General features: G+C 32.1%; 4 protein-coding genes across 5 annotated transcripts in view; 3 read left to right on the forward strand and 1 right to left on the reverse strand.

The window, feature by feature from the left end:
• Window positions 1-1,332: 1,332 nt before the first annotated feature.
• On the forward strand, window positions 1,333-13,849 carry fid (fire dancer). The gene is made up of 6 exons (XM_068767066.1): window positions 1,333-1,522; window positions 6,801-6,904; window positions 8,230-8,433; window positions 9,467-9,549; window positions 9,647-11,616; window positions 11,948-13,849. Exons 1-6 carry the CDS (start codon window positions 1,333-1,335, stop codon window positions 13,822-13,824), a joined length of 4,428 nt encoding a protein of 1,475 aa, XP_068623167.1. The 3' UTR covers window positions 13,825-13,849.
• A 6,766-nt stretch (window positions 13,850-20,615) lies between these two features.
• Window positions 20,616-36,684, reverse strand: Top3beta (topoisomerase 3-beta). Its single transcript, XM_068766858.1, has 15 exons — window positions 36,514-36,684; window positions 36,144-36,433; window positions 33,699-33,918; window positions 32,798-33,044; window positions 32,285-32,402; window positions 31,457-31,539; window positions 30,514-30,650; window positions 29,185-29,372; window positions 28,233-28,349; window positions 27,642-27,797; window positions 26,592-26,846; window positions 25,032-25,219; window positions 24,284-24,436; window positions 23,416-23,596; window positions 20,616-21,968 (listed from the first exon to the last, which is right to left on the reverse strand). Exons 1-15 carry the CDS (start codon window positions 36,602-36,604, stop codon window positions 21,834-21,836), a joined length of 2,559 nt encoding a protein of 852 aa, XP_068622959.1. The 5' UTR covers window positions 36,605-36,684; the 3' UTR covers window positions 20,616-21,833.
• A 939-nt stretch (window positions 36,685-37,623) lies between these two features.
• On the forward strand, window positions 37,624-49,603 carry Ndfip (Nedd4 family interacting protein). 2 transcript variants are annotated; one of them, XM_068766873.1, is made up of 7 exons: window positions 37,624-37,775; window positions 37,863-37,971; window positions 40,266-40,402; window positions 41,290-41,352; window positions 43,275-43,410; window positions 44,772-44,957; window positions 46,421-49,603. In XM_068766873.1, exons 1-7 carry the CDS (start codon window positions 37,761-37,763, stop codon window positions 46,522-46,524), a joined length of 750 nt encoding a protein of 249 aa, XP_068622974.1. In that variant the 5' UTR covers window positions 37,624-37,760; the 3' UTR covers window positions 46,525-49,603. The 2 variants fall into 2 exon arrangements, with proteins under 2 accessions (XP_068622974.1, XP_068622975.1); XM_068766874.1 differs by lacking the exon at window positions 41,290-41,352.
• A 21,064-nt stretch (window positions 49,604-70,667) lies between these two features.
• LOC137923696 (multidrug resistance protein homolog 49-like) overlaps window positions 70,668-72,089 on the forward strand; it is a 23,150-nt gene continuing 21,728 nt past the window's right edge. The window contains exons 1-2 of the mRNA XM_068766937.1: window positions 70,668-70,828; window positions 71,794-71,839. Of these exons, the coding sequence (XP_068623038.1) occupies window positions 70,668-70,828; window positions 71,794-71,839 (207 nt within the window). The remainder of the gene's footprint in view (window positions 70,829-71,793; window positions 71,840-72,089) is intronic.

Raw genomic sequence — 72,089 nt, forward strand, 5'->3', positions numbered from 1 at the left:
AATTTATTTTGCGCGTTGATTCTTTAATCTCATTTATATTAGGACTTTTTAACATTTTGTTTATATCTAGAAAAAAAATTGCGATGCAATTTTGAAGTTATATTCCATTTTGATAATAAATATGCAGTTTCTTTAAAACAATCGAAATATTTGTCTAAACATGGTATGGTGAATTTTATGGTATGGTGGTAAGTCAATGCCAATTGAAGGTAATATAAATTAATAAAGAAGGTAATATAATAAAAATTAATTAATATATGTTATTGGGTTATGGGCACACTATCCTAAAAAGTAAGAAATTGTAATTTGTATAAATAATGTAATTTTGGTGTTTCTTTAAATAAATGATTAACTGATTTTTATACTAACTATAAACTATAAATCATACAAAATTGAAAATAACTCCAGTGAATAAGATAAAACAACCGAACAAGTAAAACGTAAGATTGAGTTCATATGTTCTTTATATTATAATAAAGTTATTATGTTCGTTGTCTCTCACTTCGGGTACCATCGGCAAAATCACAATCTCTCAACAAGCCATGAAGTTAGCTATGTTTGGAATTTCCCCACAAGATCATTCATAAAAATGTTCGTAGACGGACGAAAGTATCCTAAATAACCCAGCGGACTAGTAAGTTGTAGACAGTGTACTACGAAGTTGCAAATGCCACTAATGCAAATATGCCACTACTAGATGGCCGCTGGAACTTTAAAGCTGTGGAGTTCACTTACAAAGCAGGCAGATGATCAAAGTTGTCGGAAGACACTGGATGCAAGCTGCTCCCGACCCATCATCTTGGAAAACTACAGCTAAAATGACGATACAGATAAAATGATGACCATAAAGAAATAATGCTCAATTTGCATACTATTTTTCTTTATTCACATCATGATGATAATGGTGAAAATAAATTATGTTACGACATTTTTGTTATTATATATCTGTATTGAAAATTCAATCAAAAATAGAAGTAGTGTGAATATTTGTGGTGGCATTACAGAGGTCAGAGCAACATAGAAAGTTCACACAAGCCATACAGACGACATTATAAAGTCGTCAGAAGACGCTGAATGCGGGCAGCTTCCAAGTCTTAGACCAGCAGTAGACATTCTAATGTTGAAATTATGATAATGGTGTTTATGCTGAAAGAAAAATTAATACGCAAATTGTATTCACGACAATTTGATGAAAATAAATTATGACATCTGTTAAATTTTGTTAATGTGTATCAGTTTTGACAATCGATTTATAAAAAAATGAAATTCAAATATAGAAGTAGCATGAATGTCTACGATGACGTTGCAGCGAGGTGCGATGGCGGTGCGGTGATGGCGGATGGCGCGTGCGCAGGCGCGGGGCCGGCCGAATCGGCGGCGCGCGGCGCGGCGCTGGAGCGCGCCTACGTGCACGACGTGTACGAGCAGGCCGGCGACGGCGACGACGCGCCGCGCCCCCCCGCGCCCGCCCTGCGCGCCTTCCTCGCAGACCTCGAGCCCGGCAGCCTCGTCTGCGACGTCGGTAAGCGCCCACCACACCCTCAACAATACACAAATCTCACGTTCCATCTACAATAATATTACCAAAACATCACCATGTCACGTTCGATGTACTATAACATTACACATTTATTGAAACGTAATTTTTTATTGATTTCTTGACTTTTCTAAAGTGCTTAACAAGGTCTGTTTAGAAAGATACTTAGTTCTATTGTTTCATCGAATTATGAATATAAACTCTTTTGAACGAATGGACTGTGGGATAACTGGGTGACTTTCAAATTTTGTGCAAGCTGCGTCATTTATTTGACAGCCATTACAAGCAAACATTCTCGTGCTGTTCCATCAAGATAATGTGTGATTAAATGTGTACCTATATTTAAAATATATATATTCGTACACATCCACAATGTTTGGTTGTTTATAATAACGTTAAGTACGCAAAAGAGATCGCAGTTTTAATTATCAGACTCGACGCACTTTTGTTATTTTTTTGTTTTACTGGTACTTAGTAAAATTAATATTACATTAAATATAATATTCTAAACAAATATCTGCGTCTTGTATATTTCCGCTAAACGATAAAGATTATTATTAGAATTATTATATGCTTATCGCTCGTGTAAACAAAGTCCTCTAATAAAATGTAAATCTGTCAACGACTCTACTACAAGGCATACGCATCCTTCAAAGATTGCCACGGTAACCGTTCAACGCTACCCGTAACTTTCCCTGGCCCTAATATTATTAATGACACCTGTATCGAAAATACATAGAGCGCCGCAAACCATGTGACTCCGAGGTAGTTGCTCCCAATTTATAAATATCTATGTAATCAACTGACATCTGTTTCAAGTGGTTATCTTATGTCCATGTACTATATTCGTAGTCTCTTAATAAAGAATAATAAATATTAAGTATTTTCAACTTTCTTGCCCCTGCACGGCACAGGCCTCCCCCAAAGATCGATGACCGGTCGTACACTGCCCACATTCAGAGACTTCCCGCGACTTTAACAACCTACGTTCTCCGTTTGCTTCGATACGAAGACGTGAATCGATAAATTTATATCGGCAAAAGAAACTCATTCAAAAATTCGCTTGAATGGTTCATTGTGAAATAAAAAGACTGGCAACCCACGCGTTCCTGTTAAATATTTAACATCGGCAAATAATTAGCAAGTCGCTTTTACTGGGATTCCCTGAGGTAAATGTCAATGTGTGGGCGTTTATTCGAAGCAAGCCAAAGTCATTTGATAACACAGTTATTACGAGGTTGTTTTTATTATTCAAATTATACATTTATTTAATCGATTTAAACCCCTAGTTCAATCTTAACGAAATCTTACATGAAATGTAAAATTTTTCCATGACAATATAAATTAAAAAAGTAACTAAAGAAGAACGAAACTACTAAATAGAAATACTCCTTGTATCAATATCATCATCATTTCAGCCGTAGAAAGACTGCTCTAGCTCTGACATGGGCCTCTTACATAGATTTTCAAAAGGTCGAAAGCTACCTGCGTCCAGCTTCTTCCGACAACCTTGACAAGGCTATGTATCTACCTCGTGAGTAGAGGTTACACTCTGCGCTTAAGGCTCAAATAATGAAGACGATGACTGTACAACAATTGATATTTCTTAAAGTACATAAATCGCTTCAACTTTATCACAGTTTATCAAAAATCAACAACCGATGCGAGACCTCTTATAAATATTGTTGACTTTAGTTTTATATACACTACTTCATAACCGGACTAATGAATCCCAGGTTGAACAAAGAATAACTCAAGAATTCAAAAGTGCTCATTAAAAATAAATGCGGCGAATTCACGAGTAAGAATTAAATATTTGAGATATAATAAATAAAATCATATGTGCAAATTCTCGTCACGATTGGCATATGGATTGGCAAGTGCATTTTTTTTATTTTAAAATATTTGGGAAATGTTGCTGCCCATCTGGGGATATTTTTCCATTAGCCGGCTCTCATAGCAGCCGTGCTATCAAAAATTGAGGGTACTAATTTATGCACCGGTTCCACTGTAATACTTTGTATATGTAATTTGTCATGATTAGTTAAAATATGGTCCCTGACTGCACTTCATTGGCAAGCTCATAGTCACTCAGCGAGCCATGGAAGGGCTATGCTTGGGATCTCCCTACGAGATACAACTGGCATAACCGGCTTGGCAACAAGTGGCAGTGGATAGGAGAAATTTCGCGCAGAAAATACGGGCGCTAGGGGCTTAAGATTCTTATTGAGCGAAGACCATGAGCGGTGAAGGAAGTCCACCCACAAGGATAGACGAGGTTGTCGAGGATATCATCGGAAGAAGCTGAATGTAGGCTATAGAAGTAGCCTACATCCTGTTCAATTGGAAATCTATGTGAAATGGACGTCCCGCGGTGGAATTGATAATGATGATTATCACAAATGTTTTAAACACACATGATACATTTTAAAACAATAGATTTCACGTATTAATATAACATTAAAAATTTAAAAATTAAACCAATCTTTTATATATTTCGTAACCAGCGCATGATATATACATTGTTTCCTTTGTCGGTAATAGATCAGCATAGTGTAAATAGCTACGTACATAGTTCCCCCACAAACCGCCCACATACTACTTTGTGTGGGAACGGAAGGTTGCTTGTTATTTTAATCTCCGTTCAGCACAATTTATCTTATATTAATTATTACAGGGTACGTAAATGCCTTTATTTAAATGTTAGCTTACTGAATACCTTCTATGTTATAAAATCTTAGTAACAGTGTTGTTATCTACGTTTTAAAGACCTAACTGGATGAATGTTACTTATATAGCCTGACACTGCCTTATGAATTTCAGAGTTTTATTTAGATATTCTCAGTACTATTTACTGTACGAATTCAATATGTAGCCTTCATCAGAATGTGACTTGTTTCTCTGTTTACAGACGTAATATCTTACGCTTTAAATTTATACAAAATAATTAATTATAGATGTAAAAGTTTAAGAGTGAATGTATAACTCTTTTCCTTTCAATAAATATATGGTGCACAACATATGCGACAACCAATGGTTTCAGAAATAACAACACAACATAATAAGAAAAAGAGTTTGTAAAATTTGGATTACTAGGTATTTTAAATTTATAATTGTTTATCATTTGTTTTTGTAGACTTTCTACTGCCAGAAATCATTGGTTTATCGTATACCAATATAAATATTTCAAATTTATTCTAGATATATAAAGTTTTTTGCTGTCAAATGACCTATGCATTAACCCCTTTGAAACTTTTAGACCTTTAACCAATATGTATTGTATTTTATTGTATGTTTTATAAATTCTATATTCACTGGATTTTATTACCATATATTTATGTATACAAAAATCATTGTAAGGTAAATATAACGAAATGGTATACAAGACATTCTTATCATTCTAGCATTTACGTGACTACGAAAATGTTAAAATAAATCGATCATCGGTATATCGTCACAGTCGACCTTCGCTTAATGTAACCACGTGCCTGAGTTTAGACTGAATGTTGGATAATTTGAACGGAAAAATGTTACAAATATCATGTGTTATTTTTTTTCGCAAGACATTGAATATGTGGTTACCACCGCAAAGCCCATCTCTACCGCTGAACACACTTATTCATCCATATTATTATTAACTAAGGTTCACTTATTCTGACCATTTGTGTATATCATGAGCTGAGTCCAATTTAATAATTAAAATCAAATTGAACTGCCTAATAATGGCCTTATTCTGCTCAAAATATGTCGCTACATCGACTTCCAATGCTCCCTGATCTGAGAAAAGCCCACAATATAGTAAGTCCTTTTTTGTGGTCATTTTCGCAAATATTCTTAAAGCTTTTTATTTTTTAAGTTCCTAACTAATTTGTTTGAGAAACTTTTTAAAATTATTGCATGATAATTCTGAAGCATAACACGTGAGTTTCTTATGAAGAGATAAACAGTTGCTTCATCACCATTATAATTCATTATCATACCTTCCTCGTAGATCTCCAATAAGCCCGGTTGGAAATGTCCTTGATCTATCGTTTTCCAATGATCTTAATAAAGTGGCGTTACGTTTGCCAATCTGTAGTCTCCACTCCTGAACCTCAAGGACCCTGCAGTCATTTGTTTTAAACTCTACGTGGCCTTCCTATTGCCAAATTCCATATTCGCCAATTCGTTCAATATCGCTTAATTTGTTCGTCTACGGACCTTATTAATAAGTTTCCAGAGGATGAAGAGCAGCGTCTTCTGTTTACCATAATATTGAACTGCGATCGCCAAACCTCCTGTTAAACATGGTGACCATGATGTCTCGCCCCATAGGGACAGCAATTCCTTGCTTCTATGAACTGAATGACGATAGACCTCCAACAACGACAGAGCTTGTCTTTAATTACTAATGTTATGTATATAGCCACTATACTTTTATTCATCATAATTCTTATAATACATAATCATTGCGTTTAATTTTGAGAGCATAATAGCTAGTTAAATTACAGAGCTACTAGTCCATGTTATTCGTTTATTAACACGTTTTTGTACACCATGGACAATAAATAGAAGAGAAGAAAAATAAACGATTCATATGGTACAAGAGGCGGCCTTATCGCTCGAGGCGATCTCTACCAGACAACTTTTGGATGTGAGATGAGAGACATGACGGAGATGGCCGTTCAGGGTGTACGCACATATAAATACATACATATATACACAAGTGTATATATGTGTATATATATATTTACGTGGGAAAGGTACTACATATATACGAATAATTAAGAGATACTATGTTACTACTATGTTATTCTACATGTTAAAATAATGAGCGTTGACCTAATTTCGTAATAAATCTAATGACGCGATAACTCTCATCTGGTATCTTCGAAGGTTAAAAAAAAGTAATCATAATACTCAATCCTTTAGAACTCTACTAAATATAGGAGAGAATGAAGAATATAGAGCATATTTAAAATACCTTGACCCGTGCACTTAAACCGTTGCAACTCATTGTTGAAGCTTTCGTTCTAAATTGTAAAGTACCCGAGTCGACTAACTACGATGTGACATAGATAATAATGAAACAGAAGTGAACATGATCTCCAATGGGACAATGCCATCGTGTCACCTTCGTTTTTTATTTTTATTTCACGGTTTAATAAAAGATTATTTGAATTATATTACTAATTGTCCCTCTCTCTACTTCGATAGAAAGTTGATCGGAATAAATATGTATATATGCTGTTACATTGTTATTAACTATTTTTTTCTTCCTCAGGCTGCGGCAACGGAAAATACTTGGACCTGAATCCGTCCGTGTACACCGTTGGCGGCGACCGGTGCACGAGGCTGACGGCGCAAGCGCGTCAACAGAACAATGAGGTAAAATATTAGATACACTTTTCACAATAAAACTTTTGAGAGTAGTAAATGCTATCATCTTTTCCTAATTGTCATTTAACCCACTTTACGTCTCAAAACCAGAGTTATCGACGTAGCTCGGGAAAGTGTTCGTCTGAAGTGATAGTGGAAAGACCATATCGCTTCAGGAACTTTCTTCTTTCGGTCTTTGGAGCCGAAAGAATCTCGTAAACCCCTGACTAGATAAATCTACGATATAGCCAAAGTCACAAAAGCCTTTGGTTGCAAGGTTTATTGGCGATCTTTGGATGTGATCTATGATGGTGTATCGTATATTCTTAAGCAAATTAAACCTTGGAATCACATTGGCTTTTGAAAAACTGACTGGGCGGGTTGTTTTAAGACTACGAAAAAAATTAAATAACATGTTTATACTTTGTACATTTACAAATATATATATATATATATGTATGTATGTGTATATACATATATATATATATATATTTTATATATATATATATATATATATATGTATATATATATATATTAGGTTCATGTACGATTTGATTACTTATTAGTAGTTTGTGTACGCTTTTACAAGAACTTTCCGGGTATTATCTAGTATATGATCATGGAAGAAATTGAGAACATATAATAACATAAACTGGAAATAAAATTCCATTAAAGTTTAAAGGATTTTGATACAACAAAAGAGTTAATTGTTAGAACTACTGTACAATTGATATCTACGAAAATCACAAGATCACACAAAAAAACTCGACTGAGTTTGTTCTCAGATAAGACGCGTTAGGAACCATTCATTCAGAGTGTCTAAGGATAGCTGAATTGCAGCACTAACGACTATTTTAAAAGTATCGGTGATGACAGAAAAAGTATATTGTAAAATGTCCTTATTAGAAGGTAACGTTTTATTCTAATTTCTATAAAATTGGGATTGCCCAATGAAGTGATCACTATAAAAAAATGCAAATTGTACAATAATTTTAAATAATAAATATTCTTTTACTAAAATTACCACTATTAGTATAATTCTTCCTTAATTAGACACTTAATATAGTATCAATCATCTTCAGGAGAACCATAATCATATCTACAATCTTTCATTAATAGTATCTATATTGTAGAAGATCCTCTAAGAATCTCAACATAAATGGATCAACTTTTTTTAACGTTACTTTTACTGATTACATATTCTGGGCATATTTGGTTCCTTTGAAAATGTAGTATATTAAGGATTGCGATATTAAAACGAACATTATGATCTAATTGTTACACAAACGCATTGTCCTTAAAGTATAGCTTAATAAATAAACATATTGACACAGGTGGTGTTGTGCGACAACCTTTGCCTTCCTTTCCGCGATGAGTCTTTCGACGCGGTGCTCTCCATAGCGGTGGTTCATCACTTCGCGACGGTGGAGAGACGCGCCATGGCCCTGAGGGAGCTAGCTCGCGTCACCAGAATTGGAGGCCGGTTGTTACTCACCGTTTGGGCGATGGAACATGAGGGCAGGAATTTTCACTCGCAGGTATTGTTCGCAAGATGGATTGACCTTAGTGTTGTTGAAATTTGCTGGATGCAGGCTGATTCAAATCAGTCCTTTTAGGAATCTATAGCGGAGGCTTATATCCAATAGAGAATGTCTTACGGCTAAAATGATTTTTGTCTTGTTGTTTTGTTATGCATGTATAGTCACTAGATCTTAACCTATTTTTTTCTTTGGTTATATACGTCAAATTTGTTTACACGTCTTCAATAACCAAGGCCATCAAAATTTTTAATTGTTTGTAACTGTAATTAAACAGCTTCTATGATAATTAACAATAATTATAATGATAAGAATCAATACAAAAGGTATAATAGGTAAACTTTTAATCACTGTTAAATTATTGGGTTAAAGTAAACCAACTAAGTATTTCACATCGCAAAGCCGACGCTAGTATCATGTAGAATATATTTTAAATGTTAGTTTTAAAACATGTTAAACAATGTTGGAAATTTGGAATTGAATACTCTTGTGCTTCACTGATTTTTGACACACTGTATCACAATGCCTAGTGTGGTCAAACATCAAAATCAAAAAATCTTTTGTATTTTTGGTTTCCTCGAGGTCCATCTTTTCCGTTAGTGAGGATAGGGATACATCATATAATTATTCCCCAATATACGCGCTACTTACCATTCCGCTGTCTCTGTTTAAATATATTAGATTCACCTAAATCTTATCCCCTAATCTAAATGCCATCATGTTTGTTTATGTATTTATATAAACAAAACATTCTTCACAGAACAGGTTTCCTTCTTACTTCTGAGATTAAATAATACAAACACAGTTTTAAATGTGTTTAAAAAGTTTATATATTTCTAAGTAGTTTAACAAACTTAAAAATTGTAGCGTACTACAAATAAACTAAATAAAATATCCGTAACATTTCATTATACGTGACATTTTATTTTTATATTAAATTTAATTCTAGGGTTTTTTTATAAATAATAACGATTAAAGTCTTTGATATCTGCTACAGAACTACATCCAAATTAAAGGAAAAATAATATTTCAGGATGTCCTCATACCGTGGCATCGCCCTGCAACATTATGCCCTCCTACGCCAACTCCCCGGTTCCTATCTGTCGATCATGAACGGTAAATATTACTAAATATATTTTATACTTCAGAATACATTTATCATGTATATTTTACATTATTCTTTTGATTTTTTCTCTTATGTTTTTTTTTACAGAAATGAAACTTGGAAAAGTTGCGATGGTTCACCGGGGTCGTCTTCACTGTCATCGCCAAATGAAACCTGCTACTCATTTGTGAGACGTGCCCTTCAGCGCCTCGCTGGACGACGTTCATTTTTACCATCATGGAGTCTTAGTACAAGAGTGAACCCTAGACCTGGCCCTCGACCAGAACCACCGGCGGCAGACTTGCCCATTGAACTGAGACGTCTTGATGAAGTACTACCATCTAGATTAGTTTCGCAAACATCTGATGCATCTACTTTAAAATCAAGGAGCTTGACAGACATAGCTGACATCGAACGAAGAGCCTTGGTCCGATCACGGTCTAGTTTGCCTAGTCTAGGCGGAGATGATTCAGAACCACAACCAAAAGATGCGCCGGTTGAAGAAGCAACTGAAGCACGTAAAAAACCTAAACTCGTAAAACAAAAAAAATCTATAAATGAAGACGACGCAGAAGAGGATTTAGATAAACCAACAGACATGAAAAGTATGGTAGAAGAAATGCCTAATTTTAAAATCCATACTCCGCGATTACAATCTAAAAAGCCCGGAGTGTTTAAGCAAACATCGCTTAATGAAGAATTAATGTCAGCTGAACGCCTAAGAGAAAAAGAAAGACTAAGAAAAAATATTCAGAAACAAGCATCTTTGAACGAAGAATATTTATATCGCCGTCCTGGAGCACTGGATTCGATACGAGACTCTATATTCTCTACATCGGCTACAACGGCTAAAAAATTCCAGTCACTTAAAAATGGTCTTACAAGTAAATTTAAAACTTCAACAACCAACATTGATAAAGTTACAGTATTTGTAAGAATGCTTCAAAGCTGGAAGACTCATGGGCACACCCCGGAAGTTCCTACACCGAGCGACAATAACGCAAACAGTGAAAAAAATTATCCAGAAAGGCGTCATTCGAAAGAAGATGGATCCGATTCTTCCAAAGATAGTAGTCTCCAAAGTGACACTAGTGTTGATTCAGAAGATAGTTTTGCATCAGTCATTTATGTACCAAAAGCCGATGGTTCTGGCGATCCCCTATCGCCTACTCCTCTTTCCCCGGGGCCAACGTCACCTCGGCTAAAAGGTTCTTCTGTACCAACATCTCCAAGAATGAAAAGTTCGCCAGGATTGCCATCCCCTAGGATTAAACAATCATTTTCTTTGATTCGACCACCAGCATCACCAAATTCTACACAGAGCCCTGGCACAGTAAATAAAATTCTTGTTGCACAGTATAGTTTAAAGAATTATTCAACACCGAATTCTGGGAGTACTCCTCCTCCTTTAAAACCCCAGTCTAAAAGTCAGCCAAACTCCCCACCTAAGTCAGAATCCGACGAGAAAAGTATTAAACCAGAACCACCAACTATAATTAATCGAAATATATCAATAGAAGTATTCGAAGAGCCTGATCCTATACCTCCAATTAAAGAGGAAGAAGAAACTCCGACTGAAGTAACAAAAGAACTTCTCGCTGAAATCAATAAAGATATTGAAGAAATACATAAACTAACTGCTGACACAAACGACTTAAAACCGCGCGTCGTTTTACAAGATATTAAACCCTATCCAAAAATTACTTTACAAACAGTGGCAGAACTACCAGAAATTCCGCAATTCAAGCCCAAGGAACCTAATAAATCACCAACAAATGATACTCTAGACTCACGTTTGGCTGATAGGAAAAGAAAAGAAAGAATAAGACAAATCAAAGAAATGCTCAACAAGGGAATTCCTCCTTTAAGTGTATCAAGAAGACCACCGTTCCCTATTGTAAGAACCAATAAACCTGAGCCTATAGCTAAAAGTCATCCAAAACTTATGTCCCTCGAGCTTTTTAATCCAGCTACTGATGACATGGATAGTGATTCGAGCGGTGTTTCTTCACCTGATTCAGTAGACAGTGTGATCAGCGTAATCCCAGACGAATTAAGAAAAACAGCTATAGAAAAAGGTACATTTCTCACTTTGTTTATTACCTTATTATAATTATTTTGCGCTTGTCTCTTTTAATTCTGGCTATAACTATAACATCAAATATCTTAGGTTTTTTTTATTATTATATTAATATTTATAACCTAGAAAAACACGTAAAACGGGTATCAGAAGAAAAAAAGAAATTAAATATTAGAATAAAAGGAATATTTTTTAAAATATTTTTGAACGTTAGTTTTTATTTCTTGAATATAGCGAGTATCAGAAAAAGTGAGAGACATGGATTTCTCTTTGAACGTTAAATTCCATATTTACATTTAATTTACATATGTAATTCTTCTCTTTGACAGATTTGCCCAATTCATCCACATCAGAGGAAAAGGAAAAGAAAGAGACCGTACCTTCTAACACGTCGGACAAATCTAATTCATCTTCGCCTGCACAAAGTTTAATCGAAGCAGCAGCTGAAGTTGCTCATTCCCTAGACGAAACATGCGAAACTGTTATTCAATGCAGTCCTCGAACGAAAAGAAAACAATTTGATAAGATTGAGAGCGCTGAAGCTTTGGCTATTGTACAGGGTGCATCGAGTAGTAGCAGTAGCAGCAACTGGAGTCTTAATAAGCTGTCACCAGGCGATTTAAGGATATTAGAGGACAGATCAAGATCGCAGTCTCATACTAGCTCAAGTGGAAGTTCCTCAAGCTTAGAGCGTCTTTCTCCAGGTAGGCGATCAAAAGATAGATCGCCAAAACTTGGTAGCACAAGCAATTCCACGTGGAGCTTAAATAGACTATCTCCAAACAGACTTGATGGCCGATCTCTAGATGAAAAAAATCATAGAAGTCCAACAAGGCTACCGTATGACTCAATATCTATATCTAGTACCGATTCAGAAAAATCAATTTCAAAATCTGAAAGTTTCAACAGGAACATGGCTAACGAGCCATTGGTGACTTGCAAATCAGATATGTTAGCTAAGGAAGATGACTGGGTAGTTGAACAAGATCGTAATCAGCATTTAACAGAATTTGCGGAAAAACTGAGTGAAAAATTATTGCAAGAAATTGATGAATATTCTAAACGCATCAACGAAGAGGATTTTGATTTACCGAGTAGCAGTAGCAGTGAGAAAAGCATTTCACTTCGATTAAAGCGAGAAGAAGAAGATAGAAATACACAAAAAATTCTTGACGAACTATCAAATAGTTTACAACATTTGGAAGAACCGTATAAATTAGGTACAGAAATGCACAGCCAACACAAAACAGGCACAAATGAAAAAACTAAATATATATCATCCCTGAGTGATACACAAGAGACAGACATTAATAAGCTATTTCCAAAATGTGGAACAAAAACCAAAAGCAAGAAGAGGTCAAAAGATGTTGATCCGATTATTAATAAATACAGAGAATTAAAAAAATCTTTGAAAGTGGCTAGTGATGAAGACGTATACCTAAATAACTGTGCCAACATACAGTACAATGTTACAAAAATAGGTATTGATGAGAAATTACCAGAAGTCGAGACCAAAAATCCAGACGAAGACAGTGCAATTTCTTCTAGCAACGGAAATCCAGAGATCACAGTAGAATCCGGAACTTATGACACAAGCCAGTCTCTTGAAACAGGCTATTCTTTAGAATCAGAAATAAGTGTAGATTCGTTATGTACAAGCACTGACAAAAGGTCATCTTTGAAAGTTGGACAATCGACCGACTCGAGTGATTTGGATAAAATGGAAATAAGTCCCGAATACATAACCTCTAGATCGAGTGCTAGTACAGCACCATTGAAATCGGGCTTTTCTATAGAATCCAGTGATACATCTGCAGGGAGCGATTGGAGTCGAAGAGATAAAACTGGAAGCACAGCTTCTTTGGGCTGCGCTAGTTTGGCTTCCCTGCCTTCGTGCAGTGAATGTTCTAAAGAAAGAAAACTATTGGAAAACAGGTCTTCTTCTGAAGATACTGCAACAGTACCAGCTGTGCCATCTAGAGCTGCCGCACATGCTCCACTTCTTCCATCCTTGAGTGATGGATCAGACAGTCTGCCCTCCGAAGGCGGCGCTGTCACTTATCATCGATATTACCACGTTTTCAAAAGGGGAGAACTAGATCAATTGATCGAGAAATATGTTGAAAGTCTACACGTGGTATCCTCTTACTACGATCAAGCTAGTTGGTGCGTTGTGGCGGAAAAAGTACAAGTATGGACCATCTAACCTGTTTTAGTGACATACATTCTTCTCTTATTTTGTGCTTGTGTTCGCAAATCTTGTGACGTGTTGTATCTATAATCTAACTAAACAAGAATAATCACTTTCAGACATTTACGGCTGCTAAAAACATTGCAGTGTTCTACATCCAAGTGACCTTCCTTACAAACTATTTGTGTCTATTAACTTGTACATTCAACGTATAATTAAAGATAGTTAATCATGTGCAAATGCCAAAAGCGAAGCTTTTGTTTTTTAATATATGTAATAGTCACTCTATACTTATTTAATAGTTGTTATTTCTATAACCATAATAATATTGTTCGCCCTATTTGATGTAGTCGAATTAATGACTACGTTTTGACTACGGGCATTTAGTATTCAATGCGATTATAGAACTCGCATGAAATGAAAACTAAGAGCTTTAAATAGAGAAAATTTAATATAATATATTATATACTTCAGTGGCTCAAAATATTGTAAGCTATTCATAGCTTATTTAATAAAGTGTCTATCGTTCATGTATACCTACACTAATATTGTATGTAATTCAACTTTTCCGTGGCCGACTTATACCGTTCTTCAAAACCGGAACACCTATTGCTATATAATCTCTTTAAAATTATTAAAATTATACTCTATGACAATAACAAATATAGAAATGACATCACTAAATTCTTCTAGTTAATAAAATGATATTTCAGATTTTAAATTTAACCTAACACAGGTTTAGGGTTGTAATATAATTATTCTTCGGTTTTGGAAACTGGTATAAGCTTGTTTGTGTTCTTTTAACCTAGTTAACTGTATGTTTCAGTATTAAAATGTAATGAGCTGGCCTCTTAAAAATTGGTTACTTATAAATTTTGTATGGGTCCACGGTATGTTCTTTCACCAACTTTTACCGCTTAAAGTCATACTAAATTCGGACCATTTAGTGAGGTTAGAGAATTTAGTCATCGTAGTTGCATAGCTGAAGTCCCTTGCCTATTTGTAATATACTTGAAGAGTACAAATAAATTCATACAAATCAATCTGTACAATATTAGAAATACTTACTGTGTCCAGTGAATGTTCTTAAAGAAACTTACGCAAGCATGCGTTTTCGTGTATCTTTTGTCTGAACATGTTTATATAGCGCAAAGACACATTTATCGAATTAAGTAAGATTATTAAATATACTTTCATGTTTCATTCTTTAAATCCCTAATTTCCTGTAAGAAATAATAATCAAAGCGTTTAAATATTTAATACAATTGCTTTACAACTTAATTGGAGACGACGAAAACAAATCACTTGTATGAAAATGGAATTTCACAAAATTAAGTATTTATTTCAGTTTAAAAATGCAGTATGAAATTAATCCTCGGTTTTACATTGCATAATACAATTGAAAGCTGGCTGTTCCTCACTTCAAAAACTTATATCAACTAAAACTCCTCGCTGGTGAGATTTTTTTAAAAATTGTTCTTAGCTGTTCCATTCGTTTAAGAAATATTCCTACATGTTGTCTCTAAGCCATATGGTTTCAGAGAAATCGTAGCGAGTCAGTACACAGGTGGAAATCTAACACAGATAACAAAATAATATTTTGACGTAATCTTATTTTACATTATCTCATAATTAGCTTGACACTATTACAGGAATAATACTGTTCTAAACTGCATTATTTGATTAGTGTATTCCAATCTGTACACGAACCCTTTGTTATCAACACTTAAGTATTCATTAGAATAATTTAGAACATAATTAATAAATGTCAAAAAAATTACATTGTATATTGTAATATTTTTCACAAAAATACTATAATTATGTAAAATTCCAGTTTAGATACTACAACATCAAAAAAGCGTCATCCGCAACCGTACCACATTGAATAATTAGCTAATACGATACTTATATTGTTTATAAAATATGAAAATATTGGTTATCATTGTAAATATTCGCTATAAGTATATATACAAAAGCTACTAGACATTAATTATGTTATCAAAAATCAGTGAGATTAAATTAATATATAGCATAGATAAGACTCACACACTGTACATTTAATGCTAAAACAGAATCTCAGAACTAAAACAATTGTATTAAATGTACAGATAATGCGTAGTTCTTGCGTTGTCTTTAGAAATCTATGCAATTAGTTAATATTACTGGAAACGTAGAGATTAGGTAAAGAACAATATATAAAATGCACAACCGTTACCACATTAATTTGTAATTCTATATAAGTCTACAATATAGTTCTTTAACATCGATCTAATCAACCACATATGCAGTTTAGTGAGATGTATGACCAACGTGGATTAAGTTTTCACTAAACTGTTCTAGCTTTATCTCTTATATTCATTTAACTCATCATACGCTATTGTATAATGATTTTAATATGATGTATTAAGTTCAAATGTTTTTAAGTAAGCCCGGGGGGTGTAATGTTAATTTTATCGAACGTTGTGAAGTTTTTGAGGCATATCAGTGCTGTTTAAAAGTAGGTGAATATAATTTTCCTATTTTTATACATTATAATTTATTATGAATTTTTCGTACAGGGTGTCCAAGCAAGATAACGAAATTTTAAACAGAAACTGCACGTAGAGAAATTTAAAGTCATAGATATTATTCTCCAAGTGACCAAATTACCAACTGGTATATACGTATATATTAAATAATGTTTAATATTCATTTACCGTGTACGAAACATCTATAAGCTATCAATACGGTAAGTTTTACCAGTACTACTAATTTTCCGTTCCTGGGCAGGTCCTTTTATCTTGTGTATAATATATACATAAATATTTACATATATTTTATATTGCTGTGCATTTCACATTGGCTTATCTGTGATATATTATAAAAAATATGGCATATGCCACATGTTTTCAATTGAATTTTACATACATGTTTATTTGTAACAATAATTAGTTTGCGTTTAAGCGAAAATTTAAACTTACTCATTTAAACATAGAATATGAACAACCTAATTTTAAAATTTTATCTGGACGTATAGTGTATAATTGGCTTTGATTTCTTCATTTGTTGTTATGTAAAATACACGCTTATTTCATTGCACGATAAACGAAATAATGATCATCTTTCGTGTCGCCTACAATTAGCGTCAAATAATCAAATTGTTAAGTCCCCAGTTTTTACTACGACTCATTGTAATGCAGTTCGCTCCGAGTACAACAAATAATGTTAATGACAAATACAGTAATACGTTGTAAGCTTATATCGTACTATACCTAAACAATGTATTAGGTGACAACCTTCACAATAAAATGAAGACTTCAATATTTGATTTGTTTCAATTAGCCTATTGGTAAATACACGATCCAAATTGATTTTCAAATAAACCCAAACATTCTATCACAAAACCAGAGACAGAAATTAGTTTACGTACAAAACGATTGGTTATAGGTAAAATATATAGCTATTTAGCTGTCAATTAAGGAAGGCGATACTCCGTATGTAAAAATCATTGGTTTCAGAAATATAAAAAAATTAGGTACTGATAATTTTGTAAAAAAAATCCTTAAAAACTTATTACTTTATTTTACAATTCATCACTGTTTGGTATCTATTCCTGTATACTGTATGGCCAGAAGTCATTGGCCTGTCGTATTTCAATAGAATAAATAATATTTCAAAGTTCCCACTTTATGCAGGGTGATTAGAAATAGTTGTAAAAACTTTTTGCTGTAATGTACAATAACTTGGATATTGAAAACGCTCTTTCTATGTTATCATAAAGTTATTTTCTGAAACATTTGATTATTATTGTACATTGACCCCTTGAAAGCTTTTACACCTATAACCAATCAGCGCTGCACATGAGGGAGAAATAACACGATACCAGCACCTTTCACTAATATTATTTCGGTGACAAATACACAGTTTCAGAGAATATTGTATTCGACTAACAGCACTACAATGTCTTCAGAGCTCAACGAGACACCTGTTAATACCTTTATTTTACTGACAAATTATTTTTAGAAAATCTAATTTCACATATTAAAAACGACATCTAATTTTATTCAACTAAAAGTTAAATTTAACTACAACACTACTGACTAATTCGAATAGAAGTCTAGATTTTCAAAACGCAATATAAATTTTGTATAAAAATCATCATGATGGTTGCTTTTAAATTATTGTTACGTACGGCTTCGGTAACAAGGATATTTTTCCTGAATGCCTCGCAGGCCTACCGCGTGCTCCGCAGTGTCGAGTTGGATACGGTCTTGGCCCAACTCTTCACGGGGCACGGGGGATTCTCTAAGTACCTCCAAAGGTTCAAGCTCAAGGAGGACCCCTCGTGCTTCTGTAAACCGGGCGTGTGGTCCTCCTTGTGTCCTACTGTCCGGCATTCGTAAGACTGCGCGCAAATTCCGAATGCCCGATAGGCAAAAGGATACAAGAAGATAACATTGCGGCCATAATGCAAAATGAAGAGGAGAGAGGATACTGCCAAGAGGTAAATAAAAATGCTATAAATAAAAATAAAACGATATAGATGATTCAGATATTGCAAGAATTTATATCGTAAAGAAAGCACCAAAATAGTAAAAATAGTAAATTAATTAATTAATTTGTAAAATAAAAATGGGTAATAAATAAAATGGTGCGAAATTGTAATAAATAATGGCTGAGGATGGATGTAAGGATAACAGAATGGAAGTGAAAGACTAGGAAAACTGTAGAAATAATGAAGAAGAAAGAGATAATAAAAAATATGAAAGAAGGGATGAAAATAAATAGAAGTGTGTGAATATATTAATAAAAAATTAAAAGTCTCTGTATGAAGAATAACAGGGACCAAAAAAAATTATTGTTACCAATATGTGTAATTAAATGAAAAAAAAAATTTACGGTTAATAATAATGTATAAAACATATTTGAACAAATAATTAAACTTAACTTGGTGCCACTTCGCGCAGTAGTCGCTTTTGTATTATTTTTATTTGAATGAGTTGTGGGAATACCCAGAAAGTGTGCAAGAGGCGAGGGAGCTTATAAACAGAATATTGTCTTAGATTTAAAAATATCCAACAATAAACCACTTATGTATATTCGACCACCTGTAATAAACACTTTTTGTACAATGTTTACAAAATTTGTGCTTACCCTAGATACAGTGTGATTGTTTATAGGTATTAAAGCTTTGAAGGAGTGAATGTATAGTTAGCTCATTTGCTGTCACACCTCGTCATAACTTACACCTTATCCAAAAATTAAGTTTTAGAAATCTAATATATAAAATTTTCGTGTCACGGTGTTCGAACTTGAGCTCCTCCGAAACGACTCGACCGATTTTAACCAAATTTTATAATAAATAATAATGTAGTTAAAAAGAGCATTTTTAAAAGCCAAATTACTGTGCATTAAAATTAATCATTGTTTACTACCTGTCCCAGCAGACTTTATACTGTCAGAGTTGAAGGCTTGAAGCATTCCAATATAAAAAAAAAATTAATGTAACATATTTCAGAGCGATCATTTTATACAGGGTAATTGAAGTTCGTCGTAAAAGGTTTTTGCCTATGAATGGGCTGTACTACTATCACCCCTTTAAAGATATTACACATAAGAATGATGCTATTTAAGTAGATTTTAAAATAAACTATACCATATTATTCCGACTATAACATTCGCCTAGAAATGATATGATTCCTTTAATGATTAATTTGTTTTAATTTCACACTTCAAATGCATATTTATCTGTAATTGAACTGTTAGCTTCTCGTAATGATAAACTTTCCTGTATCTGAAGAAAGATTTTTATTCTTGGCTTAGTTTAAAACGAATACAGGTAATATATTATAAGAGTACCAAAAATGGAAATCATTACTAAGTTACATTTATAACCATTACAGCTTAACCCTTACCACAGAGCTAATTTTTAAAGGATCCAGTTTTCTCTTACCTAAAATTTAAATCCCTTTTTATTTAAAATTAGATACGTATTATAGTCAAAAAAATGTAGAACTCTTTTATGCTAAAATCTATTAAAAAACAAACTACAAACCTTTTGCCAATATCTTCTTTTTGTCGGACATGAATATATCATACCCATAATATTAAATTTGAATTGGCTCTGACTACATATATAAAATGTATATTTTTTCTGAAAGCCTAATCTTTCAGCGCCAAAATGATGTTTATGTGATCAAATGTAGATGCAAAAAAGAGAGGTAAATACATAAAAGGTGAAAATAAATAAAAAAGCAAAAAAAACCACGCTAAATTAAAAACAAAATATTAATATTTTGTATTTAATAACGGGGTAATTTTAGTTTTGAAACTAATAAAAAAAATATTTTTTGGCACTCAGTTAAATTTTAGTTTTAATTTAAAATGGAATGAACAATAAAGTAGATGTGAATTAATTTTTTAACAATATTATCCAAATGTTCGAGTTGCACACTGTGTTTCAAACGGAGCCTCGCATTATATTTGCCTCTCAACCTTTTCCTTCCAAGAATATAATCTAATACAGGTGCAATTTAGTGTTAAAAATTAAAATTAAGGGCCTTAAAATACTAAAAAAGTAAAACCTTTGAGACTGTTTGAAGACGAGCTCTACCTTTGATTTAGCTTATTTTTTCATATATTTAAATTTTTTTGTCATAAATGTAACTACGACAATTATTAACTAGAAACATTATTAATAGATTAAATGCACTATATTCTTCATTATAATACTTACCTCTGATATAAATTTATAATTACTTAGGTAATGTGATCTAAAATTAAATTATAAACTAAAATGTTTTAAAATAAAAATAAATAGAATTTTAGATATAGTTTATTTAAACACATTACAAACAGAATAAATATAATATCCCACTCATATGAACTCTTCCATATACCGCAATGCCTGAAGACGAGAGTTTTTGATCAGTGTGTGTTATTGGTGATGACTTATGGATCTGTTCGCTTACTTTGGGCCTTATAAAAAGAATCAAAGTCAGATAACCATCGAGAGAGCTAGCTAGCTATGCTAGAAGTTTCACTGCGAGATCGATTCAGAAATGAGGAGATCCGCAGAAGAACCATAGTCACCGACGTAGCTCGAAGAACTGCTCTTGGGGCCGTTGGAGCTGAAAGGTTCTCGAGTGGAGACCACGAACTGAGACTAGACAGGGCATGGGTAGACTCTCCACCATGTGAACCATCAACATAGTTAAGGTTGCAGGATGTAGCTGGACTGCTCATCCTGGCGATCTTTGGAGGAAGTCTACACCTTGCAGTTTATCGGCAAAAAGAAGAAGAAGAACACTTCCATACTGAGACAATAATAGAGTTGTAATATATGTTATAATTACAAATAAAAACTTCATCAGAGTTAGGGCGTTTTTATTATATAGCCATTTTATTAACGCAATTCAAATAAGTATAATTGAAGTTGGCTGAACCCTTTCCTTGTTTATTTGTAATGAGATTACATAAAATATTTCTTAAAAAAATATTGAAATTTCTCCAAAAAATTCAGTAAATAAAGATAAATTATTTTGACGCCATAGATTAGCACTACGGCATGTATGTATGTAAGACATCCTAATGTTTAAATTCCTATATACCTAAAGTGGTACATCGAAAACTTTATGCTTAATCCTGTTAACAAAAAAAATTATATGTTATACCTACGAGTAAGCAACATATGTTGTGAACTATGGGATCTCAAACCTTTTCATATCCTGAAAAGCTTTTAAATCATAACAAATATTCTCATTATAAAACACTTGTGTATAAGTAAATGACTATTTATGTTAATCCTAAAACTAAAGTTAGTTTCTCAGCAAAGTTAAAAAATACGCTTGTGACATTTAGCACGAATTAAAAAGACAAACATTTACTATATTAAATGAAGTTTTGGTTGACCCCCCACTAGTTGGAAAGAAAGTCGAGGGATATCGTTGAATGTGAACAGTGTAAGACCGTTTATCGTGGCGATTTTCGGGGGAAGAATATGCCTCGCAGTGGGCACCTATCGGCTATGATGAATGAAATTTGACTCAGACGAAGTAGGCCGCGAGTTGAGCCATCTTATCCTTGGGTTGTTTATTGCGGTGCTTAGTGCCACCGCGCATGCGTCCGCCACGGCCTCTAGGCGCCGGCGTTCGTGACGTCACAGCGCGATGTTTCTCCACCTTAAAATCACCAAACAAACACTTTAAGAATGTAAACATGTAGGTATGACTAAATATATTACTTCACCCCTAAAAATTCATCAAGATGGCGACAAATATCAACCGATATCTTTTATGGCCTTCGTAATTGGGGACCTCTCATACACTCTATTTTTGAGAATAAGACTTTTTTGTCTTTAATAATTATTCCACATCTCTTTTTATTATCACTCTCTTTTATCGATCTTCATATTATCATTCATTCATTTTCTATCATACATCACGAAATTTTACATTCTCTCATCCTCTCCTCAATAATAAACAGTAAAAGGTTTTTGTCACAATTTATCACAAAATTTCTTACTCGTAACGATTTAATTTTTATTTCTATCATAGATATTACATTTATCACAATATACAACATTTGGATACAACTAATTACACTTTATTTCTATTCTGACCCTAGATTAATCCTAACTTATTCCACAAAATTACATTTTCAATAACCCCCCTGCAGTAACTAATTAAACCGGCAGCGGTATACATAAGCGGTATTTAAACCAATCCGAAGGGCTGCCGTAGTTTCAAAGTTGATGAGGGAAGATATTGGGGCTGTAAGTAATGTGGTGAGGGGCAACTTTCTTCTAAATTAATCGAATATACTTTAGATACATTAATAAAGAGAACAGAAAACTGTGTAAAATAGCAGACATTTATAAAAACAATATGTATAACACATGAAGTTCAGACGGCTCTTGGGGCATTAAGGTTCTGGAGTGATGACGTCCACTCAAAATATGAACAGACATGATCGGTGGCAGACAGTTAGAACAATGGAACACAGTGGACAGACGACCTCGTAAAATTCTTTAGAAGACCCAAGAATTTTATGGGAAGTCCAGTAGTGGACGACTTACAACTGAAATGATGATGATGATAACTGCAAAACCTTTCATAATCTTTGAACCACAATAGTAATAGCAATAAATATCCGTCGGGAGAACTCCCTATTTTTGTTATATTTTATTTACCTAAGTATTGTATAAACTACTTCATAACTAGTAATGACTCCTTACAGTTGAAATAATACTGATAAAATGATTTTTTATGCGAAAGAGCAGGGCGCTGAAGAGCTAACTTAAAACTTTTTTTAGGTAGCATACCTCGAGAGCTCCCTGTTGAGCTTACATACTACAACTTCACCGGATTGGGACGTCGCAAACCTTTTAGAACGTTTAGGTAGACGATCTGTGGAATGACTAGGTTCAAGAGCCCACACGAAGGGACCTCGGGGTATACTGACTATCGTCGATACTACCCGTTTAGCATTTCCACTCAAGAGCCCCAAACTTGAAACTTCTATCTAGAATGGTCTGGGGGTTGATGACACAAGCCGATCTCGATTCCTAAGAAGCCGATTGGTTTTCGAACTGATGAGGTGAATATGATGAATACATGTAGCACGTACCAGCGCCGAGAAGATAGGCTCGCAGTAAAGGCAGGCAGTCATCTCGGTGAGGGCAGCTGGCAACCGGGTGCGTTCCGCCTTGTACTCTGCGCATACTAACTGTGCTCCGCAAGCGTTGCAAGCTTGCTCACACACCGACACACGAGTTGCGTCCTCAAATATGTTGATTATAACGTCGCATCTAAAAACATGTACATATTTGTTTAATTTTTTTAGGTATACCAGTACTACACAAGTTAAAATTACAATACAAGTCGCCATATAAATAATGATGCTGTAATAAATTTCTTTATAGGTGACACGACATTTTAAATTAACTATTAACAACATTATATAAAAAGAAAAAAAAAACATTTCCTCCGGCGCGCAAGCTTCTTCAAGGACAGTTTTAAAATACTTAACATTTAGTTATGGAGACAGTGAATTGTTAAGATAATTTTAGAGAACACTATGTACACTGCGATTATATTTTCAATGCCTTGTCTTCGCTGATTTTTATTGGTTAATTAATCCAGATAATGCCTTTATATGCCACTACCCAACATTAATCTACTCTCAACGCCATCTATTGGCGTCGTCAGAAATGACAGTATTCCGACCTATATTTATAAAAAGTCAATCACAGCTTCTCGTTAATTGTATAACTATAAACGTTTGCGATGTTGTATTTCTAGTGATGAAAGACATTTTGAACCAGTTTACCATAAGAAAGCAGGCGTGAAGACGAAAAACGCTTACTGCATATCGTCATGATGACCTTTCATGCACTGCCTGCGTCCTGGAACCTTTAATATGTCGCCGGTCCAGCTAGTGGGGAACCTACTCGAGAACGTTTGAGATAAAAGACGAAGCATATTGCATTAATTACCTGTTGCAAGCCAGCTTCCACTTGGGCGCTGAAGGATCAAGCACTAGCACTCCGGCTTCACACTCCACGCAGCCCGAGACGCCCGTCGAGTTCACGCCATACGGACAAGTGGGGTGCGTACACGAATTGCACCCGAAACCTTTCTTCATATCCCTGCATTTTTATACATTGAAACGCTTAGACAATATACGAGAGATTTTCAAAAAAGAATTTAATGAATATAAATATAGAATAGTAATTGTTACGAAAATTAATTATTTTTTTAGAAAACATAAGACATCCACCGCGACCATACACATATCGATTAAATTACCAAATTTATTTATATAATTAATTTAGGTACATAACATACATTTAAGGTACATTTAAGGTTTCATACAACATTCATCATCATCATTTCAGCCGTACGCCGCTCACTGCTGAGCATTAGATTTCCCCATATATTTCCAATAGGATAGGTTGAAAGCGGTCTACATTCTGTCTCTCCACTTGAGGGAGGACGTCTACGGTGCGCTTGCTGATCCTTGGTATTCACTCTAGAGCCATAAAGCCCTAGAGGATTTCTGTTCTGCGCGCTATAACCTGTCCACAGTCACTACATCTTACTAGTCAGCTGGACTATGTTGGTGTCTTTTATTCGTCTATGATTTCCTCTCGTAGAGAAATTGCGAGCAAGCCCTCTTGTATAGTGACAATGAAGTGAGGGACCAAAGTGTGATCGTATCATATGTTCATAAATAAAACAAACCTGAACGGTGGGTGGTTGTAACAGTACGGGCAAAGTGGGAAACTCTTCCCACGGTGGCCTGAAGACCAGGAAAGTAACTCGAAGTCATCAAGTGGGCACTTGAGCTCACGGTAGATACGCACGGTACCGTTCTGTGGCAACGCATAAGTGTCGTCGCAGTGCGAGCAATGCAGTCTTGCCGGTTTTGCCTGTTCAATTATACGTAACAATCATATTCATAGGTTAACAAAAAGAAAAAGTTTTAACATTCCGCGAATAAGCTTAGACAGTTTCTCATCCTAATCGCGAACCATTTTCAAGATTTTTTCATAATAAACCAACTTTTCAACTTTAGGTTGTAGGAGCCTATAGTAAAACTAGCTCTACCAATTACGAATGCAAAAAATCTCTTAACATTTTGTAAAACATTTTTGAAAGAAAATTCAAAACGCGTGTTAAAAGTAAATTGTACGAAAAGGCATATTATTCAATAAGCGAACATTTAAGTAGCAAGAATTCTTGACAATTATATCGCTTGATTATTTTATTTCAATTTGACAAAATGCATATCCATAAATCTGTATTGTTGAACTTTATTAAGACATGTTGTTGTGAAGTTTCTTCCTGCCTCTTCACATCTTCACAGCTATAATAACTTGCGAAGCAGAGAAGAGACAAAAATAATATAGACTAAAAAATTAACATTTGAATAACATAGATTAAATAAGTCTTGTTAAAAGTTCCAGTGTTATAGAAATGAATTTTGTCTTATCTTTCATCTTAGGCCAGTGGTTCCCAGACTTTTCTCTTAGACCACTTTCAAAATTTAGCTGGTTCCGGTAGACCCCTGCGACTACAAGTCAAATCTCATCAAAAATATATAAAGAAGAGAGAAGAGAGAGAAAAGATCAAATAAAATAAGCGTTCAGAGTTCCGATAACGAATTAATAGTTTACAAGAACACACACCATATATAAATATAATAGTATTTTATCCCTTAACACATCTGACAGGTTGCCCTGAATAAGGAGAATATTGTGAACCCCCATTGAATCTTCCATGGACCCCTGGAGGTCTACCTGGATCAATTTGGAAACTAAGGATTTTAGCCTAATAGATGTCGGATAACTATTATTTAACGGTTGTTATTAGAGGCAGCTTCTGGCAGTCGGCCCTGAGTATCGCAACCATTACTTAATTTTAACTGCCATGCACAGATAGTTTATTATTTATAAATCCGTTAACTTAATGTACTGTAAATGTAATGTTTCCTTTACATTTCCCTCCTGGTGTTCTATCAGAAGTAGCACAGGGAGGAACATATCGACGGCTGTTGGGGCCGAAGGTTTCAGAAGTATGAACCAGTACACGCGGCGTGGGTAAGCCTCCCACTAGGTGGACCGACGCCATAGTCAAAGTCGGGTCACTGTGGCGATTTTTGGGACGCCTATGGCTTCTTGCAGTAGAAGTCTATTGGCTGACGTGATGATGGTGATGATGATGATAAATATAATATTTATGATGATAGATAAACTAGAAGATACGTAAACTATAAAATTTTATAATTAAAATTATAAGTACCTGTATATATCTCATGTATCTCCTACATTTGCCGCATCGGGACAGCGCTTTCCCACTAGCTTTAAGGGAAGAGAAGTTGACCTCAAACAGCTGATCCATAGCTTCTATTGAGCGAACAAAGTACTGGAACTTTCTACGGAAAATCTCCGTAGTGTGAGCCAGGACAGCTTGGAAGTCTGCTCTACCCACCGCGATGAGGTTTAACTGCTCTTCTACTGCAGACCGCATTGTGGGTAAAACTAATTCTGGATCAATCTGAAAAATTATTGATTGTTTATGCGAGCCATGCGAGCAAAGTTGATTTGAAGTAAGAATGTCTTACAATTTTATGAAAAATATTTTTTTTTTTTGGTAAATTTTTCACACTTTCGAGATACACTCATCGAAACAATGCGCTAAAACACTAAAGCACTACCTTTTGTTAGCGACTTTTACATGTTACTTATTGTTTATCTTGTGAAAATGAGACATACAAAAGAATCAAAATACTACTTAGAAAAAGTTACTAAACAAGACCATAGCTTTACATCATATAGAAAATTTCCTTTATTTTAAATTAAACTTTGTTATAAATCAAAGAAATTGTTTATATATTTGCGCTTTAATACAGACAGATTGACACAAAAAAAATGTCAAATTTATATTAACCAACCAATTTACCCAACCTACACGGAGCAATACAAAGTGACTAAGATTCCTCTGCCGAAAAGTTGAAAGGTGTATAAATATAGAACTAAAAAGCACGGAATAACCGACTGAGATATTTCAAATTTTAGTGAAATTAAAAAATTAAAAAAATTACCTGCCAACTTTCAATATAAAATATATACAATTTATTCTCTTTAACCCAAAGTGGCTAACAAATTGTATATGACCAACCAGCTTAGTCAGTTACAAATTTACGAAATGCCTTTTTATAAATATACGAATGTACTTACCATAAGTTCCAATAATCTTATCTATCCATGACATTCTAGTAAAAACTTAATTCAGACTAAAAACGAAGTGTGAAACGAAAAGCATTAATAATAAAAATCAAAGATAAAAAACCTTTTGATATCCGTGAACGAGCACAATTCCGAGATTGGTGGGCACAAGTCGCCGCCCACTGCCCACTGCTACGTAATTTCTCTGACATATGTTGTTTATATGCACCGGAATTGATGCATCAGTTCCAATACCATGCTTCTCCATTAGTGTGATCACCTAGTAAATGATAATATAAAAGTTATACGAAAATCATCACTATCATCACTGTTGGCGACTGACTGGGTCGTTTACAACCTCTTTTTATTTTTATTTTATACTTGGTATATTGACAGTTTGTGTCGCGAGGTTTGTTTGTTAGTTCTGTAAGTCTATCGTTACGTATTATTTTTCTGTTTTGTAAAATTATAATCAAATTACCTCCATCATTTTCATTTATTTAATAAGTTTATACAGACCACACACTAGCCAACAATCACTACCATCATCAATTCGGCCGTAAGACGTCTGCACATAGAATTCCCTTATAGATTTCTAATAGAACTAATTTTAAAGAGCAGTGCGTGGCTTAGGAGCCGTAGGTTGGCCATCCACGTCACTATCATTATACACTAAAAACATTCATCATAAAATTACGAAAATGCTGACACTTACTTCGGATTCAGTAAGATAATCAGGAGGTGAAGTCTGACATTCGACTAGTCTATGGTCATGGGCCTTTAGCACGTCGTCCACGTTGAGAACAGGAACGAATTCATCCTTGCCGAAAGCCTAAAAAAAGTGCAAGTAGTTATCATTAGTTGATGGTTGCATTATACACATGACATAAATGATTAAAAAAAAACAAAATGCAAATTTAATAGACATTTGGAAAGACTATTACGCCATTTTTAAACCTACTAAATCAAGGATAATTTGATAAATACTACTATCAGCGGTTTGATTGTCACATTTTTTAGAGATTGATTGATCTATAGATCACACTACAAGAATATTCACACTACTATTAGAACGTTCATGTTTTATATGAATTCTATATAGTTGTGTTGTACATTGTTGTATCAGATCTACTTAGAAATTGATCTTGAATATTACATTTAAAAAGAATATACACTATTATTTACAAGGTCAGGAAATAAAGGAAATGCTTGCGCAACACGTTTTGTACTAAAAAAATTTAGATACTGGTTTTTAATATTTTATATAATATTTATATAGCCTCAAATTTTATATTCTTAAAACCTAAAATTATACAGAGTTTATTATAAGCGTTAAATTGAAAAGTGTTAATGTATAAATCATTTCAGCAAAAAGCTTTCAAGCTTGATACTTTTTTTCTAATCACCCCGGTATGAGGTGATCAGTCCGAAATATGTTACGTTATTTTTTCATTGGAATGCTATATGCCAATACATTTTGACGGTATAAAGTCTACAGAGACAGATAGTAACCAAAATTAATATATTAATTTCAAAGTTTTTTTTTTTACAATATCATTACGTTATTTATTATTTCTGAAATGACTGCAACTGTGCAATACATTAACCACTTGTAAGCTTGTACACCTGTAACGAATAACCCTGTACGTACATATAGGGATACTAACTTGCCAGTGCATGATCTCGGTGTACCCGGCATCTACGAGGGTGTTGCCAGAGTATGAAAATGTTTCAGTGCCGATTTCAAAGGTGATGGTAGTACAAAGGTAACGGCAGTCTCGTGACAATGTTGCGATGAAGTGTCGGGTTACGTAATCGTAAATACGCCACATGTCGCCCTCTAATTCTGATTCAGCTGTAACATTCAAACCAATATTTCGTGCATTAAATGAAAAATTATATTTTAGAAATGAATATTTTTAGCTTATTTAAGATTGTCTGCATCCCTCACATTCTTAAGCAAAAGCATAATTTATAAAAAATAGTTTATGCTTCTTGCAGAGTACTATTTGTAAAATTTGCGATATATTTATTAAAATGCTTTTAATTTGTAATACTTATATGATAAATAACAATTATTTTTATTAAATTTGTAACAAATAAATAGTGCATCTACAATCGCTCACAGACTGAATTCTATTTGTTTCTATAACCTAGATATTAAACCAAGAGATATTTTTAAATAAATTCGTATTCTAACAGTAGCTTCTCAAAATTTAAAATCATATATAAAAAATAGTGACATACTCATGATAAATACAAGAAATAGAATTAAACAGTAAATAAATCCTTGGTCTAAAATAAAAAGCAAATTATTTAATAAATCTTATTATAGAATTCAAGATTTCTTGGTAAATGCGTGAAACTCGGTTTGTTGACTCATTCACATGGTTGATATTATAATGTCCATATTAAAAATTTAAAATTTTATTTAAAAACAGCAACTATTGAGTTTCTGACCGGCTCGTCTCAGCAAAAAGGTATTCCGAACCGGTGGCAGCTTATTACTTATAATGTAAAAATAATCGACGATTAAAAAATGTATGTATATGCCTATTTGAATAAAGACATGAAATTAATTGAATGTTATTTTCGTATTATCCATTTAAAAAAATCGATTTCATGACCTCAATATTTGTTAAAATAAAAGAGGATATCTTACCTTGCATTATTGTTCGTGACATAATGTAACCCTAATCTTATAACACACTATGTAATGTTAAAAAAAAATATTTCATACACATAATACCAATATACACAGAAAAATATCAAATAATACCTGAGCTATTCAAACTTTGCAGATTTGATAGTTTGTATTGAAACTCGCGCGTTTGACAGATAGCTTTGAACTTCGCGCCTTCGATAGTTCACGTATTGCAAAATTATTCTTGATTAAGATATCCAGAATAGAGTCCTTTCTATAGCTCATTGAACAAATGAGCTTGCGAATGGATGCCAGTAAATACGGTAGTAATAACAAAAAAAAAATAACTAACTTGCTTGTCTCATTGGAGTTATCGGTGGATGGTCTCCGGCGTCGTGGCCTTTCTTGGGCTTGTTGATGCCGTTTGCGATCAAGGCGCGAACTTCCGAACCCCACTTACTTGACCCCTGTTGCTGACGTAGGGCACCACTAAAAAATAAATAAAACTTAAAGTTAATCATTTACAACCAGATTCTAAAAAGTCAATCAAAACTGTATCAGATCAGCTATTATACTCTTGGTAATATGTCATGGAGATTCAAAAGATTCGTGAAAAAAATTTGTTAATCATTGTTTAAACTCTGATTATACACGTTTTGAACAAATGTTTTCATCTCTGTGTGTTGTACAGCTATGTATCGTAAAAACAATTTCACAGTCATAGCAGTATCGAGAATTAAAAAAAAACACACAGCTTAAAAATAATATTAAGTAAACTAGTTATAAGAGAGAGTCAAAGTAGAAATATAATCATATAAAATTTGAATAAAAATTTTAAAATAGCAACAAAGGAACTTCCTATTAAAATAGGAAATATTATTTTAAAGAAATGCACATTCAACCAATTCATTCATTCATTCATTCATGTTAGCCAATAGACACTCACTGAAAGTCATTCAATTTGTAATTGATCAAATTCACAGATTCGCCAATCAAACTTTAAACAATTCTGGATCAAGGAAAAACAAGTAAATATTAATTGATCTTTTAATAGACCGTGAGGCGGTAATCAGACGAAAATCAAAATTAATATTAAATTCAAACATTCTGACAACCAGAATAACATTAAACGATTGATTTTATAATTGTATTTAATAATGTACGCAATTAAAGTGATCACAATAAAAACTCAAATAAAGTTCCATTATAGTGAAGATTAATTTAACTAAAGTCTATCAAATTAGAATAACTATGATAGGCCTTTCGGAAACTAGGCGTGTATTGTCATTACTTACATTAAATCAAAGTTTTCAGGGTAACTTGTAGTCTCGGTACGCGGATAAGAAATATAACCCTGTGTATACAGGCGCTCTGCTATCTGTAAAAATAAACAAGAGTAAAATGAAAAAATTCATTAACTCAATTAAAATTTATCAAATTGAAATTCAAGTTTAAAATATCTTCATTTGAACAGACATTTATACACACTTTGTGATTGATAATTATTTTAATATTATAAGTTGTAAGCTATCACAGGCTCCGAATGCTGGTCTGTTGAGAAGAGCAGCCAGAAACTCAGCAGTTGCTTATTTTGAATGAAATATAACAAATTCTAATATATACTTTATAATTTTAACCATGTAAATTAGTCAACAAAGTTCCACTCATTTCAATCAACTAAAAACTCTATAATAAGATTTTTTTAATAATATACTTTAAATTTTAGATTCTAAACTAAAAATAAATAAGTTGTAGAACTTCAATCTATCAAGAACTGTTGAATGTTATAAAGGTTTTATTTAGTATACTTTTTATGTTAAATAAAGGATTTATTAACTTTTTCAACATGAAATTTAGAGGTTCATCAAATTTATTTTTATTTCTTGTATTTATCATCTGTCTGTTTTATGTTTTATTTTTAACATAATTATTTAAATTTTAGGACAAACTATATTTTATTAAATATGTAACAGAAAGCAACCTTCAGAATACCAGTTTTTTTTAAACATCACTCAGGGAATCACTAGCTTTTAAGGTATAAATAGCCTGCACAGTTCTATTTTGTAAAATAAATGTAGAATTAATTTCGATATAATAAAGCCACATATATCTATATAACTTACCTGCATGGCATGATGGGGTCCCATCCCCAAACCAGCACTTGCCACTCTCATAAGTTCAACTGTATTCAATGCAACCGGCCTAGATTTCACTTTCTCCTTCGCTTGAACATTTATTACACTGAAAAAAAGGAAAATATAATATATGTTCATATAGAAACCCAATCTTCATATCATCATCATTTCAGTCTTAGGAAAATTCACTGGTGGAAGTAGGGTCCTTTAGGACCAGTTGGAAACTGCCTTCATCCAGTGTCTTTCAACGACCTTAACAGGATCTGTCAATTCATGGATGTAAGTCCTATGTTGCCTTTTTCGGTCCATGGTTTTCAGAACCAAGTTCCAGCGTGCAGAACTGCCACTTCACCCTTTTAATCTGCTGAGTCATGACTATTACTTAATTTGTTTACTGACTGCGCTATTCCTAATTCGATCTTGTAGAGGAATCCTAAGCAAGGGAAGGCTGATATAAGAGACCATGTAAGTCTGATATAAAAAAGTTTATGATTTACTTACATTGCTTCTTTTATTTCTTTGATACCATGAAGAAACATATTAGCTATGTCCTTCTCAAAACATCTTACTCTCTTCCATTCCAAAGGCAGCTCGCGACCTTCGGAAGTACTAGCTGTGACGCGAAGTACCCAGTATGTCTCTGGTTTAAATGTTTGAATCTCATCGTGCCGTTGTACACAAAATCCCAGGGTCGGAGTTTGACATGGACCATATGAAATCAATGATGCATCTAAATCACCATACCTTCCTGTAAACAATTACAATGGAATAATTATTAAAATACATATTGAACTTACATCAATAACTAGATACATTCACTCATAGTGATAATCCCACTTAGTCAAATTTAAAGTTTGCTTAATTGTCTTAATTAATGAAGTCTCAAGTTAATCAGTAGAAACAGCTCTGTTACATTTATAGCAATATAGAAGAATTCTCCATGCATTTTTTTATATGTTACTAATTGAAGATACAGAAGATACTGAATTGGATAAATTTAGTATGTATGTTATAGTCGGAAGTCTGACATGAAATATACATATATGTATTATGTCAGACTAAAACTATAATGATGTTTTCATATAATTGCCACACAGCAGTGCCACAATAACATATTTACACTTCCGTAGTCAGTTAAATAGAAACGCGGCAAAACGTAGCCATATGAAAAAAATGTTTTTTTTTAAGCAAATGTTACCTCAACCCACTTTGCAGGTAGGATCTCGTAAAATCCGATTTTACCTGACCTTTACTCGGCGAAAAGAATATTCCTACTAAATATCAAGTCTCTAAGCTTTATGGTTCCAGAGATATGGTGATGAGTCAGTACATAGGCAAAAATCAAATATATACATATAGATATATAAATATAAATGCTACATAAATTAAATTGTTAGAATACCTTGAAAATATTTTGTCTGGAAACGAGTAAAAGCACATCCAATACGCAAATCAAGCTCTTGGCGTGCATCTACACTCCGAGACTCATTTTCGTTTGGTCTTACTAGATTCAACATTGCAGCTTTAATGTCTTTATCCGTAATAGCAGAGAAACGCGCACGGTATGTTACCAATGGGGAGCATACATCATTCTTCATGTACGGTTGAACACAGCTCATCACCTGAAATATGTTATATTATTATTATATATTTTAATTTAGATTAACCTTTGTGAAATAACCTTTTAAATGAATGGTCTGTATACAAATATGTGATTTGATAACAATTTATTCTTTCGCCACTTGTATGCTGTAAGCAATGTTATATTTCTACAGAAAGTATATGATTGCCAATAATCAAACCCATACACAGTAAAAAAAACCTTTATTCCATAAAGAATTATTTTAGGACATTGCTAAAATAACCATTTTTCAGACAGCATTCAAGAAAAAAATGGGTCTGAAGTTATTGTACGTACAGAAAAAAAATACAATCATAAACATATAATTGTAGTCAAATACCAAAGAAATCTACATATTTACAAAGGAAACAACAACAAAGAGATATTTAAAAAAAAAAGTTAATATGCACATGCCTATTGGAAAAATGAGAAAAAAACGATACAGTACTAAGAAAATAGTAAAACAAAATTTTGATGTTTTATTCCATTAAAAAAAATGTAAACTGCAATTCAAATTAAAAGTTCATAACATATGTACATTTATTCCAAATTATTGTACTTATTTTTCTCTTTATTTAAAACTTTTTTCACAAAGGGCTTTTTTATAAGTATCACAAAAGCAAGAGTTTTTTTTACTTATTTAGCAAGTTTGTTTTTTGTTTGACTTTAGGCTTTTTTACATTTGTTTTCGTTTCGGGATTACAAAGTAGATATGCTGGATGTTTTCACAGTGTAACATGTTTATTAATAAAATTATTATGTATCACTGATGCTAATCAAAATTTGTCAATTGCCAGTTGCAACTTTAAGATTGGATCAATTTGCGCTCAGTAATTGGAGTTATAAAAGTGGTCCTCACAGTTTTATGTACAATTTAAATCTAAGGAACCTGAATTGTATGGAACCTGTAGTGCACAGGCATACAGTATTGCAATTAATATATAAATCGGTTCCATCAATTGCAATCTTAATATCACCTCTAACAGGAAGTGCCAAATGCACTAAAGAAAGTATGACTGTGGTGTCGTGCGCAAAAAAGCGGCCGATTATCGCGCGCGCAGCATGTCGTACATGTCAATATTTCAATACTGAACAGAAGAGTCTCTGATTTCTCAATTTTTTATTGAAAGTTTCTGATTCGTGGTTAAAAAACTATGTACTGGCTCGAGAGGAAAACTTGGAGGTTACCACAACATTGCATACGCCTCATCATAATTCGATTGACAGAAAAGAAGGATAACAAATTTAATGTGCAAGTCTTGTGGAGTTGCATTGCATCTTGGAGACTTTTGCTTCATACCATATGAAAGAAAAATACTGAATTCCAAAGAGAATGGAAATAAACGAATATATAAAACAAACAAATTTTGTTTTTATTTATGTATGTATATCTTCGAAATTTCATGAAAGTAAGGGAACAAGGTTGGGAAAGCATGAGAACTAGCGATGAGTTTATTAAAACTTTACAATTCATAACGGCCGGGGACAAACTAAGTAATCCGAATTAGCACTGCCGGCCCCAAGCGAATAAATTTTTATGAAAAGTATGGACGGCAAAGTGTTAAGGTATCTTGCATACGTCAACAAATTATATTGCTATATCTCAATCTGATAAAAATACAATAATAAAACATGCTAGACTTAGAGGGTGTTTCTATTTCAATATCTTCAGTCAAATATGAGGAGTCCAAAAATGTTTTTGATCACTGGCACATAGTATCTGCATCAAAAAATTCAACAGAATAATGATACTATTGATAGTTTCTTCTCTGCTTGATTCCAACTAAGCGTAAGATAAATCACAAAGATTTTACAATCATATCTCTATTTTAGATATTTATGTTTACTACCTAATCTTACACACACTAAATCAAATAAATATTTTATAAGTACCCCCAAATACACTGTTTTCACAATTGTGATCTTTGTCAATGTAAGACATTATATTCGATTAATTTAATCAACTTTATATTTAAATGGATTTTATAAAACCACTAGACATGAAAGTCAGTCACTAAATAAGACATTTCTGTACAAAAATATGCTTTATTTATTTTACACAATTGTCTGATTGTTGACTATAATTTAAAGCCCTCAATAACTCCATAGGTAGAGGTTAATGTAGACAACTGCAATGTTCCAAATGTTAAAGTTTATTTGTTGTCATAATAGATGTATATTATGAAATATAGTTAAAATAATAATAATTTATTAATTATAACTTACCTCAAAACAAATATTTTCTCCCTCTTTATCACAATCTAACCATAATATAAGGTAATCACATCCTCTGGATTCTTGAGCTAAAAATGCCGGCATTTTTAAACGAGGCATGGCTTCCTTTTTTTCAGTAGGGCATGAAAATAGTTCTACTGGATCTACTTTATCCCAATTATTATACTTTCCAGTAAAATCTAGACTCATGACGTGCCCACACACAGAAGTCATCTTAAAGCGAACAGGTTCATTTTTAAACGAGCCATTCCATTCATGAACAGAACAGGCCCCATTAGAACCTAAAAAAAAAATAGAAACATATTAATCACAATCGTTAAAGTAATTGAATAATTTATACTAAAATCGGAGCAATTCTAACCCTTATTAGTACTACATTTCCCATTACTTAATATATTTGCAAGGTTTTGTGCTAACGATGGCTTTTCAGCCACCATCAAAGCAGTCTTCATTTTTGAAGATAAATAATAAATAAACAAAATTAATATTAATCAACTTCACCGCACTAGGAAAACATTTTATATTGACAGTTTTATATTTGACATTTGTACTTGATTTGACAAAACATTCTTGCCAGCTATTACCAAATATTAACTACTTCTTGAAATTACTAAGGTAAAACCTTTTTTTGTTCTTGGTAAACTACGTGTCCGTCCGTATCATATTTAAATTCACGTCACTTGCTAATATTTAATTTAAATGCCAAGTAACTACTGTTAAGAAATTTGTTCTACCATTGAGTATTACTAATTTTATAATATATTTCTAATATCCTTATTTTGTTTATGCCATTATGAGAAAGGACGAAAAAACCAACTATTCTACAGTTATTTAAGGTTTTTAAAAGTTCTTCAACTGGAGCACAACAATTTTTAACACGACTTGAGTTGCTACAAAAATTGTGATTTTATTAAACTTTCTTCTCTAAGGTTTTTTTCCTGTAATCTCTTTTTAGTGAAGTAGCTTTCATTATGCATAGCTCTAAAATAGATATTTTTAAAGTACGTTGGAGTCACAGTTATGCTTCTTAAAATTAGCATCATCGTCAGTACCAGTGACTATTATCAATTCTTTTCTTTTTCCACATAATCATTTTTTTATTATATGTACTACAGAAATTTATACATCAAACCAAATACCTAATAATAAGAAATATATAAATAAGAAATAGCGTACAATATTAAAGGAAATCTAAAAAGTTTTTAAGAAACAATACAAAATCTTATCTTAACATTAACTTTCTATTTTATTCTCATTGTATTTTTTATTACAAAGTTAGAGTTTACTCAAGATATTATCAAAAATAATATTTTTTAACTCTTAGTACATTTTAAAATATAATTTCGTCTTTCTCTATTAATGTATATTTAAATTATCCTTTTGTTATTCTTTACGATTGGTTATTATTTTCTATTGCTTAAGTTTTTTTTTAATTTTCGTTTAAATATTATCTATAGCAAATTATCGGACGTCGGGTGGTACTGCAGCTAAATCAAAGCTCTGAAAAAATATTAGCAAAGGATTCTTGAATTATGTGTGGACGTTTTACATTTTTCATCTAGATCGTGATAATATCTCATATTAACTTGTGTAATCTTTTCAAAATACATGAATAAAAACATGGTACGTTATCGGTGCTAATTGTTTATTTATGTAACTGCTTGCGTCGTGTGTCGTGATGTGTGAAAGTGTTCGATCAATTTGTTACAGAGCCAATCTCGAGTCGATAACGTTTGCCCGCCGGGCCATCTGAGAGTGATCTTGCCGTCGTCGATAGAAGGCACCGGAAATATGCCTGCACCTTTTATTGATATAATAAGTAAGAAAGCATAAATTTTTATTTCAGCTTCCACAATGCTACTATGTACCTATTTATAAAAATAGTTAATAAGAATCTGTTGCTACATTAAATAAGATAGTAATCGTTATAAATTTGTTCTGTGTTAAAATGGGGCAAGAATGTTATCAATCGTTTTGTTTATATATAGATACTTGCCTTATATCTCAATTATAAGTCAGTACAGGAAGCTAACTATATACAATGTCATACTTGACCTTTCTGTGCCATTTTCATCATACATTGAAAAGTACATACTTTTTTTTTATTAAAATCAGTCTATACACTAAGAAAATGGTGTAGTAAACAGTTTGTTTCCTTATCTTATTCTTATCACATAGCTACAATGTTCATATAAGAATGTTGTTTGATCAACAATGTACCATAGGAGTACAAGAATAAAAGTGACAAAAAGAGTATAATCTATATGATCTGTTACACACTGTTAAATACATAACACTATTACCTTGGGCCTTGAAGTGTAATATTCCTGGTATTTTTTCATTTTCAATTACCAATCTTTTTGGAATTTAGACTGCAGTGCCAGTTTGAGAAAACTGTAAATTGGTCTTCCAGTAAATTATTATTATATTTATATATATATATATATATATACATATATATATATATATATATATATATATATATATATATATATATATATATATATATATATATATATTATTCAAACTAATCATAAAGTTTATAAACCATAGTTCGGATCTTCTATTTGAGAATCTGAATATTTTATAAGAATGCCTGTGAAACACTAGTCAAACACAGATATTTTACCTAACCAAGAGTAAGGAAAGCTCTGCTTAAAAATACATATTGGTTCAATCATCCCAATTAGAACATTCTCTAATTGGGATCCCATGTAGTCCATCACAATAATTATGACAATATACACAAGAAAATACCAAGAATTAGGTTGGATACCAGTATAACAAGTATTTTACTAATTAACAAAACTACTATACTTAATTATCTTACAACAATTGTAGCATACAAGATTACAGCCAAAGACCTAAGAATAAAAGCTATAAGTTTTGTCCTTATCAGGGGACACAATGGGAGAACATTCTGTTATTGAATAAAATAACTTACAAAAACATTAATTCTCTATTATCATTATTGTTTAGTTAGGGACTATGACTGAAAATATGTTCATTAGTTGTTGGTGTATAGTATATTACACATTATCGAATAAGCACCATCTAAATATAAATCTGTTGCTTTCTATGCTTTTTTCTAACCTTTGTAATGTTTTATGTAAGAGAAAATGGAATTTTGTCATACTTTAATACCACTTTAGTACTCCACAGTAATCATGAAATATCATTACATCAATAATAATAAGATGGACACAAAAATGATGCTTTGATAAGGTTTTGTTGTTATATATTTAAAAATGTTATATTATGAGGGACAGAAACCTGAACATAGTATTATCATAACATTACTTGTCTAACAGCAAGTATAAGCACTGATGTGGTGGATACTGCTTAAATTTAGACAGTTTTAAGGAAGAAAAATATGTAATAAATATAACCCTCTCGCAATGCAATGCAAAACGCAAAAACCTAATCGCAAAAAAAATGACTCATAGTAATTATAGCATACCTGCTTTTTTAATTTTTTATTATATTGCAATTACATATTTAAAAGTGCTTCTCTTAAAACACGTGTTTCCTTCTTTGCCCTTAAAAAAAAAACAGTTTTTGTGAATATGGACATGAGTACTTTCATTAAAAAAAACTTTGGTCATTATCATCACCTCAGGCCAGAGGTTGATAAAACTTGGCTGGCAAGTCAGATAAGGATCTATGGCTACTATTCTGAAGATCTCTTCTTACAAAATATTTATAGTAGATATAAAAAAATACTTTAAATAATATATAGAATTTTAATCCAATATATTTTTTTTCCAATATATTTCTGCAGTTATTTTTTATCATTCATTCAATATTCAATTTCATGTTATTTGAATGTATTTCACCTGTTCATTTGAATCCATTTTCTTTATTCATGTTTATTCTATTTGAAGAAGACACATCTTAAATTCAATTGTGAACTGACATTAATCATAAAGAAAAAAAAAAAGGAAATTAAATTTTAAAATTAATGTCATATTTGTATTATGATAATGTGTAAAAGTTTTAATCATTTTAAGAATCAATTTCATATCATTCTTACACCTGCATCTAATTTTGACAAGCATAACAAATTAATCTATTCTCTTATCCCATCTTATATTAATTGTATAATAATCATAGGTAACTCTCATGAAATACCACCACCCCAGGCTGACTTCTCAGCCCCTCCACCATATGATGTAGCTGCTAACTCAAAGCTACCAACTTATGAGGAGGTCCAGCGTGAGAAACAGATGGAAGGAGAAGGGCAACAACAGGTATTTTTTTATAAACTAACAATTAATTAAGACATGCTTAAGGTTGTATGATACTATTCGGTTTATAATAGCTATTACTCACAAATTAATCTGCATGAAATTTGCAAATACATGGCAAGATGCTTAAAGTACTTTCAATTGCCTGGAATGAAAATCTTTAAAGCAATCTGGAGTGTAAAATTTTATCAAATATTGTCCTATAGATTATTCACTGGCTTTATAATACTTATCACAATAAGAATTTTAAAAATAAAATCATGTATGTAATTAGCACCATTAACAAATAATAATTAAATTTTAATTATTTTATAATTTTAAACAGAGTTTGGATATTTTGATGCATATCTACAAAATTTTAAGTTTTGGCTTATTATAGAATATATTTTTTAATGAAAAATTATTAGTCATGAATGAACAAGTGAGATGGTCTATGTAAATGTATTATATATAATAATTTATTAATAAATGAAATCATGCAAAGCTATGGACTCTGAAAGTGATTTGGTAATTTTTCTATAAGTGATTCTTAACAAATATTTACTTTGACTATGCATATTAATATTTGGCCTCTGTTTACATATCTTGGATCTAATAACATATTTTACTGGTTAGCCTTTATTGCACTTTTATATGTATTGTTTATAAAAATTAATGAATTGCATATATATTTGGGTATTGATTTGATCACATAATAATTTATAAATTTGCTATGTCATGTCTTCCTATATTTGTAATTTCATTTCATATAAGTCTGGGATATGTTTTGAATTTTAGTTTTATAGTTGCATACTGCTTCATAATATCTTCAACAATATAAAAGCCAAAAGTTTGATCGGTTTTATAAACATCACTTTAAACTTGTATTACCATACATTATGTACTCACAGGGCGGTAATGTAAGACCGGGCTGTCGTCTCCGACCACCCTCTATTGTAGATGTACAACTGCAGGTACGTCTTCACATATTAAAGTTTATCCATAAGAACAAATGCCTATGGGACAGAATACAATGTAACTTCTGTATAGTGAAATAAAGAAGTTTGTTATGGCGCTAATATATCATTGTTTTATTGGAAAGTAACAAAATAATTTTTAATTACATACTATATTATGTATATGTAATGTTCAGACGAATTGTAATATGCTTTGTATAATATTTATTTAAATTGTTTAAACATTTACAAATAACTTATTTAGAATTTCAATCAAAGCTAAACATTATAAAACTAACCTTCTTATGAAACTGTAAAAATAGTTGGTAAAATAGAAAATTTTTGATAGTAACATGTATATCATATAGTTATATAATACTATGTATTTTATTTACTTAGTTTTGAATACTACTTAATAGTGATTTGCTATATGGAGTTTACACTGTATTTAATTAGTAAGAGAAATATGCGATATCTATGGGACTGAAATCATTTATGAAAATTTTACACTTTCATTCCAGTATTATTTTTATGATCACCTCCTTTTGCAATGTTTTTTTTTAACATTCTTATCTACTATTTTTACTGCTGTAAATTAAATTAATCTAATTTTCCATAACATTTGCACTGTTTTATTAATGTATTGCTATAATATAGTTTGTTTAAGAGTCTTCAAAGACAACACAAGATATAAAACAAATTTTAAATTAAGTGGTATATAAAAATGTACCTTTTAGCATTGTTAACTCATTACTAATTTAATAAAAGTTAAGTATTTTATATATCATTTAGTAACTACTTCTTATATATAAATTTAATCCTTTTATTATTCTGTACCTAATGTATGTATTAATATAATAAATTATTACTTTATAAAAGGAGCTGATAGCCCAGCGATAGGGGACTTTTGATTGTGGATCGCGATTTCGGTTCCTGGTGTGAAAGTTTATGTAATTTAATACTTTCCGCATTAATTATAGAGGATTTCCACTACCCACAAAATAGGTTTCTAGAGAATGGGCTATCCATCGTCAATCCTCCTGCCAATTGTGGCGATTGTGGTATGTCGTCCATAGATATCTTTGGGGGAGGCATATGGCTTGCATTAGACGTCTATTGGCTAACGTTGAATGTATAATATACATATGTAACTTTATTAAGAGAAGCTTTGCTGTACTAATTTTTTCATTTATCATAATATTAATTTGTTTAATATGATGAGTGGCATTAATATTTAGATGTAATTCTTCACAACTCGGTTCATATTGTAAGGGCGCTTGGTTTATAACAGCACTAGTAACACATACATATTTCAAAAATAGTTTTTAAGTATTTTTAATTTACTTTATCTACTATTATTCTTTAATGTTTTGACATAAAATTTTGACACATAGTAAATTGTTGCCACTGTTATAAAAATCGCGTCTGCATTACATTAGCCAAAATAAAAAATAATATCTGTTGTTACTAGTAATTCAATGGTTATTTGATGAATAAATGATAACCAATATTTATATTGAGCCCGACAATAGATATCAGAGTCGCGGGTTCAATTCCCGGAATACATTATTATATAATTTTTTTGCTTTAAATGTATAGGATTGCCTCTGATCACAAGTTTCCAGAGGAAAGGCAATAGCGCCCTCTACGTACCATAATAGCACATTGCGATCCCCAACCCGCCTGCCAAGCGTGGCGATTATGGTATTTCCTCTCTGGAATGGTATTGAGGGAGGTCTATACCTTGCAGTGGACTTTTAAGGGTTGAAAAGAGAGAAGAGAATATTTATTGACTTATAGCTTAATGAAAGGGGGAAATAAATCCGTGTCTCTCTATATAATTTAAACATTATGTGGAAATGTTTGTAAAGACAGTTCAAATCATTAATATTATACTTTTTATTAATTATAATTATATAGATCTATTTTAAATATTTTAGATACAAGGACCGCCACAACATCGCCCGACGTTCACGGCCTTCGTAACCGTGGAGCAGACTGAAGCGTCTGCAGAACAGCTCGACCCTGAGAACAGCCTGCTTGGAACTGATGTGATGTTTATGACTTCGTTCTTTGGTATGTCCGTTTACGTTTAGGTCGCCTCGACTACTGCTGATGTGTAACATGAAACACTTATACAAAATTTTCCACGTATTAAGGAATTATAGAAAATTATTGAACATCTACTAAACCAAAAATAAAAATTGTCTGCACGGGGTCAAGAGCTGGCATCAAGATTGTTCCAATATGAATACCGACCATGGATCCATTTTGATAAATTCTTATCTAACAGGCCAAATGCAAAGAAAACATGAAAGACGTTTTGAATGATTTATTGGAGTCTCGTTCTAAACGTAGACTATCTTATGTTGTAATAAAAAACACTGGCCGTACAATGTCAGCGCTAATAAACAGCGCACAAGGCCGGTCGGTGACATCCTTAAAAATAAACCTATTGCTCAGTGATTTAACATAAAAAACTGTTTTACTTGCTAACTTATCATACTACTTATTAGTAACTCTTCTTGTTTGAGAGATATCGAACATATATACATGTAAATAAAAATGTACGTAAATATATTCACACATTTTTTGATGTAATAATGTATGTATAAAGAACGCGGTAGCTTTAACTTACAGAGTCAATGATGCCATATTTTTTTCTCATAATGACAAGTTTATACGTGTTAGAAAGGATTACGAAATTTATGTTGTTTTAACTTTGTTATATGTTATATATGTTGTTTGAACTTTCTTCATGTATAAAACTAAAAGCTCCTTTTAACATTGGGTAAAATAAAAGCACAATTTTTTTTTCATTTAAAATTAATATAATGATATCTTTATTCAAGTAGACATTTACATGCACTTTTGCATCGAAAATTAATGAATGTTGTGATCTAGCTAGCAGCTCAACAGTTGTTTTTTTTTTAAATGAAATTTACCAATGATATAAAATTAATAAAATGAGAAAATAATTAATAAAAATTATACATAAGAGGCGAGCTACTTTTTTAATCAACGAGGCAATTTAAGTTAAAAATTGTTTTGGGGACCCTTACGTAAAGTAACACTTATTAATAATTTAGAAAATTTTATTCATAATAGTTTACAGTAATTATAAACATTAAAATTTAAAAAAGTAGAAATTTCACGTACAAATTTTAATTTAAAATATAAAAACAAACAAGAAAAATGAAATTATTTGAAATATTTAACGAGAAGTTTGGAGCTGTTTCTTCAAGACAAGCTGATTAACACATATGCAGTTTTCTAATTGTGCATAGCTCAGTCTTGATCGATAGTTATTTTTAAGTGCAAAGGGTTAATATGAATGGAGAATACATTTTTTTAAAATAACACTTTATTTGTCATTTTAGAATTTAATGATTACTGAATAAATCTGTATAATTAATATTATCTTCACTAATTTTCAGTGGCATTCCTGTTTAACTGGATCGGTTTCCTTCTGCTGATGTGCTTTTGTCACACCGTGGCCAGCCGCTACGGTGCTCTTGCGGGCTTTGGCCTCTCGCTTGCCAAATGGACGCTGATCGTCAAACATTCCACCGAGCTTGCTTCGCACGAGAACTCCTGGCTTTGGTGGCTTATCATGGCTTTCGGTAAGATTAAACTATTACAGGGGATTAGTTAGCTTCTTATTATATAACATCAGAGCATTAACAACTTGACACGCTATTAGTATATAAACGAGGTGGCCAAGCACCATATAAGTGCGAGCATTATTCGAAATTCAAAATTATTTACATGCTGTAATTAAATACATTTTGATAGTTTAGTAACTATATTTATTGAAAACCTAAAAGTACAAATTATGTGTATTCCTTATAAAAAAATTGGTTAGTTAGGTCCTTTAATATTAATATTTGTTGTCAGTGAATTAAAAGAATTTGAAATACACACAGAACGATAATATTTTTTTAAAAGATAACACAAAAATCAAAAAGCAACCCGGATATACTAATCGTAAGCGACAAATGATACTTCAAAAAACCACATGTGACTCGCGAGTCGCAGATTGGCCACCCCTGATATGTAATCTTCTCTTAGAGAAAGGATAGTCTGTAATAGCACAGTATAAATATTTTATGTCACATGAACTTGGAATTTTTGTTTATAACATATGTGACTTTATTGATAAATGCCATTTATCTATTGACATTTACAGCTTAACCAGTTTTAAAATGGCTGAATATTGACGGGATTTAGGCTAAATATCTTTGCATAAACTCAAGGGCTCCTGCAAGGACTTTCTTAATTTGAGCCCTTAAAGTATAATTGAGAGGTCGCCCATTTTTTAACTTAAGTAAATGTAAACGGGCTTAAAAGGTCAAACTTGATATGAATGTAACTAATCTAAACTTTACAAAAATAATCAAGAGGGAATGTTATGTGACAAAATTAAGTAGCATATAGCATGTAGCGTAGAATTCAGATCGGCAGCTCTTTATTTTTCGTTGATTGAACAGATTACTTAACCAAATTATATAAGAAAAACTTAAACTAGATGAGTTGCCCCGGCTCATCTCGCAAATATTATGAACGCGTCCTTGAGCCTCCTTTCGAGTGAAATTTCGAAAAGTCTGTGGTTGTCTCACCTCTACTGGTTGAAGGGAAAGCGTACCGAATTTCAAGTTTCTAATCCTTATGTTTCCAGAGATATCGTGAAGAGTCCAGTATATAGGTGAAAATCTCTTACGTGTTGGTACCATGTCAATGGTTATAGATGTAAAAGCTTTAAAGTAGCGAATGTAGCTCATTTTATTTATAACCTATTCCAAATATATTGTTTCAAAAAAAAAAAATAACATTAAGATGATATAGACAGAAGCGTTTTTAAAATTCGGCTTATTGTGTATTAAAATTAATTATTGTTTACTACCTATCCCTGCAGACTTTTTACTGTCTAAAGTTATTAATCTATCGCTTTCCAATGGAATAAATAAAATAAAAAGGTGTAATTTAAAACTTTTGTTGATTTAATGCTTTACACTAGTCAGCATGCATATAAATAGATGATACAACAATAATTTCTTTTGTAATAATTATTATTGATATGCCGCAGGTATTTTAATCTGCGTACGCGCAGTTATCCAGTACCTGAATATAAAGCGTGGATGGCGTCTTCTGTCCGGCACTGCACAAGAGAGACTTCTATTCTTTTATTAAATCTTTATATATCACTTATCACACCCACATCATAATTGTTGTGAATGTCTAGATTGACGTGGATTTTATCAAAGCCTTTCGTAAAAAAAAATGTTTAGAAACACAGTGCTTTGTATAAATTAAAGATCATTTGCTAAATTATTTTGCCAATGTAAATTAAATTAGTTTTAAATTTATCTAATATTTTATAAGTACAAGTTGTTCATAGTTTCATGATTGTGTCGTTCAAAGAACATGTAACATAAAAATTGTTAAAGGAATAAATGTAAAAGATATAATTCTTGTTAGACTGTTAGCTTTGTTATACATTCTGTGTTTTTCGGAATATTGCATTGTAAAATGGACTTGAATGTGTATGTATTATGGCTCGTAATTAACCATAAACATTTTTATTCAATAGTTCATCTGAATTGTATCGTGATAAGTGTCATTTACATCATTATAAAGATGGATCTATTTTGAATTTGCATTGCATTCAGAAACACTCCTATAAAAATTTTAATTGCATCATATAGATCAAAAAATATACAATAATATGTGAAATATTTGAATGCATAATTAACTGGCTTTATAACTTGTCTGAAATTTAAACGAATAATAATATTTGAATAAACAAAATGAAATATTTTCGTCCTTTCTCACTTGAATTTCGGGTTTTCCTCTATACTAAATAGTTTTATTTATACCATCATTTAAATGTTAGACGAATATGCATTCGCTTTATGACAATAAGAAATAAAAAATATTGTTTTACATAAGCTGACCGAAGTAACATCAAAGTATAACAAAGGTTGATCAGGATTTGATATAATGCTACGGATACCGCTATACCGCGATTTAGGTATGCACGCGGCAATGAGGCGAGAGCATTCTTTATGTTGTTCCCCCCCCACGTTTTTCTAAGGCGCGGTACAGCGGTTCTGGTAGCACTATAACATAAATAATACGAACAACTTGTATTTTATATGAATTCCAAAAATATTTTTAGTATTGTACTGTTCAGATTTTACTTAATGATTTGATAAGTTTTTATTAAATATCAAAATTAGCATATTTTATTATTAAGTAGATCTCCATATTTACTATTTTTTCAACAAGAGCTTCTTTAAAGACATTAAAGATATTTTCGTATTTTTTTTTTAGATTTTATTAGTAGTTTTTAGGCATATTATAGGCTTTAATTTTGTATTGTTTAAAGGTAATGATAACAGAGGATTGAATTAGAGTTATAAACGAGATACTTAATAATGCTATGTTCATAGAAAAATTATAATTTAGGTTTAGAACCTGGACCAAAGAGTCCGTTTTGTTTTTATGATCAACTTATTCCAGCTGGAATAAGTCATTTTTTCGATGTTACGTCAATAGTCACCTGTAAGATCGAGGATCGGAATTACCTTTGTTTTATATTTATCTTAAAATTAAAAGTGAATTTTAAAACCTGCATGAAAATCTATGCGTAACTTATATTCTTCTTATTCTGATATTGTCAATACAAAAGTGGTTTCTATATTAAGCTAACAATTAAACGATTAATATTAATCTGGTCATCCGATCTTTAGTCATCGTTTTATGTCACAAATTATAATTTTCACGTAAAAAGGTTATAAAAATAACATTATCTATAGAAAGAATTTTTTTTCTTATAGCATCAGTGTTTGTAAGTTGGTTACTAGATTTAATATCGTAAAATAAATTTCAGAATTATAATTTTTACGTGAAAAGGTTATAAAAATAACATTATTCACAGAGGAATTTTTTTCTTATAACATCAGTGTTTGTAAGTTGGTTACTAGATTTAATATCGTAAAATAAACTTCAGCTTTATAAAGATTAGATAATTCAAAAGAATTAAGAAAATTTAAGATATGTAAGTTGTTAATTTTAAAAATTCAGATTTTCCAATTATTGTTAATCTGTAACACAAAACGTCATGATAAGGAAGTAATTGACGCACTGTTCGTTTTATTATTTAATTAATATTAATATATAAATTCTTTATAATTGTATCTTTCTCCTATTTAACTGTGAATATTTTGACTCCATGCCTCTAGGCATGATAAAATGTAGTGAGATGGTAAATAAAAAAATTAAATCTTTTAGATATTCTGGTCATTAAATCGATGTTATTCTGCAGATAGTATAGTCCTAACAAAACCGCTGTACCGCGCCTTATGTATAAGCGCGGCATGACGGGCGGGGGACGTCATCGCTCGCAGGTAGCGCCGATACTCTTTTTTTTCTCATCCTTATAACGCTCTCCTAAAGCACGGTACAGTAGTTTCGGTAGCACTATAATGATGTAACGGACTTATCTTTAATATGTATTTTTTATTCTATTTTTAGTTTAAAAAAAATCATATATGCATATAACATATTTGTTTTATATTATTGCCACAGATTGAATATTCCTGTTTGTTTACCTAAAGTTTTTTTTGCAAGAAATTATATTGGTTACTTCAGTCAATTAATGGATGAATTAACAAGAATTATTTTAAGAGGGTGTTGGATTTAGGCCTCTTCCAACCGACCGGAAACCTCTGGAGGCTTTTGTCCAGAAGTGAACATCCAACAAATGAAATGATAATTATTTGTCACTCGACAATTTACATGATAGGTTGATTCAGATTCAGCTGTTTTCCGTATCAAGCCAATACTTAGGAGTATGCATTTGAATATCTAATCTCTGTTTATTACAGATTCCTAAAAATGTTTTTTTCTTCCTTTTTAAAAACCTAATCATTTTAAAATAAAGATATTTAATATATACTATAATAAATTCGTTACATCATGAGTTAAAAATGGAATAATTAATGTTGTTAGAGTTGAGAAATGCCTTTGCTTTCTCCCAACTGTTGCACCAAAAATTAAAACATTTTTTTTAGATGTACCTTTTTGTTTTAGTGCAATATTATTTAGTTTGTGTTATTTGAAATTTATTGGAATGAAGCTTAGAATAAGAAACAGTTTTTACTTTACACTTATATGTTTAGCTTAGTTACGTTTAATTTATTATTGTAATAATAAATTGTAACGTTATTGGAATGTTTACTATGGGCGAAATACTTTAATATAATTTATTAAGTATATCACAAATATACATTCTAATCTTATTCTGATTAAATGTACTATATAAAATGTATCTTGTGTTATTTATTGTCCCAATTGACTTTGTATGTGTCAAAAGACCTGTTGCAATACAAAAGGTGAGGAAAGGGTGAAAAGGACTTAAATAATTTTATTAGGCTTTATGAATATCTTGTATATTTTTTGTTTTCTTCTTTTCAGCTTATAGACGCCCCTTGCAAGGCATAGTATTCCTTAAACATCGCTGCCCGTGTTCCCGCGACCTCAACTACGTTGTCGGTCCACCTAATGTGGAGTCTAATCACGCCGCGTCAACTTATTAGTCGTCATTCGAGAACCTTTCGATTTCAAACATCTGTTGCACGAGCAACGAGCCCCGCTCATTGCCACTAGACTAGCAATTCTTCTAGTTACGTGGGTGATCTTGGTGGTGGTCTCTTCCATTTCGACCTTGAGCCACCAAGGGCCACCATAACGAGCACGTCTAACATTCGTCAAAGACTCGTCGTCAGGTATTGCGGAATTTTGGACATGTTTGTGTTTTATTACATACTATGGTCTTTCTGGTTTTGATTTATTTTAAATATTTGAAGGTAGAGTAAAGGTATTTTAATATAGTTTGTGTTTTATATGAGAAAAAATTGCTGTTTACATTGTAAATTTCTTCGTATAAAAAACCTTTGTGCCCTAATGGAAAATCTAAATCAAAAGTCGTATTTGTTCAGCCGTTATTAGTTTACATATTATATGAAAAATTACACGGATATAACTGACCAGGTTGGTCATAGATTTTTCCTTTTATATAGTTATAATACTTTTGCAAAACCAGTGTAATCACTACAATGATTGATATTTTTTATTAAAAGAAATAAGCGGTGGTATGAAAAATATAGATGATAATAACATTTAATGCCAATTAAGAGATATGCTACTTTACTACGGATTGATTGACGTAATCAGGTAAGTATGTTATACACCTATAAAACAACATCAAAGCATAGGGTGATAGAGCAGTAGTGGCAAACAGGAAAAAACGTTAAAAAAATCAGATGTTTGAAATTATAATTAATAGGTTCTAGCAATTGTTTTCATTTGAGTTGAGACATTGATAAAATGAGCTATAAGACTTTCTTAGAAAACATGAGGCTATTGCAAAAGGATTTTTTTTCCAAAAGTTGATCTTTGGGTAAAAAGTAACTGAAAAAAAAAGAATATAAAGATATGTAGATACGGTTATTTAATAATAATATCACACGATGCAATTTAATTTACTATTGTAAAAAGGATTCACTAAAAATACATGAATATTTATTGATTTATTTTCTCTGAAGCCAGGACATGCTCAATAAGACAGCTGACCAAGTGATTCGTAGCCTATCCGAAACAAGCCGTTTTTGACCGGGGGTTTGGTTGAGAATATCAACATCTATAGTTGTCTCCAGATAACTCTCGATTATCCCAAACAGGATATCGATGATTGTCAGAGTTTCGTCCGCCACATTCACCAGCGGGAAACGCTTTTTGAAATAGCAGTCTTGATAGCCAGGTGATAGCAACTGATCAAGTACAGGTTTACTTATCCAGTGACAGTTTAAACCAAGATTCCCTCTCAGAGGCCTAGTTCTTTAAACGATGTAAGAGCTTAGCGGGCTCAAAACGGTTGCAATGGTTATAATATGTGGCGTCATGGCCCAAGTTTCCCAGGCTCTCGAGCCTTGCCACCTGAAATGAGATCTAGGCAAAGTGCCCTCTGCGCTGAAAGATGACATGGGAGCCGTTGCCCGAACTGAGGTCCGCTGGAAAGCCCTCAAGCTAAATTATCTAAAAGGTTTAGACAATGCTCTTTTCTCGTTCTTTTCCATTAAACTCGCGAAACCTGTTAATACCACAAAGGAATCTATTTTGGCTTGACGTTATTGGACGTCCTATATAACAATATAAATAATGTTTATCATAAACCTCTTTACAGTTATTTACTTCTGGTGGTCCCTAGCACGTACTGTTATTTTCCTTTAAGAGGCCAAGTTTTCTGATCACCTAGGCGGATGTTTTTCTGTGACTTGGCTTAGGCTATAATTCGGTGAACAGTGTATTCTCATAGGGCGTCAAGAATTGAAGGGTATTTGATCAAGAGTTGTGATAGTCTTTCTTTCCGTATAGAGGATATATGCCATATAACGATTCGATCTGGAGTAAGTCAACACTAAATAGCAACTGTAATATAATAAGAATAGGAGACTTCTGGGACTGGCAGGCACAGTGAAGGTCGGACGCTTTACGGAATAAATGGATCAGTATTACTGGCAGAGAGGGACACCTTGGGGGTCATTTTAGGGCAGGGACTGTTAGTAAAATGAGTTCGCTTTGGAGAACAGGAGGAAGGAAGTACAGATATCGCTAAGTATGACAAGATTTTATACGGGGAGGTCTAAAAATACGAAAATATTTGAACATTTGTGCAATGAAAAAGTATATATTTGTCTTTATTATTATAAATTGAAATTTTATCATAATAACGCATTAATTACACGTGGTAGGGGATCTAGCTTTTGTGAGGTAATATTTCCAGGGATATAAAAAAGGTAACATAGTGTGACAGTATATTTTATGAACGCCTCGGTTTATGAATTTGAATTTAAAAAACAATTCTGGTTTATATCAATGCCGGTCTATAATACGTGACGAGTGTTGTACGTGCGGGTTATTACTTTTAATTGAAATATCTATATTTATTACAAAACACAATACAACAATAGGATGCCATTGTGTACTAGATAACATATTGCCTACAAAATTATTAAAGTAAATCATAACCTGTGTACAACTCGCATAGCTATTTGTAATTTTATACACTACTATATATAATATAAATAAAATAATAACTTTTTACGTTTGTAGGTTAGAAGTACATTACTTCTAATCAATAGTTTTTAAATCAGTTTTTAATTCGGTTACTTTAGTGGTTAATAAACGTTATTGTTTTCGATCTTTATGTATTGTGTACGTCATCATTTTGAATTTTTAAATCTTTATTTGTTTATTAATTAGATGATTTTGTCCGTAGACATGTCACCCCAAAATTTATGCCTATAAAATGTTATATATCTTTCATCACCAAATATGTAGATTAACAAAACAACCTTATTCTTCCGTTCATGTGTGCATGAAATTTTTTTTTAATATCAAGTGGTTCATGTTATTGAAAAACGATTGCGAAGTATGTTGACCTATTTAAAAGACTGCTGATGTCGAACTTAATTATTTTTTACATTATAATTAATATATCTTTTGGTTACCTATTATTTTATTTTTAAGTAGTTACAGTTGTAATCAATTACAGAGATATTGACGTCAGTAGTATATTTTATTGTAAAGCGTAAAGTAACCTTATTTAAAAATACTCTTGAAAATTTAAGGAAATGGCATATTAACATGATTTCCGCGCGTTCTGGGACGAGTTAACAAAATATATCATCTGTTTTAAACTTAAATTCTTCAATTATATTATCTTCAGAACGTAATTTAAATTTATCCCTTTCATAACAAAGTTTTTGATTTTTTTTTGTCTGGAAAAAATGTTGCCGGTTGGCATTTACAGTTTAACTGTTTTTGATGGGCACTAAAGAAGTTTAGATACTTTTTTATACTTGGCTAATTTATTTATGTAAATATAAAGGACTCCTTTAGTCACCTTGGCTCGGGCCGCTACATATTAGTTTCACTAGGACCTGAAGGCGGCTGAGCTAATAAATCGCAAAGCGGACGCTCTATGGAGTGATTAGGTTTTAGGATCCCCACGGGGTGACATCGAGTTGGGCTGTCAGTCGTCGATAATATCCGTTTAGCATCCATCCACTCATGTTTGCTCGAGAAGGATAAAACTCGAATTGATCGGTATTTTGACTCTTTACAATAACTAAGCTAAAGGCTTTTTATCCTCAAGAACTTTGTCTCATGTCGTAATAATATTTTTGTTATAGAATTGGAAAGTCGCCAAGATGTTTTTCACTTAAACCGACGCTTTTTGGGATATATATATGCGTGAGCCCCCAAGACGGGACCTTGACCTGGGTTGTCATTTGCAACGAGTTAATTATTTCGAGAGTGCACTAGAGGGTTGAACTACGACCCGATTGGTATTAATGAATTGTAATACAATTCATGGATAAGTATATATTGTATGCCTTATACTTCTATTTTTACTGTGCTGTTCTTAGTTATCGACAACCGTGTACTTTTGTACAAAATTTTTCAATAAAATAATGCACGAAGACTCAAGAGACTTGTGGTGGCCTTTAACTATATTATTGTATTGCATTGACACCGTAGAAAGGAAATACGGAGAAAAATAGTAAAATATGAAAAAAAATTGTAATTTGAACGTTATCACATATTTTAAAGTTGGATATCCTCAGTAAGATTATATTCTAATCATATTGAGCGCCTAATAATCATTTTTAGAATATATATAAATTTTTCAAGCATGCACCCTTAATATAGCATTTCGCCGCAGAGTGGTACTGCGCGTTGGCTTGATAAAACCCTCTCGTGCCAAAACCACCCAGTTTGCTGCCAACTGTCGCGCGGGGTTGACGTCCCGGTTGCTTGCTTCATCATCTCCCCGTGCCGTTTTAAACATTTTCCCGCGCTTCTCTATCGGATATAACGTAGTGTCCTTATGAAGGAAGTAACATTACATCTTCATTGTGACCTAACAAGAAACTCTACGTGTTCCCGGGATAATAATTTCTTCAGTATAATAGGTAAATATAATTTAAAATAAGTATATAGTATTATTATTTATTGCTAAGATTCAACGTCAAAGTCGAGGCCAAACGGTTACCATTTGACATTAGTCTCAAATTATAACAGTAAATAAAACATAACTATATTGAATTTTTACTTAAAATATTTTTACAAATATCTATAATTGTGTGGCAGAAATTAAGTAACTGTAGTTAAAATCTATCTGAATGTACAAGAAAAACAATAAACGTGATATTAAAAATATGATTTACTTGTATTAATTTCGTATCAAAATTAATAATTCAAATAATTGTTAAAATTAAGTAATTTTTTTATTTGAATAATATGGTTTAGTTTCATCTACCTAAATTGAAGTTGTTAAATTTTTTTTATGCATGCTTAAGTTGTGTTAAATATTATAAGATTTATTACTTACACACATTCCATATAGCTAATATTTTATATCAATTTTATTTATTGATGTATATCAAATAGAACGTTCATTTATTAAGGTTCCAAACGTAATAAACCTAAAACAGTTGGCAAATATCCAGTCATCATGATTTTTGTCCTCTATATATGTCCACTATAACACCTTAAATACATGCCGTTATATAATCTTGTAGTTATACAATACGTTTATGATAAATATCTGTTGCAGCAGATATATCAAAGACAAGATTAAAATATATTTTAATAAAATTATTAGTTTTACTGTAGCTCATTTTTAAAACTTAGTTTATCATCATCATCATCGTTATAGCCGTAAGATGTCCACAGCTGGACATAGGTCTTCCTCAGAGATTTTCATTTGACCCGGTTGGAAGCGGCCTGCACCCAGCGTCTTCTGACGACCTTAATAAGGTCGTCTGTCTGTCTTGTAGGTAAACTTGCTTCACTTCGCTTGCCCGTAGTTACCACTATAAAACCCCAGCAGCTATATGTTCAGCGCGCTATGTGGCTTGCCCAATGCCATTTCAACTTGTCAAATCCGCTGCGCTTTGACGTTTACATCACTTTGTTCGGATCTAATCCTTCCTGTTTCGAAAACGTGTAAATTATAATATATATAAGACAATTTAATTTAAGATTGTTGTAATTCTATATATTATGTTGTTTTGGTTCTTGTTTTAATTTTTAATAGTTTAGTATTGGAGGCAGGTTATTTAATATTTATGGAAACAATATTTGTTATGATCATTTGATATAATTGTATTTTTCGCGTGCAAAGAAAATTTTTTACGCAAAAACTGTGTAGTATTATCGTTATTATCACTTCAGTCACAAGACGTCCACAGCTGGACATCCTTCTACAGAGATTTTCCATGTTGATGTGGTCTGCTCACTGTCTTTTTAACTTGCGAATCCGCTTGGCTATGTCGACTACTTAATAATAAAAGAATTTACTGAGTTAATTATAATAATTAAATTAAAGATCTGTCAATAGTAAAACCAAATCTATTGCATTAGACGGGTCCTTTTCAAATAAATGATTTCTAACGTTAAAGGTCTCAAATCACGTCATATCTTAAATCACGGAAAAATTTATTTAGCATATAAATTTAAAGTATAAAGAAATAAAAATCAACAATTAATAAAATTTATTAATTACTTGAAACTTTTTTAAATAATAAATATTACAACATTTTATAAATATTTACTTTTGTGAGGGTAATATAATGGAAATAATACACTTAAATAACATACAGGTAAAAATTAAGTAAAAGTAAAGTACAAATTTAAACCTCTACCGCTCTCCTAAATTGACTGATTTTACGACAGCGCCATTCCTTGCGTTTTATAATTACACTTTAATCACTTTACTCTCTTACTTATGTTTTAAATATAAGTATGTAGTTTATATACACGATAAAAGGTCACCGATGTAGCTCGAAGAATTGCTTGTATAAATTGGCAGTCGACGTGGCTCATTGTTCGTGCAACTGATGGCTATTGAATGGTTCTTGAGTCGCGACCACAAGTTGGTAGACGCGGTGTGGGTCCCCGACGAAGTAGATAGACGACATAGTTAAGGTCGGGGGGAAGTTGTTAGATACGGGCTGCGCAAGACCGATCATGGAGTCGTGCCATGGAGGCCAGTGCCTTGCAGTGACATGTCCATTGGCTGAAAAGAAAAACAAAACACTTCATAGTACCAGCAGTATTCTACTTACGTGTTCAATACAGTTTGTAGTGTTTAGACTTTATTCGCTCCACCTTTGCAACACAATCTTGTCTTCTTTTGAAAGCGCTTCCTCTCGATATTGTAATGACCAAAATTAATTACGATTCAAAGCGAAAGAACGAATGCTGTTGCTTGAGAAGCTATCGGATCATATCAATGAATAGATATTACATTGAATATTGTTTATTATATTTATGTATCATATTATGTTATTGTAATACAGATACTTCATACATATATTTATGGTAGGTTGTATAAAAGATATCTTATTAATGATCACTACTTATTATTTCTTTTACGTAACTCATTAATTTATCTCTGTATCTTCCAAAAAAAGAATGCTTTAGCCTTTAAGGTCGCCTACTTATTGAGTATAAGAAGTATATGAATAAGGTACCATAATTGCAGCCTTAGAACATACACTGTTGGACGTAAACCTCCCTCATAGATTTATAATAAGACCGGTTGGAAGTGACCGTCATCTAGCATCTTTTGATGACAGAGATCTTTTAACCTTGTATGGGTTTTCAACGCTGCGCTTTCGTGGTCTCCATTTCAGAATCTTAATAATCTAGTGTCTATCTGTTTTGCATGTTACGTTGCTTGCCCACTGCATTTTAAACCTGCCAATCCTGGACTTTGACCGTTACTTTCTTTCCTCTACGGATACCTCACCGCAGATTCGACATCGCATAGAAATCCCGCACATAGCCCACGAGAGCCGCTTACAGTCAGTTAGAGTAGACAGAGTAACAAATTAATCAGATTTTACCGGTTACTGTTACACCTTATGTTGTACACCATATGTTTTAAATGTTAAGCTAAACCTTTGTACAGTTATCATAGTTATAAATATAAAGAACGAGATTAACTTTAAGGTTCGATTGTTTTAAAAAAAATTGACGTAATGTTAAAGTTTAAAATGTAATGATTCATTGTTATTTTGTTTGAGGAGAAACTTGTTTGGGTAAGCTTTTAGCTAGAATAAATAGTCCCGCAAACTATATCTGCAGAGCGTTTCATTAGCAAATATCTCTCTGTTCTTTTGATTCTATGTAAGTTATATTTTGGAACAAAATATAGTGTCACGATATATCTTTAACTATGAAACTAAAAAATATGCTGTCAATAAAACACAGTTGAATGTACATATGAAGGGAAAAAAAAGGAATATTTGTAACAGGTTTTTTTACGGGTTACGGGTGTAAAGACTTTAAAAGTGGTTAATGTACAATTTATTTGTTGTCAATTAATGTATTGGACACAAACAAAAATCAATGGTTTCAGAGATAATAAATAAAGTAATATAATACACAGGTAGTTAGAAACAGCAAATTCAAATTTGGGATTAAGTAATCTATCACCTTGTCATTTTTAAATTAATTTTTGTTTACTATCTGTCTCTACGTTTTTTTTTTTTGCGAAAAAAAAGTGTATAACTGCAGTACTTACCTATTCCCTCCAAAGAAAGTGGAGTTGAGCAGGTCACGTGGCGAGGTTCGCTGATAACAATGGACACAAAGGGTTTAAAAATGACGGGACCACGAGGTACGAGCGAGAGGCAGACCTATTGCCAGATGGGCAGACCAGATCATGGCTACGGCAGGTTACGAGTGGTTCCAAGTTGCTAAAGATAGAGTAAAATGGAAAGCTTTGGAGGAGGCTTCACCCTGAGGGGGTTCATACAAAATTAACACAAAATCATCCAACTAGTATTTAAAATTACTAAATTTTTAAATCATTTGTATGGAATAAAATAAAACTTTTTTATTATTTATTATTATTATCTGTCGCTACAGATTACATATTATCAGAAGTTATTGGACTGTCGGCCCTATGATATTTATAACTCATTAATTCTAATTCAAATATCAGAAGACGGTATTTTTTTATAAATATGTAATTACTAATTTATTCAGTTTAAAATCTGCGGTTATTCAATTTATGTAAATTAATTTTTGTAATTCACCCTTATAAAAGTATTTTGTAGTAGAGAAAACAAAAGCCTACATCTTTTTGTTACGAATACAACAAAAGGCTGTATCTTTTTCTTTCAAGCAACGTGCGTTTTAAAATTGCCTAGTTTGTTGAATATTATTTTTTCTTTTTAATAATTTGGTTCGTATTTTAAATCATATTAAGCAAAGTTATGTCGTCGTTAATTTTGAGATCACTTTGTCAATTATTGCAACAGATAAAAAATAGGTATTAAATATAAAAAAATGAAAATTTATTTATTAAATCATAGTCTTTTTAGTTAAGTTTTTAGTCGGCTTGTTTCAGTAATGGGGTCAATAACGTGAACATCCAAGTATCATTTGCATCTTAATTAAATTGATGTTAAATGTGTTAACATAAATAGTCCATGTTTTAACTAAGATCTATATCGGAATTGGAAGACTGCACCAGGAGAATGTCATTTGGGGAATAAGGTGACCCGTAGACGAACAAAAGTAAATGAATGTGTAATTTAGTAAAAGTCATAAATAATAAACTTATAAACAAATATTAGCTTTATTTACCCATAAGAAAAATTGTACGTAATAAAATACTGTCGTGACTCGCTTCGAGCTTCGAGAAGAAAGATCCGTATCAAAATAGCGGCAATCCCTTTCCTAACTGTCTGCGTTTAATAAACGCGAAAAAAATAAATAAACAAGTCACCATAGCGTCACGCACATAGTCCAGCGAATTGGTAAATTATAGTAGTATATATGGCAATGGGCAGGGCACTTAGCGCAGGGCTTAAAGACGACCTTTCCAAGGTAGTCTAACGAAACTGTATGTAGATTACTTCCGACGACGATATTTTACGACTAAAATGATTATGATGATAATTTTATTACATACTTGTCCTACTAAGAATGAAGGCGTACTTAAATACTAAAACATTCTTTGCCCGCTTACCAGTTTTGTGAGATTAGAGATGAATTATTGAGGTAGGTGAAACAAATTAAATATATAGATCATGTAAAAGGTAAAGAGGTTCAATATCTTACAGCTGAAATAATGATGATAATTGAATACAATGTTACTGAATAATAGAAGTAATTTTAGCCACAAAATATGTATGTATTTTTATTTACATAAATCTAGTACAAACTTTTTTTCGCCCTATGATATGTTTTTACAAATATATTACTAGGCTATTGCGGAAAGGCGCCGTAAGAACGGCGACAACATGGCGCCTCTGTTAAGTATTTACGATAGAGCAATATTCGACAATGTCGCATAATCTTTCGAGCGGTTGTAAAACTTGTGGGTCATCATTTACATAGACCAGGGCATTTGTGAAAATCTTTTTAATTTTGAAATTTTCAGATTTAAGAATTTACTAAATATAAAAATCGGTTACTGGCAGGTTTATAAAATTACGTACATAAGGAATAATTTTTAATCTACTTTTTATAATTGGAATACTTATTTGTTGTGCCTAAATGCAATTATAAGACTTACATCTATTTAGGTTAATATAGATTTAAACAGTTTTCGTTTGTAAACAATTTTCTTACGGTGACATTTAATTATTTATTACTAATTTAAAATTTCGATGCGTTTATACCTGTACGTAATAGTGAATGTAACCATTATTGGACACTAACAATTTTTATGTTCTATTACGCCCTTATTTATAATACTAAACATACAAAAATCTATTAGAGATTTTCACCTATACTGACTCATCATTTTAGGTGTTATAAGATTTAGATACTTAAAATTTAGTGCAAATATTTTTTGACTAAGGGGATATCAGTTAAGAATAGATTTTATATAATTCTACTCTCAAGATGGTGTTAATAAATGAAAATATAATTAAAAACTATATAGCTTTTACAGTTATAAAAGTAGGCCAATTTTTAAAAAAAAAATCAAATTGGCAGTGTGGGCAAAACGAAGCGGGCGGAGATAGTAGATAAATATATTTTGTATTAGACGTATAAAAATCTTAAAGAGAATCTTAGGTGGTCGTAGAGAAAGCCATCAGAAGAACGAGGGTACTTCAGCAAGCCGATATGCTAGTGACGTCGTTTAGAGGGCAATAATGTCGAACAAATGCTTCTTATATGCAAAATGTTTGTGTACTACTTTATATCCGCTTTTATGGTCTTATAGTTACTATATTAATTTAACAAATATGTTACACAATTTAAACCCACACTCAATAATTTATTTACTAGTAAATTCACTTTAGAAGCAAAAGCATTAAAATAATTACAATAATGCGTTAAAAAATTAAATATTCTGATGCTGCCTATACAAGTAAAGATATAAGTACAGTATAAACATTTTATGATAAACATTGTGACAAAGCAAAACGTATATAACTTGAACTAAAAACATATTCAACTTTATCGAGTAAAAGTGTCTTCGTCTCCTTTTGGAACTTCATAGTGATATACCAAAGATATCGTGACCAGGCGACTTAACGTTGAGATCATTACATTTGTTGGTTATTCTGTGGGAGAATTAAGACCTGTGACGGTACTCACAGACGGTATGTGAAGTTTTATTGAACAAGAACTCTGAGCAATATGTGACGAAGTGATAGATCAGATTAAATCTTTGTGTGGTAATTCTAAGCGGGTATTATCAACGTGTGACCGCATAAAAATAGAAGGGTAAACAGAATGTCAAAATATGCAACAGTATTGAGTGAAATTTAGCCAAGGACTGAGACAGAGAAAATGAGAAGGATGGAAGAAGGAAAGAAATGGTAGAAATTGAGAAGTATGAAAGACGTGTACGAAAACAAAAGTTAATTAGAAAAAATCATTGAAATAAAAGTCCGTGTCTTGTCCATGATAGAAGAACGAGGGGTCCCAAAAGTCAGAGCCAAAAAACCGCAGATTCTGCCAATGCCATATGGACAATGACAGCTCGGTGCAAAAGAAAAAAAATTAATCGCTGTGTGTTAATAATAGTATTTATTAATTTATTAAGAAATATCATATGAGTTATTTTTCCGTTATCATAGGATATTGTACTTAGGTGTCGCTTCAACAAAGAAACAAACAAACATTTAGTCTATCGTCTTTGTTGAGCTCGTTCAAGAAGCCAAAATATTGATATAATGTACATTGAAATATATATTTCCACAATTGGTCTGTATTTTCTTCAATCGAAAAGCAAGACAGTCGATAGTTAGAAATAAACAAATATGACAGGACATAGAAGAACGTTCTACAAGTTAATTTAAAAAGAGGCTGTAATTTTATTTATCTAATGTTAGTATAAGCTAAAAAATAATAAAAGCGACTTCAGTAAGTTACTAATGAATAAAAATACAGAACACATATTTTTGGTGTTTCTTTCTGCACAAACACGGGTGTGGTTCATCATTAAAGTCCTCCTGTGTTTCACGATTATTCTAAGTAAGAAAAGGACCAATATTTAGCTAATTCCGCACATGCAGTGGTAGTCGTGCAACAAAGTGCACCGCCGGCCAGCCCGCTGATAAATGCGCATGCGGCAAACAATACGAATTACACAACTGCCACCGTCAAATCAATCAACACGTGTTTCACCTCTCCACGGGGCATCTTCAGGAGTTATGTTACACCGATTACAGAGTCTTTTAGATTATTCTGTACAAAGCGCTGGTAAAATATTCATCCGAATTATTAAAACGTTATTTTTAAAATTATTGATTCTACTTTCCGTTATAGGCATGTGGGTTTTATTATTTTTGTGCATACGTCGTATTAATTAATAGAGAAAATTTTTGACCAGTGTTCTGAACTTAAATTCGTCAATTCATATAAAAAAATAAACTACTCAATGCTAACTGAAAACTATGGGTTTTAACATTATATAATAATATATTAAGTATAATATATACTACAGGTTAATAAAAATAATTTAAAAATTAATTAATATAAATACAGGTATGGTATAATACAGGTTGCTTCCTACACTTACTGTTGGAAATCTCTGTGGTATGTTTTATGTCGTGTTCAGCAGTCATCAGTCATATATTTGTCTTGTGGCTATGGATGATAATGATATTACATGATTTTTATCTGTAGGCAATCTTATTTTCACATTATATAACAATTTTTATGTTTACGGTACAAAACTTTATTTAAATCCAATAATGATAAATTACCTTCCAATACTAACATTATAATAAAACAAGAACTAAAATAATACATTGTAAAATACTAATACATTATTAATTTAAATTGACTTATGTATAATATGATGAGATATTGATGATTTGATGAGCGGATTGAACTAGTTGAAATGACATTGGGCGTAGCGTCCCGAACGGATGTTCACTGGAGCCGTAAGATTGTTTACTCCAAAAGAATAAGAATCGTGTAGCATAGGGAGGTTCACTGATAAGGTCAGATGACTTTTATAAGGTCGTCGGATTAAGCTGAATGCAGGCTCTGCCGGTCTTATTGGAAATCAACGGGGTACCTAAAATAATGAGGATTAGGTATTCTAAAATCTATGACGAATTCTAATAGCTGTAAGTTTAATTTGAAACATAACCCATTATATGATGTTATGATTTTAATATAAACAATATCGGTTAAACTGATGTATGTAATGTAAGTTTTTATTTGTACAAATTCAAATAATAATTAAAAAAATATAAAATAACGTAATTTATTAACTGCATGAAAAAAAGTGTTATACTGTAGACGCCTCTGCGATCTTATGAGAATTGCGACTACGCCTCCGCAAATTCACGACACATTTCTTTAGATTCAAGGTTAAATTTACAGTCAATTACTCATGAAGATGAACCGTTTGCCAGTTCGCTACATGCGGCACATAATCCGTATAAATAATTAACGATCCAATGTTTGGTATGCCAAGTGGAGCTTTAAGAAAAACATTCTTTACTAGAATTCAAAAGATTTAAGCTATGGTAGCTCAGCGGTAGAGGACTCAGGCTTGAGATCTTAGGTCGCGGGTTTAATTCCCAGGATGCAATTGTATATAATTCACACTTGCGTTAATTATATAGGATTACCACTGCTCACAAACATCTTTTTCGTATCAATACCACACTGCGATCATCAACCCGCCTGCCAAGCAAGGGAGCGATTATCGTATGTCTCCCATTGATATTTTAGTGGGAGACCTGTGCCATACATTCTTCTTACTGACTGAATTTGTTAAGAATATATTATAGGTTATGTTTTATTTTACTCTAATCAATATTGAGCATATAATTTAGATAGAAAAGATTTCATTATTTAAATAATTCCTCATTTTTTCTTGTTTTGTTTCTCTCCCTTTTTAATAAACTATTTCTACAATTATTTGATAATTATTATAAAACGAATTATTTTTCTGATAGCAAAAGTTAATTTTTACCTTTACCGCAAAAAAATATAATAAATAACATTAATTAAAACAAATAAATAGTTGTCATTGATAAAATCATATTAGTAATTTTACAGCACCTTTTTTAACAACATATTTATGTTTAAAATAAGAAATCAATAGTTTATTTATTAATGTGAAAATATTTACATAAGAATTAAAAATTTACACCGCAAACGAATTTATAGCTATATTAGAAACAATTCTTCTTGCAATATTTTATTAAATATAATAAAAAAAGAATCCCCCTTTTCCTATAAAGCGTTTTTAAAACGAATTAATTTTTCTTTTCAAGTATAACAAAACTAAATTTTTACTGTTAAAAACAATTGGCATTTTTTTAAATTGGTTTGTATTGATACGATTAAGTTAAAAAAAAATAGAAATTCAAATAACGTAAGAATTACAGGCTATCAAATTCCTTCAAAGCAATTTTAGTGAGACAACTTAAGAAGCTTGAAGTAGAAAAATATCTTTCTTTATTCTAATAATATCAGTTCATGAAAACCTTTTCCGGAATCCCAATTCTTGTATTAGCCCAGATAATACTCTGCGCCAGTGACGTCACAGCGGAAAGCAGACTTTTACGTAACACTTGCGTCAACAGACATTGCGCAACGGTGTACACCTGACTTTATAATGTACGGGCACACACACAGTTGTCTCAAAGATTATCTGTTTAACCCCATCTTTTCCCAACTGAATAGGGCTCACAATCCAACCGGACAATTACAATAATAGACAATGTAACTGGCAGATGCACTTGGCTTCTATCTAAATACTATTTTAAAAGTTGTATTCAGATTTGGCTGGCCCTTGATCCAATTCAAATTTGTAAACGAAAATAACGCGTGGTGTCTGTACACGGAACAAGTCCACTGGCAGCGACCCGAGATCTATAGCTATAGTGCAAATATGCGGAACGATGCGTCTATAAAGCTATGTATACACATAATATTTTAAGCCGCCGATAGACGCCCACTGCGCGGCATAGAATTCCACCAAAGTTCGCCACAATGTCGGGTCCTGCGCTGCCGGCATTCAGAAACTTACTATCTTAACTATGTCATCGGTCACCACCTTTCGGTCCTTGCGCCCATCGGTTGCGCGAGCGATATGCTCCACCATACTGCCATTTCAGACGAGTAATTCTACGAATTAGGTCGTCCACTTTGGTTCTACTGCGGAACTGTACATTTTTAAGTTCAGTTGTTACAAATAAATAGCTTAATTTTTTAACATTTTTTTTTCGGTAATTATTAATGACCAAACAGTAACAGTAGCAAAATTTAAAAAAAAACTAACGACTATAATATTTATTTAAAATAAAACTACAATATCGAAACATTAAAGTACACTTTACATCATTTTCTTAAAATTAAGAAAGATTTTCTAGTTCCGGTTTGATTAGGAGTAATTTATAATCGTAAATAATAACCATATAATCTTTCGCTCCAAAAATTGAAAGACTAAACTATTTGTGCTAATTTATGGGGGGTGACCTTTTTTTGACAGTTTGCTCTTTTATAACTTGACACTAACGATTTAAAGATTGGTTTGTCGCTTTTATCTAAAGATAATGCTAGCTTTAATAACTTGAGATTTTTTCATCTTCGATCCTCAGCGAGATTTTGGGTCAAAATTTCCACCAACGTTCAGAACTGAACCGCATCGTGCGTTTATTGAGCAGTTTTAGTTTTATAGTGAAATTGATATTAAGTAATGACGTACTATTTCAGTTTTTTCTATAAAAGCGAACAAAACGATGTCCAAACAAAATCAAATACCTCAAACTTATTGAATACTACCACAAACTCAAAATGAGAAATTTTCACAAAAAATTATGTGAGTATAATTCAAAGAAAATGGATTTTAATGCCAATATGCCAGATACTTGAGTATAAATTTGCCAGTAAGGAATCGGCAATTCGATAATCAATTATATTATATTTGTACTACTTTATTATGTTCTGATCTACATTAAATATAACATACATTCTTTTTTTTTAATAAGTACTTAATATTCATTATTTTTAAATAAGTACTGTAAGTAACGTACTTTTAAAAAAAGTACTTTTCTTAATTACATGAAAACCGTCTCAAAATATTTATGGTCTTACAATGGTATACAGCGACCTTTACCTTTTCAACGTAAAAAATATGAAATGTTTTCGCGTTTAATACTGTAAAGTAGTCTATCATTTTTATTCAATTTCAAACTAAATGCTTCACTGCATAAAGTTCAATGTTAATAAAACGTATGCTTGGAAAACCAAGCGCCATTTGCTTAATAGAAAACCATACCTGAATGAGGGATTTCCGCTCAGACACAATGTTGAAAAATTAATCAAAACTATATAATGATCCTGATAACACTCAATAGTAACTGTCGACAATATGATATAAAAAACTTACAACATCGGTATTTAGTACATTTTTCCTTTTTTTTCACTGCAAATAATTGTTTATGTAAAAAGATATTTCTTTATCTAGTCATTCTGTGACCTAAATGCGATGTATGTCAAAAAGCTTCGATGATTTTGCGTTTACAGAATTGATTCATATATTTGACCGTTCCAAAATTACCAAGTAGCATCTAGATTTAACGAAATGTAATGGTGTTGAAGAGGAAACAACGTTCATAACTTTTTACTTAATTTTTGTTTTATTTGATAGTATCCATTTTTGGCAATTTTCGTCGTCTATCCAAACATTCATAAGTTACAGTCTTCTTTTTTTAATAATTACATTTTGATATCCGTTACATCATAATTACAATAAAACTTACCGCTTAACAAAACACTCTAGGCACAGCTTGTGTCGTAGAGTAATCTATTAGCATTTTTGACTGGTCTAAAATGGCTGGAATATTAGAAAATTTGTGCTAAAGTTAAATTTTAACACCAGTGGTATATTAATGAATTCAGAGTTTATTTATCCTTCACAAACTAAATATTACTGTAAAAAAGGTTATAGTAAAGTATTGTTCACTATACTACTTATATATAAAGCTGTGGTAGCCCAGCGGTAGATGACTGTGATTTGCGATCGTAGGTCGTGAATTTGATTCCCGGGATACAGTCTTAAATATAATTCATACTTTGTGCGTTAATTATACAGCATTGCCACTGATCATAAAAAGGTTTTCATGGGATGGGCAGCAGATTACCCTGCATACCATAATAGCATACTGCGATCGCCAAACGTGGCGATTATGGCATGCCACCACTCATAGATATCTCTGGCGGCGGCGTAAGTCTTGTAGTGGGCTTCTATGACAATTTCTCTTATTTAACTAAAACCTATTTAAAATAAATGTTCAATACTTTTTTTGGTCGTTGTATTAAAATTTGTTTACAGTATTCTCCTATAATTGAAGAACTGGTCAATAAAGATAGCAAAAGTGAACAATATCAACCCAAAGAATTAGGAGTGTGTTTCATAATTGTTGATAACTAAAGAAAACCAATTATAGAGTTCGATGAGCTTTACAAATCAACTATTCATTAACACAAGTTTTTATTTATATATATGTATGCACCAATATGTAATAAGAATAACTAATGTATTCATGTATTTCAATAACTCATTTTTTTAAATTGTTAAATACGTTTTGAAAATAGAAAATAAATTGGAGATGTTATATTAAAAGTAATCTATGGTCATTTCGGAATAGGAAAGTCTTGTACAAAATAGTTTAGGAGTTCCTGATATAAACGATTTGTCAGTAAATTTCTTGTTTATATTGTAAATAAATACGTAAATAAAAGGACTAATCGTGTATGATTGTTCAACAAATTAACTAAAAACGAAGCTTCAAAGTTGCGTATCAGCGCCGCATTGCAGTGCCGAGCCTCTGTTGATCGATGAAAGAAAATTACTGCTTTATTTTTTAGACAATATTATTATGTTAAAGTGATATTAAAGTTTATTTTTATTTTGTTGCATTTAAACAAACAAATACATTCAAAAAGTTTTATTTCAAAGTTATTCTCAAATAGATTATTAACAGAGAAACAACACATATTAAGACAATAAAAACTTGTAAACATATCAATAATTTATGACATGGTGTTTTTACTAGGAAAAGTATTTTTAAGTAGGATTATCGTAATATTAAAGAAGCATTGGTTACTAAGCTAAGAAGCGTTAAAAGCTTTATTTTTTTTTCCAATAAATATGTTAAAATAGCGGTTAACTACACTCACATTAATGCCTAAGAATATAAAAGAGATTATTGTTTGGGTAAAGCTCATGACTTCGGTTTCTATTTACCCTAAAAATAATTGCACTACAAATGTTTTAACGTCTATATTAAAATATAAAATTGGTAGACAGCATCAACAATGGCTTCAGTTTAATTATAAGCTATCGATTTAAAGTGGCTACGAAGCGTTTTTAATTAAAACTAACAAGCTAACAATCTATTCACTCTTTTGTTGAAGGCACTCGAGTATTCAACTCGGTAGCTTACCCCCTAACTTTATAGCAGCTATATGCACGGTATCAGCGATATAATTTTATTACTGATTTTATTATAAATATATGTACACTATTCTAAGTAATCTTTTTCGAACGTCTTGTCAATTATCCCTCAATGCTTAAAGATCATGGTCATATGTCACCGAAAAGTGGTCTCTCAATTCGGACCTCATTGGCTGTGTATATTATGCTATTGATATTTTACGAGATCGGACTAGGAATGAGTTTCGAAGATCAACGAAGGAAAGGGATATAGCAGCGGGTTGGCTTGTTGAAGTGGCAGTATATCACGCAGAAAAGATGGTCGCTATGACCACGGGCGGACTAACCAAGTCAAACCTATAAAAATCGACATGACACGTTGAATGCAGTCTGCTTTCGACCGCTATTGAATCGTCTATGTGGCAGACCTATGTCCAGGAATGATATTAATGTAAATATACCAGCATAATTTCACAAAAGCTATTGCAGCGCCATCTATTACTTTTTATAAGCTATAACTATAAAAAAATATAGCATGGTTTGTACAAATTTTGACAAGAATATTTTTTGACATATACTGAATTGATTAATTGTCAAGAGGAATAAGCATTATATTATACTAGATTTAATTATGGATAGATCAAGTGAAATCAATTATAAAATACGTAGTAATTATTCAATTATTTCCGTTATTTAAGTTATCGGAAACTTAAATGGTTCTAAGTTAAAAGACAAAATGATTAGTTTTTGTAGTAAGAAACGATAAGGTAAGTTTAAGAGACTTCTTTTAATCGCTATATCTCTTCGAGGTTAACCATGTTTTGATAATAACCTTAATCATTTTGTATTGTATATTGTTTTTTAATGAAATAATAACTTAATCTTAAAGTCTGTATTGTTTTGGATAATTCTGTAAATTAAGAACATTTTTCTATGATTTGCATAATTGCTAATTTCCTGTACTGTAGTTTTAGATATACATAAAAGGTTTTATAATCTTTCAGGAAAATTGGCCGCAACGCAACATAACTGTGCCAAGCTAAAAGCCTGGCGGGTGCTTCCTATTTTATCCTATGGCCATAGTTTATCTCTCGCATGTAATGAACCCTTCGTATTAATAATAGTCTATTATTTAACAACAATGTACTTGATAATAGCACCTCCGATGGTTCAGTACACACTAGAGTGTTACCGAAACCGCTGTACCGCTCCTTAGGCGAATCGGAGAGAATATCGGCAGTTCCGTTTCATCAGTCCGTCGTCAATGCATGCGGCAGTGGCATAACAGTTTATTTTTTCTCAGGCCACATTCGCCGCGCTTTCCCAGGGCGTGATATAGCTATTAACAACTTTCTGTTTGTTTTATAACAAAAAAATATTCTAAAATGAACATTGCTACATAAACCATAAATAATTTATGGAATTTCGTGTATACTGTGATTCGTTTTTAAGAATATACATAAACAACACTGTGATGCGGTTAAAGTTTGGTAATATTCGCGGTATACCAGGCCGAGTCGGCCTGGCAATCGTGTTTAGTTATAGAGCCGTAATCTCTCCGTCCTTGCGATACTCACAACTGTCACTTAAACAATAGAGTCTTACATTAGTTAAATTTTAAAACACAAAACATCTAAACATCATTTATATATGTAACTTTAACTTATTACATGTCTTATATTCGTACATATAACATAATTAACTGTTCCTCCTCCGTTTCACGTGACCAGCTTTGCCTTTTGTGAATGCAATTTAATAAAATTCATTCTTGGTAATTTTTAACATGCCGGGAAAAATTCTGGACAAGTTTTGTACCTATAAATATCTATCTATATGTAATACCCATCGGTTTTTGTTATGAACATATGCATTTTTTAATTTAATAATTTTTATGGTATTACGTCTGCCGATTTAGGTGAGAGCAGAATTATAAATAAGTTGACAATAATGTAATATTTTTATCTTAGCCGTCCTTAAAAAGATATCTATGGCTAAAGATATATACTATTATGGCCACACTTGGCAAGACACTGCTGCCTATCCTCTGGCTACTTGTTTGTGAGCAGTGACAAACCTATATAATGAATGCACAAAGTGTGAGTAATATAACATTGCATACCGAGAATTAAACCCGCGACCTACGATCGCAAGTCACAGTCTTCTACCGCTGGACTAGCGCTGATCATTATGTCAAATATAAATAGGTTTTTCTGTTTAAGCGGTGGGTTTTAATGTAATTTCGGGTGTTAAGAAAATAAACCTTATTATTCTTATTGCTTGAATGAATTATAACTTTGTTTGCAGAGCGGCTGACTCGAGAATGAAACGTGATGAGTCGGTAAAGAGCGTCCAACAGTTTAGATCGAGCAGGAACGAGAAACCTAGTGGAGTCGCACTAGGCTGGCGGCAGAACTCGCTCACTATCAGCGCGTTCGCTCAGCATTCCGCTTATTTAGCTGAAAAAGCGCGAAACAAAGAAGTGTTAGTACATCATTACTATTTTTTTTGCAATCTTTATTTTTACTTAAGGTTTCTTTCAGGGCTGGTTCTAGGATTTTGAGCGTCTCGGAAATAACAAAATTTTGTGCTCCTTCAAACGATAATTATTAATACAAAAAAAGTAAAATAACGTAATAAATAATCGTTTAAAAATTATTAATTGAAGATCGAACAATTTACAGCTTGCTTTAAAAATCTTTAAAAGATGCGTTTTGAAAATATTTTATTTTTCTTGCTTTTTCGTGCAAACACGATAATAAGTTGGATACGTGAATAGAGGACCTTAAGCAGGCCGTCACAACTTGCTGGATACGGGCCGCTTCTAACAGCACCTTTAGACATTTATGGTGAAGGCCCAGCAATGGGCTACGGTTTAAATGATGATGAGGATGAAGAAGTTTGAATTGAAAAATGGAATTAAAATTGATTCCTTTAGTATGGGTGACTCGTGTTAAACTTCTTTTAATAATATTGATATAAATAAATGAAATGTATAAATAAAAAATCCAATTTGGGGCTGGTACTAAAACTATGTACACATACAAAAAGAAAATTAAAACTAAAATTTCTTCGAAGTGTGCAAGCATGAATAAATATAACACTTTAAAATATAATAACATTGTAAACAAAAAGCAATAAGCTTTTATGTGATACGATAGAAAGGTTTTTTTTGCTTCAATCTGTTTCGTTATTATTTTTATTAACATCTTTCGCGTAGAATCACTGGCTATCTTTCGCTCAGCAATTCGCTTGCGTAGCATTATTATAAGTTATTAGGTAGTGAGCGAATTCTGACGTCGTTTCAAGATTGTTCGATTAGCGGAGTACGTCGATAAAGGAGCGAAAAAGAATTTTAGGTATTTAACTTCTAAGTAAAGTTTTCACAGGTGTTATAAATTTGGACATTCTGAAAGTAATCATTTAGTTTGATGAACATTTGTTTTCAGTGAAGACCAACAGGATCAATCTGTGCCAGTTTCGTGGTTCCGTCTAGTGAGTATATTAATTTATTTCTTAAAATTTTATGTTTTCGTAAAATTAAATACAAATGTATATCTCTCAGAGTAATTGTAGCCTAATGTTATTTATAATAAGAATAGTAAATAGCCTTTTAAACTCCACATAATATTTCACATTTCGAACGAAGCTATGTAAGTTAATGAATTTTTGAGGTTAGTATTGTTAGGATTAACAACATTTACTTACTTCTAATATATATATATATATATATATATTTATATAT

The sequence above is a fragment of the Battus philenor genome, unplaced genomic scaffold, assembly GCF_028537555.1.
Source record: "Battus philenor isolate CCGP_79_NKW_IND1 unplaced genomic scaffold, ilBatPhil1.0.hap1 SCAF_22, whole genome shotgun sequence".
Lineage (NCBI taxonomy): Eukaryota > Metazoa > Arthropoda > Insecta > Lepidoptera > Papilionidae > Battus > Battus philenor.

What these genes read in the sequence shown, in the direction of transcription:
- fid (XM_068767066.1), top strand. Translation starts at nt 1,333, where the DNA reads ATGGCGGATGGCGCGTGCGCAGGCGCGGGGCCGGCCGAATCGGCGGCG. An exon ending in CGCGTCAACAGAACAATGAG is followed by an intron (nt 6,905 to 8,229) that starts GTAAAATATTAG and finishes ATATTGACACAG; the next exon opens with GTGGTGTTGTGCGACAACCT. An exon ending in GCAGGAATTTTCACTCGCAG is followed by an intron (nt 8,434 to 9,466) that starts GTATTGTTCGCA and finishes ATAATATTTCAG; the next exon opens with GATGTCCTCATACCGTGGCA.
- Top3beta (XM_068766858.1), bottom strand. Translation starts at nt 36,604, where the DNA reads ATGAAGACTGCTTTGATGGTGGCTGAAAAGCCATCGTTAGCACAAAAC. An exon ending in GACCCCATCATGCCATGCAG is followed by an intron (nt 31,540 to 32,284) that starts GTAAGTTATATA and finishes TTATTTTTACAG; the next exon opens with ATAGCAGAGCGCCTGTATAC. An exon ending in TACAACCACCCACCGTTCAG is followed by an intron (nt 24,437 to 25,031) that starts GTTTGTTTTATT and finishes ATAAAAATGCAG; the next exon opens with GGATATGAAGAAAGGTTTCG.
- Ndfip (XM_068766873.1), top strand. An exon ending in AAGGAGAAGGGCAACAACAG is followed by an intron (nt 40,403 to 41,289) that starts GTATTTTTTTAT and finishes ATGTACTCACAG; the next exon opens with GGCGGTAATGTAAGACCGGG. An exon ending in GTGGCTTATCATGGCTTTCG is followed by an intron (nt 44,958 to 46,420) that starts GTAAGATTAAAC and finishes GATATGCCGCAG; the next exon opens with GTATTTTAATCTGCGTACGC.